We start from the raw sequence: 72,089 nt of genomic DNA on the forward strand, positions 1-72,089 counted from the left end.
TAACCCATTACAGAATGCATAGTACAATAGTTATGATTATTTATTCTTTATGTCAATATAAATGTGTGTGTGTAATTAGTTCTGGGTATTTCCATTTACATATGTGTGGTTAAATACTTTTTGGATCTATTGTCTAATATAAAATATGTTATTAACGATTGACATTATATCTTCATGTTGGAATTACAGTGTATTAAAATAAAATGCTTTGTATATTTTTATTTCTATGAGAAAAGTGTTGAGGTGTTTTAGGTTGTACACGGGGTAATTGTGTGATGCTTACGGAAGTAAGACTTTATTATTGTCTTTATTTAGAAACTAAGTATGCTTTAAGGTGATGTGCCTGAATGCCAATTTGCCACAGTGTGGTATGTGTAGGCTTTGTGATGAACCAAGTTGGGTAGGCTACACTACATCTTTCAGAATTCTCTTTCTACTGCGTTTTCACATAAGGTAGGGAACAAGAGATACACTCTTGTGAGAACTGGAAAAGGCTACAAAACAACCATATAGATACCTCCCAGTGATTCAATCATACACTAATCTAGGTGCTGCTGTGAAGGAATTTTTCAGCTCTAACTAAAGTTCTTACTTAGTTTACTTTAAGTCTTTATAAAGGTATACCATCCTGAGTGGGTCTGATTTAATTCATCAGAAAAAATGTTAAAAGAGAGGAGGCCCTTCCTGCTTTCACAGACTACAAACTTCAGCTCATGCTCACGAGTTGCCAACAAAATCATGTAAACATGTCTCTTCTTGTGTTCTGTGCCAACTTCTGCTTGTTTGGTGAGTCCTCCATTGTGCAAACCTATCCAGTGTAATACATACATATAATTATATATATAATTTATTTACAAGAGCTAAATAACCATTATATTTTACTTTATTTTCTTACCGATTTTATGTTTCTATATAGCCTAACAGGAATATATGTAGAAATATTATAATAACTGTGCTAACTGCTACCCTAATATCTAAATTATGTGATATGCATTTCATCAATTTTCTAAAAAATTGACATATTAACAATTGTTTTCTTCCATAATTAAGAAAGTGACAGAAGAATGGCAAATAATTTATTCTTCTTGATGACTGGGAACACAACATTTAAAGACAATAAAAACTAGGTGCTAATTGTGACTCTACAACTAACTAGGCATATACTTGAATTATATAATCTCTCTAAACTTCGGGATTCTCATCAATAGGAAAGGGATAATAATTTCACAGACTACAAGATGACTACAATATGTTGTAGCTCTTCTTATTAGAAAGTAGATTCTTTCTCCCCTACTTAAATTTGGGCTGACCCTGTGAATTGCTCTGTTTGTTGGAAGAGTTTGCAAATGTGTTCTATGAAGATGCATGAAAATGACTTCCACTTTGGTGTAAATGTGCTCCCTTTGAGATCTCTGCCACTGCCACTGTACGAAAAAACTTCAATTAGCCTATTGAAAGATGGATGACATTTGGTCCTATAATTTCTGTCACCAAAACCAGGAACCAGCCAAATTAAAATACACAGCCACTGCAGTATATATCTTTCTGTGTCTGGTTTCTTTCATTTAACATAATGTTCTCCAGGTTCATCCATGCTGTCAAAAAATAACAAATTTTTGTTCTTCTTTATGGCTGAGTAGTATTCCATTGTGTTTATATACCACATTTTGTTTATCCATTTATCTGTTGATGAACACTTAGATTGATTTCACATATTGGCTATTATGACTAATGCTTCAGCGAACGTGGGAGAACAGATATCTCTCTGAGATATTGATAACCTTGATTTCATTCCTTTGGATATATACCCAGTAGTGGAATTGCTGCATCATATGGTAGTTCCATTTTCAATATTTTAAGGAACCTCCATATTGTCTTCCATAATGGCTGTATTTATTTATATTCCCATTAACAGTGTGTAAGTACAATGCACGAATACTTATTTTTTGTCTTTTTGGTAATAGCCATTCTAACATATCCAGGGTTATATCTTACTGTGGTTTTTATTTGAATTTTCCTGATGATTAGTGATGTTGAGCTTTTTCCATATGACTGTTGGCCATTTGTATGTCTTCTTTTGAGAACTGTCTATTCATATCTTTTGCCCATTTTGTAATGTGGTTATCTGTTTGGTTGCTATTGAGGTGGAGTTCTTTGCACATTTTAGATATTAACCCCTTATCAAGTATATAGTTTGCCCATGTAAAAATCTAAAAAACTTGATCTCATGGAAGCAGAGAGTAGAATGGTGACTGTCAGAGTCATAAATGGTTAGAGAGGAGGAGGTAATAGGAAATGTTGGCAAAAAGATATATAATCACAAATATATAGGATAAATATTTAAAAATGTGTCCAAAATAGCTCAGTATACTGTATATTAAAAATAGTTGATAAGTGATTGCTTGGGTCTGGGTTTAGGAGAGAAGAGGATGGTGTCATGGGGAGGGAGAAATAGGAAATTATTATGAATGGTTATGGAGTTTTTCTTTGTGTGATAAAAATGTTCTAAAATTGGCCGGGCGCGGTGGCTCAAGCCTGTAATCCCACCACTTTGGGAGGCCGAGACGGGCGGATCACGAGGTCAGGAGATCGAAATCATCCTGGCTAACATGGTGAAACCCCGTCCCTACTAAAAAATACGAAAAACTAGCCGGGCGACAGCTACTCGGGAGGCTGAGGCAGGAGAATGGCGTAAACCCGGGAGGCGGAGCTTGCAGTGAGCCGAGATCGCGCCACTGCACTCCAGGCTGGGTGACAGAGCGAGACTCCGTCTCAAAAAAAAAAAAAAAAAAAAAGTGTTCTAAAATTGACTGTGATGATGGTTGTGCAACTCTGTGAACATCCCAAGAACGATTGTGTTATATACTTTAAATGCATAAATTATAAGATATATGGATAATATTTGTGTGAAACTGTTTAAAAATTAAACAGAGCCACTGAGCAGTAGATAATTATAGACATATTCACGAGCTCACGTGAAATGGCAGATTGTCCCAGATAATCAAAGCCTAAATTATCATTCCCTAGAATTATGATCTAAGAAAACAGTTGTATTTTGCCATTAAGCTTTGGAATCATTTACTCTGCAGCAAAAGTTAACTTATACATGTAATTGAAGGTCTTTATATTGAGTAAAATAAGCCAGGCCCAGAAAGAAAGGCATCGACTGTCTCATGGAATCTAAAAATCGAAACAATTAAACACATAGAGACACAGAGTAGAAGGATGGTTACCACAGTCTGGAAAGGGTAGTGGGAGGTGGGGGTGAGGTAAGGATGGTTATTGGGTACCAAAAAATGGTTTAATAGAGAATTTATAATACTTAGTATTTCATAGTGCAGTAGGGAGGCTATTGTCAAAATAATGTAATTATAAATTTTTAAATAACTAAAAATGTATAACTGGAGAGTTTGTAACACAAAGGATAAATGTCTGAGGGAATGGATACCCCATTTTCTATAACGTGATTATGATGCATTGCATGCCTGTATATAAATATGTCAAGTACCCCATAAATATATACACCGACTATGTACCCACACAATTAAAAATAAAAAATTTAAACAACCTACTATGTAGCCACAATAATTAAAAATAAAAAATTGAAACAAATCTGCTAAGGATTGTTATGAGGATTATTTAGTCAAGTATTATATTTGTCATGTTTAGCACACAGTAAATAATGTTGCCTGTTTCATTTTTAAAATGGACACTGATTTGTCAGCTGTTGATCTGGTCTTCAACTGCACTTACAGAAACCTTAGTATTGCTGAATATTTTATAATAATAAAATTTTACAAATATACATAAATTAAAATTTTAACCTTACTAATGTATGATTCTGCTACTTGATCTTCTTCCTAACACTAAGAAGTTGATGCCATTATTTCCTTTTATGAATAAACTGAAACTTAGGGAATTTACCTTTCTTACAGACAGCTAGTTATTGTCACAGCCCGTCTTCAAGCTAAGATTGCCTAATTCTAAACAGGAACTTTTTCAATTACACTCTAACTGAACAATGAATCATAACATTCAACTCTGGTAGGAAATAATTCATGCAAATACCATCTTCATAACTTCCTGCTTGTTAAAAATGTTAATTTCACAAAAAAATCATTTTATGGTTGAAGGAAACAACACATTCTAAGGGCAGAAACTGAGACTATATTGAATAGTGATAATGAATTATTTTCTTTGGGGGAAGGCAAGGGTTTTCTGGGTAAAACAGGGCTTGAAATAGTAGAATTAGGTAGAATGAAACCCAGTCCATGCTACTAAAAAGAAAATGAAGAACAGGGATAATTATATGTGTAAATGAGGTAGGGAAAACTATTGTAGGAAGATAGATAATGCATTACTTGTTTAGATTAGGTTTAAAGAAACGGAGTATATTACATAGGTGACAATTTTATAACCTCCAGGTTAGTACTTAGAGTCATTGGTTTACATGTCTGAGTCTCTATTAGTTCACCCAGTCTTTGAGTGTGATAACAAATAATATATTTTTAAATTATTCCACATTGTGCAAAGCTACCACAAAGTAATGGCTCAAAAGTATGTGAGCTAAATTAATTTAATGTTTTTTCTATGATGTTACGACTTTATCCTAAAATACTGTGCCTGGAAGCCAATCACATCACCAAAAGAGGGTTTTGAGATTTTCAAAGTGGACCTCCAATGATTGAAAGTGCAGCAATCCAAGACAATTGTTTAAGTGGAAAATACTTCTATGATTGTTCTTGAAATTTTGTTAAAATAATTTCCTGTTATTTTACATTAACAAATTGCAATGACAATCATTTTGTATTTTTTCTGTTACTATTTCTAACATATTAGTGTACATTATGAGTTACTTTACTTAAAATGCACACACAGACAAATATATATGAAGATATATATTTAATGGTATCTAACTAGAGATGCCTGATGCAGTTTCTATACTTATCACGAAAATATAATGTAGGTGGAAAAAAGGATGGAAGTTACATTAACCTCTAAAGCTACCTTTATTACTAAATTATTGTCAGCAATTGAGTAGATTTTGCAAACTCAGACAATTAACAGCAACTATGGAACAAAATAGGTAGTTTACACATACTTTGCCAAGAAAAAATGTATAACTGACAATATAATAATAAAGGCCTTGATATCTGTGGAATAAGGGAGGCAGTGAAATGAAAAGAAATGCTTTAACTGTAAATAGGTGATAATTAAAATGTGTTAATTTTTGTATTAAATTATTATAAAAACATAAGATAATTTACAGTATCATTAAACCTAGTCACATGCAGAACTAAAATTCTTTCATCTCTTGTAAAAATAATTTTCTTGTATTTTATGTAAAAACATACATATTCAGAAATAAACTCATGAAACACTCAAATTAAATAACTATAAAAATCAATCATACAGCTTATATATATATATAAATCATTTATTTGCATATTCAATTGTAAAAAATACATATGAAAACAAGTGAACATTTAATTATGCTGGACTGGCATTTTGGTATATCAGTGAGTATACATACACATCAGTCTGGAAATTTTGTTGCTACTAACCATGCAGACAATATTATATTTTCTTTTCAAGTATAGACATCTGGAACTACAAATATCAAATTTTTCCATGTGAAAGCAATTGTTTATCTATTTTACATACAAGAGGATCTCTAACTTAATGATGGTTTGACTTACAATTTTTCAATTTATGATGAGTTTACTGAGATGTGACCCCATTGTAATTTGATGAGCACCTTTTCATGAACTTAAGCTTTTCATAGCCTAACAAGTTCACATGTAGGAAGTGTAGTCCACAAAGAGAAGGAGAGATTTGGAACAAGTCAGCTCCAGTGTTTGAGGGTAGTTATTATTCCTTTGGAAGTGTGCAACTTACAAACTTGCAGAGATAACTTTGAAGATTCATAAATTTATTTTAAATATAACATAATGCTGTTCTAGAAAAACAATCACAAAATCAAATGTCTCCAGTAGCCTACCAAATAAATACATTGGCCTAGATATAAAAAAAAAAAAAATCAAGTGTTCAAAATACAAAATACGTTTTTGTTGCATTTCTATGCAAAAAATTAATATGTGATATTAGAAATTATCTTTGACATTCACCAGTGAAATACAGTTGTCATATTTTTATCAATAGACTATTTTATTGCTGTTTTAGGCATACAAAAATTGCATAAAAAGCACAGAAAGTTCCTATGTACATTCTGCCCCTCTATATCTTCCCTGTCCACCTCCCTGAGTTTAGATTATAATTAACATATTGCATTAGTATGGCACATTTCTTGCAATGATGAACCAATATTGTTGCATTATTATTAACTAAGGTCCATAGTTATGTTAACATTCACACTTTTTTTTTTTTTTACAGTTCCATGGGTTTTACCAATACATAATACCATGTATCCTTCATTACAGAAGCATACAGGATAGTATCCCTACCCTAAACATCCCTCTTTCTGCCTCACCCACAAACTCTCTGGCAACCACTATCATATTTGCTTTTCTCAGAATATCATATGGTTAAAAATATACAGTATGCAGGCTTTCAGTAATGTTTTATCATACATAATAACATAGTTAAGAGTTTCTTTTAAATCTTTTTATGGCTTGAAAACTCATACCTTTTGGTTGCTGTATAATATTCCACTGTAAAAATGTACCCATTGTTGTATTTTAGCCATTAGTCTATGGAAGACATCTTGATTGAGTTCAATTTTTGTCAATTTGAAAAAAGCTTCAAGCTTATTTGTATGCAGGTTTTGATGTTTTCGACTCATTTAGGTAAATAACTAATAGTGAGATTTCCAGATCATATGGTAAGCCTATGTTTATCTTTGTAAGAAACAGCCAAATTGTCTGGCAAAGTGGTTGTGTCACTTTGCTTTCCCAAAGCAATGAATGAGAATTTTTATTGCTCTATATGTTCTCCAGTTTTTGGTGTGTTTTGGAGCTTAATTATATATTTTGGAGCTTAATTAATTATTATTTTAACAAGAACATATTTTTACTATTTCATTTTTACTTTGATTAGAACCCAAATCTAATTCACTTTGTTGGAAATTTAGATATAGTCTAGTGGCTAAGCATTTTGGTCCCAGAAACAAATTTTGTAGGTTCGAACTTCAAATATACTACTTACTTCATAAAAAAAAAATAGGGTAACTATTCAATATGTGCTTCAGTAACTTGATGGGTAAAATAGTGGTAATAATATAATCTACCATTTAGATTTATCCCTATAATTAAAATATGTCATAAAATAATGATAACAGTATCTGGCCCATAGTAAACTCTTTAGTCCTTTAACTGGATAAAACGATTTCATTCATTTTTAAAGCAAGGGAAGCAGTTAGACATATAAGTATACATCATATACATCAACAGAATTGTTCTAATTATTGTCGATTTTTTTTTTTTTTCAGATGGAGTCTTGCTCTGTCGCCCAGGCTGCAGCGCAGTGGCGCGATCTTGGCTCACTGCAAGCTCCGCCTCCTGGGTTCATGCCATTCTCCTGCCTCAGCCTCCCAAGTAGCTGGGACTACAGGTGCCCGCCACCATGCCCAGCTCATTTTTTGTATTTTTAGTAGAGACAGGATTTCACCGTGTTAGCCAGGATGGTCTTGATCTCCTGACCTCATTATCCACCCGCCTCAGCCTCCCAAAGTGCTGGGATTACAGGCATGAGTAACCGTGCCTGACCATTATTTCTGATTTTTAAAATTAATTTTATAAAAACTCATTCACGTAATACATACAATATGTTTTTATATAATGTATATTATTCACATTATATATATACATACACACTTATATAGGTATGTAAAGAGTAGTAAATGGTATTAAAATAGTTCAGGAAAGAGTTGCATTAGACTTAGTAGAGGTGGAAGTGGTGAGCAGTGGTCAAATTCTGAAGGTTAAGCTGGTAATAGGAAATTGTTATCGAATTGATGTGGGAAGTGAAAGAAACGGAGGACTTAATTATAATTTGTTAATACTCCTGCTTCAGTGTCTTAAGTGCTGGGATAGCCATCACACCAGCCTATTTTTTTTTTTAATTTTAGGAGAAAAGTAAATAATTCATTCACCAAGAATGCGATTACTGGAACTTGCATAAAATAGAAACAAAATAAAATGTTATTTGGATAATATTTTGTGATTTCTTTGCAAACAAAATTTCTCTAGAAGCTTTTGTCCATTAACTTTTTATCCCACTCCCACTTTCTCTGCCCTTTCTTGTTTCATACAATGACCAATTGGGGTGAATGAGTTTAATAAGTAATAATCGGAGTTGGAAATGACAGCATAAACATACAAGAAATAACCTAAATATATTAATATGTACATCATTCCGTCCATCAGATTATTTTATATTTTCATTAATACAATCAATTATTCTACAAAATTCATAAAAAGCTAAAGAAATTAAGACTCAATAGTGTTATATGACTTTCTTCAAGGTCACTCTCTCAGTATGCTAATGCTGCCATAACAAAATATCAGACTGGGTAGCTTAATCACTGGAAATTTTTGTTTGCACAGTCTAGAGGTTGGAAGTCCAAGATCAAGGTGTCAGTAGGGTTGGTTTCTCCTGAGGCCTCTCTTCTTGGCTTTAAGTTGACTGCTTTATTTGTATCGTCATATGGCCTTTGAGGCCATATGTGTGTTCACCTTCCTGGTGTCTCTTTCTCTTGTAAGTACACCAGTCAGGATGGATTAAGGCTCACCCATATTCCCTCATTTACCCTTAACTACTTTTTAAAGGACCACTGTCCAAACACAGTCACATTCTAAGGTATTGTGAGTTAGGACTTCACCATGTGACTTATATGGGGAGCACAATTAAGTCCATAACAATCACAGAGCTATTAAATAATATAACTGAATTTACTTACTTTCAGACTTCAAAGTACATGTTCCTTCCACTATACCATAATATGTATGAAATCAAACATAGGTCTAAGACTAAAGATAGAGTTAAGAATACAGGGTGCATAGAGAACTGAAATTACCTAAGGAGGCTTGTGTTCAATTTCTGCTCCTTGAATTATTGTCCACTCTCCGTTGAGTTAAATTACCTTTATTTCCTCTTTGGATTAAAATAAAAATAATTCTTGCAAAAAATTTCTTATAACTCTTCTGGTAAAAACAAAGAATGATAGCAGCAGTGTAAAAAGATTACAAAATTGACTCTCATAATCAAGCTATAATGCTGTTGAAATTATAATTTCAACAGAAAGATAATTCTTCTTCAGAAAGATAATTCTTAAATATTTAGAGCAACATTAAAAATTTATAATAGGATTACTTCTCAATAATGCTTTGAAATCTTGAATATTCTCATCTTATTTTCTTTTCATGCCTTGGTGATTTTACTTCTTATACTTCTCTGGACACTGGAATTATCTTTCTGCTTTAACCTTTAAGATAGAGCCCATCTCACACCAGTTAGAATGGCAATCATTAAAAAATCAGGAAACAACAAGTGCTGGAGAAGGTGTGGAGAAATAGGAACACTTTTACACTGTTGGTGGGATTCTAAACTAGTTCAACCATTGTGGAAAACAGTGTGGCGATTCCTCAAGGATCTAGAACTAGAAATACCATTTGACTCAGCCATCCCATTACTGGGGATATACCCAAAGGATTATAAGACATGCTGCTATAAAGACACATGCACACGTATGTTTATTGTGGCACTATTCACAATAGCAAAGACTTGGAATCAACCCAAATGTCCATCAGTGACAGACTGGATTAAGAAAATGTGGCACATATACACCATGGAATGCTATGCAGCCATAAAAAAGGATGAGTTCGTGTCCTTTGTAGGGACATGGATGCAGCTAGAAACCATTATTCTCAGCAAACTATTGCAAGAACAGAAAACCAAATACTGCATGTTCTCACTTATAGGTGGGAATTGAAAAATGAGATCACTTGGACACAGGAAGGGGAGCATCACACACTGGGTCCTATTGTGGGGAGGGGGTAAGGGGGAGGGATAGCATTAGGAGATATACCTAATGTAAATGTTGGGTTAATGGGTGCAGCACACCAACATGGCACATGTATACATATGTAACAAACTTGCACGTTGTGCACATGTACCCTAGAACTTAAAGTATAATTTAAAAAAAAATTTTTTTAATTAAAAAAAAAAGAAAGATAGAACCCAAACCTCTTCACATCAAAGGGTACATGATAAAAGCTGACCTTAAAAAAAAAACTCTGCATATCAAGTCTCTCTCTATGTAACAGTGATTTTTAATTAAATGAATGAGTATATAAAAAAGGAAATTCCTGTTTGCCCAGCACATGGATAAACGTTTTAAGGCTGTTAATAAATTCCTGATATTACATACAGTTATCAGCAACTTAACATGCCTGCATCCATTGTTTATTTTTTCCCCTTGTTTGGGACATGTAACAAAATGAACACAGATTTAGATATAGATATAGAAATTGTAAGATATGCATATATATTTTTGTACCTGTTAATGTTTAAAGATGAATAGATCCATCTATATATATATTTTAAGCAACTGATTTTATTTAAGATCAGAATTTTATGGTTAACTTTAAAATAGAGTTCGTTGTCTTTTGGTAATATAATCTTCCATGTATAAAAATAAATAGTGTGACTTGAGTATTTTTTGCACAGCTTCATCACTCCAGAAACTAAGTGACATCTGGGAACCATTTAATAATATAACACTCAGTGATAAACAATTGAATGAAAACAAATCTCCTTTAAATAATCATTGAAAAAGCATGCTAGATGCCTTCCTCTAAAGAAAATTAAAATCTACCTAATGGTATTCCTCCATTTTCCTGGGAACTTTATTTCTTTCAGTAATAAAGTAAAAATGTATTTGCTTTGGGCCAGAAGCTTAGAAAAATGGATCCTACAAAAATGTGTCAGGCCAATATTTTTATTTTTAGTTTTTCCAGCTGTATATTCTTAACATCAGAATCCAGGTTGATTTTTACAGTTCTCGTACTGATTTTGCTTTAAATGATTAAAGCATTTTTCAATTCTGAAATAAATATAACTTATTAGCACTGAATTTGGTTTGTTTAATGATATTACCTACACTTATATCTGAGAGATAAAACATTCATAACACTGTATGGCAATGCTTAAATTTTTAGAAAGCATATTAAAATAGCAATCATACCTAAGTGTACAAATAGGCATGGTGTATTTTAAGAGCTTCTGATGTTTAAAGAAACATTTCATAACTAAAATTTAAAAATTACTTTTATGTTTATGGCATTTGATTTTTACATAGCTTTTGCTTTATATATTCTAATTTAAAATTGTATATATATGTTTTGATTTAGCAAACACATACTTAGGAGGAAAAAAAATCCATTTCACCCCATTAGATTTCACTTCTCTCTTAGGGATATTTCTTGAGTCATGTGTGTTCTTTTAGACCTTTTCCTATGTGTTTGCATAAATAACTTATGCATATCTTTTCATTTTCATAGATGTCACCATACCATACATAATATTGTTATGTCTTTTTCTAATAGCAGTACCATAAATTATATACTCAGTGTTTTAACTTTATAGGAAAGCATAAAACTACCTGGTATTGAAATTAGAACGTTCTGATATTTTAAAAGGTAGTGAGGAAGGCCCATGGGAAAGGGGGATGCTGGAAATTCAGAGTTCAGGGCCCTGCCCTAGATGCTGGGTTTTGGATAATCACCCTTGGCAGGAGAAACTAACACCAGGCTCCAAGAGAATAGTAGTTCTGTGATTGAAATCAGATATTAGAGAAAGAAGAGAAACCCCACAACTAATATTTTTATATTAAATTAGTGCAATGAAGTCTGCCATTACATGTGATTACATTGATTAGAAAACCTTCTTTTAATGAGGCTTCAGGTACTCAGTTTTTGTCTTCATTATTGCTAATTGTGTTTTTTGTTGTTATTGTGCCAAAAAATGTTAAGGAGCAGTGTCTACAAATAAACACAAGGTAATACAATGTACTTTTTTTGCCAGTCTGCTTCTCTCCCATTCAAGATAATCATTCCATACTTACTGCAAGTAGAGATTTGAGTTGATAACCACTCCTGGGTAGGAATATAAGTACTCCTTCATATAATCTTATAAGGAATTCAAACCACTCTCATTAATCACTCTATTTTTTCATAGTTTTTCTTTTGTTAAAATATCATTGCAGAGTAGATTATAATGACTTGAACAAAAAAGGTTAGTTGAGGGCCTAAATATGCCCAAGTGGGGCACTATCTAAGTCAAGAAGTCAGTAAGTTACACAATTATTCTTAGGGATGCAATGATGAATTTCAAACACACTTTTCTTTTTTTTTTTTTTTTGTGCTACATGAAATCATCTAGTACTATTCAATATGAATATTTTAGTAAGGACATTTCATCTCATGAGTTATAAAGCATATAAACAACTCTGAGAATATTTAGCAGGATAAAACCCAAATTATAACTGCATGTAAACACAATTCTCTCTTTAATTGACATTTCTCAAATGTGTACAATTTGTCTTTCTACAAAAAAAGATTCTATTTTGTTATGTAACTCACACCACAATATCCTACATCATGAATCTTCCTTTTTAATGCATAAGCTTGGAGTCACACCAAGAACAAACTATACTTTGCTGAGCTCTTTGAAGATATAGAGATCTTTGGAAATGAATAAATATCTCTAAAGAAATGACCTGACAGAACAATAATGAAAAGATCATGCCATTTTTCATGCTAAGCATTTTTCTTTTTAAATAATAGCTGTGTACTAAAATTAGTTTAAATTATTGATAATTAGAAACATATTAAAAGAGAAAATCAGAACTACTTTATTACTAGAGTAAGTACACTGATGTAAATATTTTGTCAGAATGGCGTTCCTTTGATACTGGCATTCAGATTTATTCTCAAAGCTTTTTAACTTTTCCTAAAGATCAAGGGCAGAGCGTTTTGCATTTTCTATATTATTGTAACTTGGGGCCAATTTTTAACTATTATTGCTTTAAGAATAATGGCTTATGTCTGATGCTGAAATAAGAACAAATTGCACAAATACCAGACTATAAATTTAAATGAATACATGAAGAATATAAGAAGTATAGAGCAAAACATAAAAATAGTAGTGTAGGCCGGACACGGTGGCTCACGCCTGTAATCCCAGCACTTTGGAAGGCCAAGGCGGGCGGATCACGAGGTCAGGAGATCGAGACCATCCTGGCTAACACGGTGAAACCCCGTCTCTACTAAAATTGCAAAAAATTAGCCGGGCTTGGCGGCGGACGCCTGTAGTCCCAGCTACTTGGGAGGCTGAGGCAGGAGAATGGCGTGAACCTTGGAGGTGGAGCTTGCAGTGAGCCGAGATCGCACCACTGCACTCCAGCCTGGACGACTGAGCGAGACTCTGTCTCAAAAAAAAAAAAAAAAAAAAAGTAGTGTATTTGTTAAAATACTTTAGCACACTGCTTTGAACAATAAAATATTTAATATCTTAAGTTATATAAAAACTAAAATAGAAAGCAAAAACTGTCAGGTACTTTTTATTGAATTTCCTTATAAGAGTTAACTTAAGTGTCATAATATGTACTTGAGACACAGATGACATGGCAGTAACGTTTGTCTTCCTGCTACAGGCTCACTTTGGTTAAAATTTCTATCAACCTAAAACAGCTTCAAACAATCAATCAGACACAGCTTCAAAATACAGCTGGATTAAAATGTCTGCAATGTATTTGTTAGTTTGCTTACCAAGGTAGGCTACTTACTTTCTTTTAATCTGCAGTTCTTCATGTGTAAAATAGAAAACAATCATGTGTGCTTTTCAGGGCTGTTGTGATGTGTAAATAAGCTGAGAGGCTGCTGCATGATGGTTTCTCAATAAATGATATGTCATTGCATCAATCTTGTCACTGAAGATTCTGGGAATTTTCCCATCCTTGGGTCAAGGCCTCATGTTTTTAAATGGTTACAGAAATACTTGTAGCCTAGCATGAACTATGAAATAATAAGATATACAATTTACAAGATTTTTCTAATATGTTAATTGACTCTGAGGTTGGAATAAAAGAATGGTTTCAGTATAGAACCACCTGTGGGAATGAAAGGGAGTTTATATAAAAGGTATTGAACATCCTCCGGCTAAATGCTTGAGAGTTTTGATCTTGAAGGTGACCTAAATACAAAATTACCTAATTTTCATGTTGAAAGAGGGGATGAGGAAATGCCTTTTAAAAAGAAACTTTAATTTTCCTGAGATTAGCATTTTATCAATTGTCATAATTAATTGCTTATTTCTAGTTTAAGTATAAATATTTATACATTGTAAAAAAGCATACGTGAACATGAAGGTATAGCAATAGAAAACTCTCTAAAATAAACACAGAGAGAGAAGAATATTAAAATTCCTAGTTTAAATACATATACTTAAACTAGAAATAAGCAATTAATTGCAACAATTGATAAATATATATATCATTGAAAAGGGTGAGATTAATAAAGATCAAAAGATTGACACATTTATCTTATATTTAAACTTATGTATGGCTGGGCATGGTGGCTCACGTCTGTAATCCCAGCACTTTGGGAGGCCGAGGCGGGCGGATCAGGAGGTCAGGAGATGGAGACCATCCTGGCTAACACGGTGAAACCCCGTGTCTACTAAAAATACAAACAAAACTTAGCCAGGCGCGGTGTCAGGTGCCTGTAGTCCCAGCTACTCCAGAGGCTGAGGCAGGAGAATGGCGTGAACCGGGGAGGCAGAGGTTGCAGTGAGCCGAGATCGCGCCACTGCACTCCAGCCTGGGCGACAGAGCTAGACTCCGTCTCAGAAACAAACAAACAAACACACACACAAACAAAAATAGCTTATGTACTATATAAAATATATCCAAGAAAAAAGGATAAATACATTTTTGTTTGATACGTATGTATGTGTAAGAAAGTTATTCCATGTCTTATATAGATGGAAGTCTTGTTGAAGTGGAGACAATATTTAACGTGTTTGCAACTACTACAAAAATGATTTCAAATGACTTGAATATTGGGCAAAAATTGTGCTCCAAACATACTATACATTGTGTGTTTTTAAAATATGTAAGTATTTGTATTGTAAATTAATGTTTAAACCCAATTTTACACAAGATAATGCATTGCTGGGCATGTTGGAGTTAATCTTCTCGACTCTCAGCGAGCTGAGTGCAGGTTGAAAAGGTATAACTGAGAGTTCAGGGAGACAAAGATTAATGTCCATAGGTCAGAGGATCAGAGAGAGGAGTTGCACAAAGAGAATTCCAGAGATTTGCAGATGGTTCCTTCAAACACTCAGGTAAGTAGTGATCAGTGCATGGGTGTGAGGTAACTACTTGAGGCCAGGGAAAAAGAGCAACAGAAGGATCAGATTTAACAAAGCTTGTCATTTATGCAGGGCCAGTATAGGTTAATGTTCTCATCATCCAAACTAAAAAATATCAATATGTACGAGATACTGGTGTTGTGTACAGAAGAGTATTGCCTCAGTGGTGGAAAATAATTGGCAGAATATTGAAGAAGTTCCCATTAATAAATCTTAGAAAGAAGAAACAGATGATCAAAAAAATTCCAAATAATTCAATTGTCTCCAAAGAGTACAAGAATATTTACATAAATACATAGCTACAGGACAGAACCATGTAAACTTCACAATGTCTGAAAACCAATAAAAAGTGAAAAGCAAGTATTTAAAGTAGGACAAACAGACATTAAAAGACTTATTTTAACTCAATTGCGTGTGTTCAAACGTAGAACACAGATGACATTAAATAATGTAAATTAAACTTTCAAACTTCTAGAGATGAAAATTACAGTGTCTGAGATGAAAATACATTGGATATGATGAAGGACAGATTACATTGTTAAAAAGTATTGGTGAACATGATGGCATAGCAATAGAAACTCTGCAAAATAAACACGGTGAAAGAAGAAAATTAAAAAGAGAAAGCAAAAACCAACAGGATATTATTGAGGTAGGTGACAACTTTAAGCAAGCTAGTAAATATGCAGTCCCGAAACAAGAAATGAGAGGTTAGAATCTGAACAATGTTGAAGAAATTATCACTTAAACCTGTCTCCAAATGTGATGAAATCTATACACAATAAGATTTCAGAAATTCAGCAATCTCCAGCGTAAGAAAAATAAAGAGAAAACTACAAGGAACACCATAATCAAATTGTACAAAAGCAGTATTAAGGCGAAAGATATCTTTTAAAAAAAGGTAAGGAAAAGAAGATGTGTTAATTACAGAATTTCTAAAATATGAATTACATCAACAGTTTTGTTGAAAATGAGTAGATGGAACAATTTAACCAGATAGACCATATTCTAGGACAAAAACAATTTCAAAGCCTTTATGTTGTAAAAATTTTTTCCAATTACAATGTAAGTGTATTAAAATAGAATTTTCCATAAAATCAACAATTATTTGGAAACTAAAACCCTCCAAATGCCACATGACTAAAATAAAAAAATGAAAAGGAAAATTATGCATATTTAATGCCTGTATAATAAATGTAGAAAAGTCTCACATTAATGTCTTCAGTTTCAAATCAAGGAAAGTAAAACATCCTAAGCCAAAAATAAGTAGTTGAAAGAAAATAATACATCAATAATAAAAATCAGAGTGGAAATCAATAAAATATAAAGTCAAACTATCTAATAGCAAGAGCTATTTGTTTGCTAAGATCAATAATATTGATAAGCCTTTACCCAAACTGAACACACAAACTCAGACTCACACACCCCTTTAGATTCTTAATTAAAACTTCAGTGAGGTATAAAGACAGACACTTTTAGAATGACTAGAATTAAAAAGCCTAACACAGTAAGTATTGATAATATAACGAAGAAACTGGAACTTTCCTACATAGTTGTGGAAATTTAAATGGTACAATTGCCTTGGAAACTGTGTTACATATATACCATGGAATACTACGCAGCCATAAAAAAGAATGAGATCATATCCTTTGCAAGAACATGGATGGAGTTGGAGGCCATCATCCTTAGCAAACTAACACAGGAACAGAAAACCAAATATCACATATTCTGACTTATAAGAGGGAGCTAAATAATGAGAACACATGGACACAAAGAGGAGAACAACACACACTAGGGGCTTTTGGAAGTGGGAGAAGAAAGAGGATCAGAAAAAATAACTAATGAGTACCAGCCTTAACAACTGGGCCATGAATTAATCTGTACAACAAACCCCTTTGATACAAGTTTATCTATGTAAAAAACCTGCACTTGTACCCCTGAACTTAAAATAAGTTAAAAAGAGAGAAAATAACATTAACCACAAAGGAAAAAATATAATAAATTTAACTACATTAAAAAAGTAAATGTATCAGAAACAAAGAAGGGATATGACCTGAAACAAAATAAAATTGAAGTTGAAACTGAACCTATAACCACCAAATGCTCCCTACTTGGATCTGTTTATTATTTTTATTCTGGTGACAGATTCACAGTTGTATACATGCAATAGAACTCATCAAATTATAGACTTTCAATATGTGCAGTTTGTTGTATATCAATACACCTTAATCAAACTGTTTGTTTTTGTTTGTCTGTTTGTTTTGTTTGCTTGGTTTTTGTTTTGAGACAGGGCCACACACCCAGTCATTCAAGCTGGAGTGTAGTGGCACAATCAAGGCTCACTGCATCCTGGACCTCCTGGGCTCAGGTGATTCTCCCACCTCAGCCTCCTGGATAGCTGTGACTACAGGCATGCATCACTGCACCTGGCTAATTTTTTATAGTTTTAGTAGAGATGGGATTTCATGCTGTTGCCCAGGCTGTCTCGAATTTCTGGCCTAAAGCTATCTTCCCACCTCAATCTCCCGAAGTGCTGGGATTACATGCGTGAGTCACCACACCCAGACAATCAAGCTGTTTAAAAATACTTATATGAAAGCAAGCAAAGTATGTAATGTATTTTTCTGTCTCTTCAAGTCTGTTCTTGTTAAGAATTTAAACTATCACTTTAAGTTCAGGAAAGCATTTTTGCAGAATTCACCACTGTAGAAATCTGTATAACTTCATATTTCTTGAAATTAAAATTATAACATCAATTCTAAAAGGCTATTTAATCATTATGTACAAAACTGCAACCATGTGCAGTGAGACAAATATTTATGAATCTCTGGCATATTTTCTTGTGAGGCAAGGTAGTGATGGCTATTTTTCTAGATTACCTTTTCAAACATGTTTATATAGCAAATACCTTGGTAAACATTATCACTCTACCTAGGGTAAAGTGTAAGTATGCTGATTGTACAATATAATAAATATTTGGAGAAAGGTTACGTAGGCCCATTATAAAAGAAAAGTCAGTTTCCACTAATTCAGAGGCCTTTTCTGTAATACACCTCTATCTATGCTTGCTTCTCTGTCCTTCTTCTCATCACACTGAGAATTTAGGCTTGAATATCCAGCAACAAAACCTGATACTTTTGCTATAACTATTACTGGGAATAACAACCTGTCTTTTGTCTCTGATCCATTTGTCTTGTTTCTTCTACCAGCATTCCTGAAATCGTGGCAAACTGACAGGTTAGTTTACAAGTAGGGAAAGAATTTGGACCTTTCATTGTTCTTGATATCACTAACCTTGTATGGAAAGTCAAAAATATGTGGATTAATTTATTGAAACAAGGCTAGAGTTCTAAAGACTAAAATGTATTTTAAAAAATTCTATAAGGCATTCAACTTTGTAGAAAGTTTTTGTAATCCAAAGTTTGATGAGCTCTCTGATTTTGGAGAAATTATTCAATATCTCTGAAGTTTGATATCCTCAGAATATTTAAAGTTCATTGAATGATTAGAATGCTTTCATTTTTTTTCCTTGTCCTTACCTTTGTTTCTTATAAGAAATTGTACATATAGATAGAAGAAAAATACCTGAAACAGATTTTAAAAATGAAAGAGCTGTTTTATATTTCTAGCTAAAGAGGGCATAAAGATGTATCTACTTATCTCTCTGCTACCACAAGGAGAATTCCCAGAAATCACTTTATAATCCCATGTAGGGGAAGCTAAACTGGATCATCTTCAATTCTGAAACAGTATGATATCAATTATCAATTTTATCTTCTATTATTGTGTGAATTATTCTAACTTACTGTAAATGCATTATTTTTTCTTTCATTTTCTTTTTTTGTTTTTGAGATGGAGTTTGGTTTTGTTGCCAGGCTGGAGTGCAGTGACACAGTCTTGGCTCACTGCAACCTCCGACTCCCTGGTTCAAGCGAAATTCCTGCCTCAGCCTCCCAAGGAGCTGGGATTACAGGCACGCACCACCATGCCCAGCTAATTTTTGTATTTTTAGTAGAGACAGGGTTTCACCATGTTGGCCAGGATGGTCCTGATCTCCTGACATCATGATCCACTGACCTCGGCCTCCCAAAGTGCTGGGATTACAGGCATGAGCTACCGCAACCGTCCTGTAAATGCATTCGTTTAGGAAAACTATAGTAGAATGAGTAAAGTTATATGAAAACAAATATTAATTTTTACCTGACAAGTCTCAATGCATTTGAATGGTCATTTTAACAAAAAAAATGGCTTAATATAAATATTGAATATTTAAGAAATACACAGCAATCCCATTACTGGGTATATACCCAAAACATTATAAATCACTCTAACATAAAGACACATGCACACACATATTTATTGCAGCACTATTTATAATAGTGAAGACTTGGAACCAACCCAAATGCCCATCAATGATAGACTGAATAAAGAAGATGTGGCACATATACACCATAGAATAGTATGCAGCGATAAAAAAGAATGAATTCATGTCCTTTTCAAGGACAAGGATGAAGCTGGAAACCATCATTCTCAGCAAACTAACACAGGAACAGAAAACCAAACAGTGAATGTTCTCACTCATAAGTGGGAGTTGAACAATGAAAACACATGGACACAGGGAGGGGATCTTCACACACCAGGGCCTGTTTGGGGGTGGGGGGCAAGGGGAGAGACAGCATTAGGAAAAATACTTAATGCATGTGAAGCTTAAAACCTAGATGACAGGTTGCTGGTTGCAGCAAACCACCATGGCACATGTATACCTATGTAACAAACCTGCACATTCTGCATGTGTACCCAGGAACTTAAAGTATAATAAAAATATAAATTAAAAATAAATAAAAATAAACAAAGAAAAAAAGAAATGTGCAATATATTATAATTCTTTTCATGGGTAAAGAAGTTTGCAAGATACTAACAAATGCATTTTATTATGAAGTAGCATTAATTTGTTTACAAAATAAGAGATTACTTACAAATTATGTTGAATCTATTTGATAATTTTTTTTTACCTGAGCTCATCACTTGGCTTCAATTATTTCATAGGTTTGCTAGATAGACACACACAGCTACATCTAAGTTCCTTTATCTATATTCATATTTTGCTGTCTTATTAATTCATAAAACATATATTTGTTAGTCACTTAAAAAATAAAGCTCTTCAATATCAAATTTGACCTTTAATTTTTTTTTATTTTTTTTCCAGTGATCAAGATGCTCATAATCTTCAAATACAGTATTATACTGTTCTTATTCATTAATCGCAAAAATATCTCAACCAAGGACATATTTAAAGGGATTTCTAACCTTTCAGTAATGCAAAGCTCAAGTTATTAGTCCAAGCGCATCATAAATACACCAGATTAAAATGAAAGTCATCTAAAAAATACTTAGGACATTCGTGTGGCTGTCTCATGAATTTATAATGTGTCAGAATATATGCTACCTGAATTATTAAAATAAACTACTAGCTCTACTCTTCCAGTGCAGTAAGAACAGTTATCTGAGCAGAAGAGGAAATGCTATCCTTGTTAGCGATCGCTATGATAATGCATAAACTTAGTAGTATGATATATGTATCCTAGGAAATGATTCATGATCAAATTTAACCAAATATTCCAAAAATGAAATTATCCATACAAAATATCTGTGTAATATTCTTATAAAATTGTTCAAAATGTTGTGTAAATATATATGTATATTCAGGCAATCACATTTAATGTAAAATATAATAATTTTATTTTATCTAAGATATATTCCATTCTTTATTCACTTTATCTTGGGCAAGGATGAAGCTGGTCTGAGTTTTCCAAAAGCAGAAAGAACTAATATTTGCCTCCTAAACAAAGTAGATGTGCAGCAGATGATTTCCTTCCTTGGGGAAAGGTACCTTTTCCTGATCCACTTCCATGAGTCATTTTTTTTTCCCCCAAGAAATTCTTACTCAACACCTACCATATACCATAAGCTTTTCTAGGTTACACAGATGCAGTAATATTCAACAAAACAAAGAGCATTGGAAAAATTTATTTATTTATTTATTTGTGAAGGAAAGACAGATAACAAATGAGGATGCAAGTGAATAAACAAGACAGGGATAAGCACACTGATAACTATTAATTGCCTAAGGAAGGAGAGTAAAAGTATTAATGCAGATGAGTGGCCAGGAGAGACCTCAGTGGGGAGCAGAGCTATGAATGCTAATATGAAAATAGAGAGCAGGTAGTACTCCAAAAGGTAGGGCAAAAATTTTGAATTTGACCCACCTAAAATGAGAGGTCCTTGAAGGATTTTAAGCATGGCAAAATGATATTTTATTGACTCATGTATTTAAATCACATGTATTGAGGTATTTTATAAACAATAACATTCATCAATTTTAAATACTAAATTCAAGAAGTTTTGACAAATGTTACTATGGCCACAATCATATTCTCTACCATGATTTAAACATTTTAAGGAAACATTCTGACTGTCAAATGTAGAACGGATGCAAGAGGGTGAAAGTGTAAGACAGACTATTTAGAAAAATATTAAAGTAATTTTGGTGTTAAATATCTGTGAATGGATAAGCATTTAGTAATGGAAGTGGTATACATTTTTTAAATATTCTCTCAAGATATATTTTGTAGATAAAACTGACAGCTTTTACAAATGGATTCGATTTCAGTGTATGAGGAAAAGGGAGAATTTAATAATGCCTTGAGGCATAAAATACACTTTGAATTATTAGTAACCATGGAAGCTCCCTTCTAGAGATTCTTCCAAGAGGATAGAAAACTGAAAACTAGATTTCTCATACTTCTTGCATATAGTTAATGTTCTACCAAGAAGGATCACCAGCAAGAGACCCATAGTGCAGAGGGAATGATGTGACTTGGCAACCACGACTGGGAAGAACTGATACGTAATGGAGAAATACTCTTCTTTGGGACAGCTATAATAGAGGTTGTTCTTCCAAGACCATTTTATCATAGGTGCTCAGTGGTAGGTGGCAATGGCAGTGGGCTTTTTGTTAGAAATAAAGTCTTTTTGTTTAGAAATGAGTCTTTTTCTAGACTGTGTTGTTAAACGCTGTATAGCATCCATGCCTGTGTCCTGGTTTTTCTAGAAATGTTGAAGTTCCTTATTCTCCATAAACCTCTTTCTGCATAAACAAGATAGAGTGGATGCTATTATGACAGACTGAGTGGCAACCAAGACCCTAGGTAGAATAGTTAGTGACAGATTAGTTTCTCCAAAATCTTGACCTCACCCTATATCCACACATGTTGGACCATGTGATTTTCCAGTTTCTTTCAAAAAAAATAAAGTGAATTTTTCCACCTTTTTGATTTGGCTTGGCCATTTTTCTGGTTTTGGTCCATAGGGTACTAATAGACATGACATAAACGGGAGCTTTATATATGTTTGCAAATGGAGCTTGGTCTCTTGCACTAATGGATACATTGTGAAGAGTGGCCTAAATTACTTCTCCTCCTTGGGGATGAACATCAAATTCAAGAATAGAGTTCTCTCAGCTGATCAATCAGTCTATCAGTCTGAATACAAATCATAGTCATTCCAGATGCCATTGTTTGAATCAGATTTGCTCAACCCTGACCAGCCAATCCCAAGATCTATGAAAATAAATAATTTTTTAAGTTACTGAGTTTTGGTTGTTTTGCTGATGTACTATCAGAGCAATGGATAACTCATATAACTCATTACTATATTTAGTTGCATACTACATACAAAATCAGCCATTGAATATATTTATTCAGCTACTTGTTTATTCATTCAACAAATTTTATATATATATATATATATATATATAGAGAGAGAGAGAGAGAGAGAGAGAGAGAGAGAGAGAAAGTCTAGCTCTGTTGTACAGGCTGGATGGCAGTGGCGAGATCTTGGCTCACTGCAACCTCCGACTCTGCAGTTCAAGCGATTATCCTGCCTCAGCCTCCTGAGTAGCTGGGACTACAGGTGCCCGCCACCATGTCTGGCTAATTTTTGCATCTTTATTAGAAACTCGGTTTCACCATATTGGCCAGGCTGGTCTCGAACTCCTGACCTTGTGATCTGCCCACCTTGGACTCTCAAAGAGCTGGGATTACAGGCATGAGCCACCACGCCTGGCATCAACATATAAATTTTAAACACTAAGTTCTAAACTCCCAAAACTGTGACTACACTAGTGAACAAAAGAGGCTGCTATTATGAGGCTTATAATATATTGAAAGAGAGAAAACATTAAACATATCATCACAAAATTTTAAATCAGCTACTCTTTAAGATAGAAAACCATGAGGTCCTATAAGAGGGTAATGGTATCTTAGAGAAAGGTTTTAGTGAGGGCTCTTTTGAAGTGATATTTACTCTGAGAATCTGTAGACGGCGTCTCCTATTATAGAGAAAAGGGAGGAATTAAGGTCCTCCTTCAGCCCAGAGTAAATGGAGTGGGAGGTAATTTGCTTACCTGGTATTCATTGCCCACATATTCCTTCCTGTAAGAATCCACCCATACACGCCTCCAGAGTCTGATTAGACTAAGCCAACCAGTTTATGGAATCCCTGGTAACTGTTAATTAGCCCAGGAATGGGCCCTTGGCCTACATAAATCCTTCGTAGTGATGGAAGGATTTATATGTTGAGCTTTGAGGAAGGCTTGTTACCTCTCTCTTCCTAAAATAATCACAAGAGTGAAAGGAAGAGGAATTGAATTTGTAATAGGAGAGGATTAAAGAATCATTTGATATGGTCCTGTCAGATATTCAGATAATCTTCTACATTGATACTTTACATCGATGAGTGGGGCAAGGAAAAGCCAAGCATGCAATACTAAATTCACTCTGGACTAAATGAATTATGAATGTGAGACTCGCACCTGCACCTTTGCAATGTGTTTGCATATGTTGACACACTAGTACTGCGACTTGCTAGGATTCATTCAGTTATGCCATTTGAAGGTCAGTGGTTCAAAGCTAATTTTGTTTCCCTGCATGAGTTTTTTTCTCCATTGTCTCTTATGTTCCCATGCTTTTTATTTGTATCAGAGTCTATAACTGTGCTATTTTCAGTATTTGTATATTGTTTGTAATTTATCATCTTGCAAATAGATGTTTAGAAGAGCACATTATACAAACTACAAAGGAAAAAGCAGTAATTTGTTTCCTGAAGTCATTTTCATTGATATTATACCAAATAATAATATAGAGATAAATTATTACTTATTTACTTTTTATACATATTATAATACCTTGTCAGAAGAAAATACCTTGCATGCAATGTTTACTTTATTCTTCTGTTAATGCATCAGTGGTCAGAACCTAGCCTAAAAATTTAATATTTCAGCCACCAAGAAAAATAACGTATTTTACATAGAGTATCAATTTAAAAACATTAAAGCAAATACATATATACATACACACACACACACACACACATATATGTACATACATTGTTTAAATATATTGGCATAATATTTGCTCTTTTAGAAATTCATCCTGAGCAAATCATCTGAGTGTTACAAAGAGTTTTAGAAAATGATGGTGGCTAAGTTATTATTTATGACAGTGATCATCAGAAACAAATGAAATATCACTTTAATATAAAATAGTGATTGAATGCTTATTTGACCTACTATTTGAGTTACTGGCTCACAGCAGCAAACAAAGTCCCATCCCTCACAGAGCTTAGATTCTAGGGGAGGAAGAGGGACACAGACGATACATAATGTCAAGTAGTGTCAAGTGTGTGAATAAAAATAAAGTAGAAAAACTGGATATTTATGAATATCATTCAGTGAATTTGAGCTTCTTCTACAATAGAAACACAATCATATTAGACTCTACATTTACAACTGCCAAATTTGGGAATAAATATTTTCCCAAATCATGATAAAAGTAATTTCATTCAATAGAAGTTTTCTGCTGCTGCTGCTGCTTATGCATAACACATGCCCATGTCAATTTCTTTCAGAGATTTCAGGAGAATGAAGAAAATTAACTGCAATGAAGAATATGCTGTAGTAGGAGCTACCAGAATTAAATAATCTGCACAATGTTTTATTATCAGTCCATCAGAATAAAGACACCAAGACTTAGTGACAGGTTTAAATTAACCTAATCAACATGTGCAAATTCTGAAACTCAAAATTATTTTAATCCAAGAGACTTATCATTATGTTAAAAAGTTTTGAGAGATATAGTAAGATACTTATATCTATAATTCTTTCTCTCATCTAGTCTAAAAATATAGAATATACTTTAATAAGACAGCTAAAGGGTTTATTGGGAGACGGATTCAGCAATTTGTTTTAGGAAGTATGTATTGTGTCATTGATTTCCTACTGCTGTTTTTTAAATTATCACCTTATATTTCTGTTATACTTTGAAAGTGGGAGATTTGGTATTTATATTTGGTATTTACTTTTATTGAATCAATATTTTAATTTATCTCACATACTTACAATATGAGCCAAAAAATTGCAGATGAAAGAAATGGACTTATTAAGTAATTTAATATACCAACAATAAGAAAGAAATAGATAAAACTATGTCAATAGAATTATCTCAGAAACTCATTATTATACATTGAAATTTGAAGTAAGCACCATAGCTGTATTAAATGTTACTTTTTTCTGGTTGAATAATAAAGTTTTATTCGTATTAATGCTGCTTTAATTCTTTCATTACATGTAGGTATTTTTTATTTTTCATTTTTCTGCCTTTTCATTTGTAAGAACCTCAATATTCTGGAACAAGTGCCTTCATCAAAATCCAAAAGCTTACCTTTATTTTCTCTTTCCATCCAGAAAATAATTCCTATCCTGTTTCATCTAAATTCTAGTAGTAGTCACACCTCTACCTCCCTGAATATTTTTCTATTAAAATTCAGTATCACAGTTGGTCATCATACATTTTTATAAAGTAGCCTTCTGTTTTGTTTAAATTGACCTTCTCTGGTACTTACTTATGTATTTTAAGGTCATATTTTCAATTTATTTTTTGAGGAAATATTTGCTTTTTTGTAAACAATTTTGTTGGATAGAAGACAATTTCAATGTATTTATTGTTTATTTCTATGGCTTCAGTTTATTTTATTAGGTTGGGCAAAAGTACTTGCGATTTTTGCTGTTACTTTCTTTCTTTCTTTTTCTTTTTCTTTTTTTTTTTTTTTTTGAGACGGAGTCTCGCTCTGTCACCCAGGCTGGAGTGCAGTAGCTCCATCTAGGCTCACTGCACGCTCCGCCTCCCTGGTTCACGCCTTTCTCCTGCCTCAGCCTCCCCAGCAGCTGGGACTATAGACACCCGCCACCACGCCCGGCTAATTTTTGTATTTTTAGTAGAGACGGGATTTCACCGTGTTAGCCAGGATGGTGTCAATCTCCTGACCTTGTGATCCGCCTACCTTGGCCTCCCAAAGTGCTGGGATTACAGGCGTGAGCCACCATGCTTGGCTCTTGCAGTTATTTTCAATGACAAAAACCTCAATTACATTTCCACCAATTTAAATAGATTTAGGAAACTAGGAAAAAAAAATTAAGGTTATGTTTCTTACTGAACATATAATCATATTCTACAAAAAAAGAAGAGTGTAATTATTAGGGGCAAAAAGAGTGGGTGAAAGCAGACATTCTGTTTCAATAATTTTAACTCACTCAGATTACTTTAAAATGCTATCTTGACTTATTAATTGGTAAAAAAGGATAATTGTAGAATTTTCTTCATAGGATTTCTGGGAGAATTAAATAATCATTTTCGTAGATATCTAGTAGAACGCACTACACATAGTCATCTAGGCACTTTTCATTTTCTTATTTGTTTTCCTTCATTTCTCCTCTTTTTCCAACCCCCTTCCTCATCCTTCTCTTCTTTCTCATTATGGGATTCTTATTATTATCATTATTATTATGAACAGTATCATCACTGGTTAGCACCTCAGAAGAGTCCAGGATCTTATTTACTAGATAAAAAATACTTAGCAACTACTAAAACCAAAGTGTTATGCCCGTCCTGAGTTTTAAGAGAAGAAAAGTTACAGGATGTAAAACTATTACTGTTTAAGAAGTCGTCTAACATGTTTCTTCATTACCTGTCTGTTTAGAGACCTGGAAATGGCCTTTTTAGCTGAAATTATTACCAGAGTTTCATAAGTAAAAAGTGTAGGGGTGGAAAATGCTTTCATAAGTGACTTTGCTGCAGACATATCTCCTACAAAGAATGAATGCATGTTCTCGTTCAGTTCCCCGAGATGTTGTTCCTCCCTCTTGACCGTTTTCAAGTTTCAGTTCTTATTTTTTATATTCAAAGAATTAACCCTGACCGTTTAGTTAAATTAAAATCTCCTTGTCACTAAACTCTTACAACTTAACAAAGTCATATGAATCATTCATGCCTTTGTTATGAGCAATCTTCTATTTTTACTGATTTATTCTATTTTACAGTTCTATAAAATTTGGTACAATAGACCAAAATAGCCTTAGTAAATAGGGTTTGTATATATCCAAAATATTTACTACTCTTCAGGGCTTTGTTGTTGATGCTCAATTATTCTTTAGTATGTAATTCCAATCATACTAATATGAACTTAAAAAAACAAAAGAATATGTATGCATATAAAACATCCTTCATGACAGACTTGACATTTCTAATCAAGTTGATTTTCTATTTTATAGACTGGCATAGGAATATAAAATTATAAGTGTTGTAAATGTGGTTTTGTGTGTGTGTATGTGTGTGAACTCCATATGTTGTAAACCTGTTTTCTAGATCCCACAGATTTGTATGACTCTAAAATTATGGCTTTCTTTTTTTTTTTTTTTTTTTTGGCAGATTCTCGCTCTGTCACCGGGGCTGGAGTGCAGTGGCGAGATCTTGGATCACTGCAACCTCCATCTCCTGAGTTCAAGCGATTCTTCTGCTTCAACCTCTGGAGTAGCTGGGACTATAGGCGTGAGTCACCATGCCCAGCTAATTTTTGTATTTTCAGTAGAGATGGGATTTCACCATATTGACCAGTCTGGTCTTGAACTCATGACTTCGTGATAAGCCCTGCCTCAGCCTCCCAAAGTGCTGGGATTACAGTCATGAGCCACCGTGCCTGGCCCTATTCTGGCTTTCTTATATCAGTTATTCCATGAATTGCTTTATTTGTTATTTACAGATTGATCTATATAATATTAGCAATAAATCAAAACAAAACAAAATATCAAGTATTCTTTGATGAAAACATTTTCATAGAAAGTTTGCATATATGTATATGTCTCTCTCTCTCTCTGTATGTGTGTGTGTGTGTGTTTGTGTGTGTGTGTGTGTTTGTGTGTGTGTGTGTGTGTAGTCAATTTTATCCAATGGTCATTTAGCATATATTGTCAGTAGAAATATCTACTATATATCTACCTATGTTAAATGAAACTTGATGTATGAGGTTTGTTAGATTAAAATGACAGTTTTAATTTTTCAGTGCAGAGACCTAGGAATCATTATAATAGACAGGCATATATGTGTAATATTAATGTCATTACATAGCAAATAGAGTAAGAAACACCGTAGACTCGTTAATATCATATGACCATTCACTATTAGTAGTAAGTGCTTGATGTTAATATTTTGCTGAACACTTACGTTCTTTTTTATTTCACTTTTTCTGATATTCACAAAAATACCCATTTTTTAAAAAAATACTCTCCCTTTTGCACTTCATGTCTGTGGAAATGAATTAAAGACAGCAGAATGTACTGTAAAGAAAAAATCAGCAGGCAGCACTCTTGAAAACCCAAGCTGCATGTGGAGATAAAAGGGAAGAATCAAGCAGCCACCTAATTAAAGCATCTATTCAGAAAACATAGAGTTGTTTTAGAAGCACATACTTATTTTAAAAGATTTCAGGGAAATGTTTTTTCCTGTAAAATTTAAAATAACTTCAGATACTTTTCCTACAGTATAGAGCTTGAAAAAAGGATTAGAAATTACATAAAGAGAATTTTTAGTAAAAGAGAGTCACAAGTTATTTTTCTATAATTCTTCTTACTTATTTGTATTATTTGTGCTTGTTTTGTTTGTTTTTCAGAAATTGTATGAACTTCTTTTTGGAAATCGTAAAGAGATAAATATCATTATATTGAACATAGGCTTGGCATGGGGAGTAATGATAATCATGAAACATATAAACATAAAGCTAGTATCACTATTGCAAACTTACGACAAATAATGTTGTGAAGAATCCATTCTACACAAATTAAAATCTATCTATCTATCTATCTATCTATCTATCTATCTATATATATATTTTTTTTTTTATGAGACGGAGTCTCGCTCTGTCGCCCAGGCTGGAGTGCAGTGGCCAGATCTCAGCTCACTGCAAGCTCCGCCTCCCGGGTTCACGCCATTCTCCTGCCTCAGCCTCCCGAGTAGCTGGGACTACAGGCGCCCGCCACCTCGCCGAGCTAGTTTTTTGTATTTTTTAGTAGAGACAGGGTTTCACCATGTTAGCCAGGATGATCTCGATCTCCTGACGTTGTGATCTGCCTGTCTCAGCCTCCCAAAGTGCTGGGATTACAGGCTTGAGCCACCGCGCCTGGCCAAAATCTAGATATATTTTAAATAAATTTAATAACATCAACTTTTAAAGTTAATGTGATAAAGACAGTAATATCATATAATAAAAGAGAGTAATAATAATTATACCATTTCTGCAGTGAGAGAAAGTCTAAAGATTACCAAATTGACATGTGTTGAATTTGCAGTTAAGAAATTGTGGTAATGAAGATACAGATGATTTGCTTAGAAATACCTCAACTTGTGTAAGTTGGATAAGACTTAAGAGTACCAAGGCCAGATCTTAATTGGGCTTTTACCTATACATCCTGGAATACATTTTGTTTTTCTAGGAAAAGGAGCAGTGGGGTGTCACTCATGGGTGCTGTTCAATGGCCTGATCACATGGAAATATTCCTTGAGTGCTTTACAGAGGTTATCCAATCTGCCAAAGACTAATTAAAACCAGATATGTGTGAGGTATTAAAGTTATGACCCACTAGTCTTTTTCCACTATGTAGTCTGCTGAATCCTTATTGCTCAGGGGGCCTTGACACCTGCATTACAATTTTCTTCTTCAATTACTACTGATGTAGGTTCAGTAGAGTGAAAATGAATGTCATTCTCCCTTTGACGCTTTGAAAGTTAATTTATTTTTAAACTTTGGACTTAAACTTCCTAAGCCAGAAGTGTCAGAAATAAATACACGTTTCTGTATTCTTGCAGGATGATTCAGCTTATCAATGCTGTGTGTAGACATATACTATGAATCCTCAAAAACAACTGAGCTCTCAATTTCTTTCTACACAGTATCAGAGAAATGAAAAAAAAAAAGAAACATACAACAATAATCTAGGGGTTTTTAACACTCAATTGTTTTGATGTTATACAAACAAAATAATGTTGTCTTTAAAAAATATTAAATGAGGTTGAAAATAAGATAAATGGGTAATTTATTGTTTATTTATATTTTAGAAGATTTTATGTGTAATAACTGTTCATGTGATCTCTTATATGTAGATATGTGAAAGGAAGCCAAGTATTAGTGAAGATGTAGAGAAAAGGGAACCCTTCTGCATTGTTGGTGGGAGTGTAAATGGGAGAAAGTTATTATGAAAAGGTAAGGAGGCCCGGGCGCGGTGCCTCAAGCCTGTAATCCCAGTACTTTGGGAGGCCGAGACGGGCGGATCACGAGGTCAGGAGATCGTCCTGGCTAACACGGTGAAACCCCGTCTCTACTAAAAAAAATACAAAAAACTAGCCGGGCGAGGTGACGGGCGCCTGTAGTCCCAGCTACTCGGGAGGCTGAGGCAGGAGAATGGTGTAAACCCGGGAGGCGGAGCTTGCAGTGAGCTGAGATCGGGCCACTGCACTCCAGCCTGGGCGACAGAGCGAGACTCCGTCTCAAAAAAAAAAAAAAAGAAAGAAAGAAAGAAAGAAAAAGGTAAGGAGGCTGGGTGCAGTGGCTCACGCCTGTAATCTCAGCACTTTAGGAGGCCGAGGTGGGAGGATCACCTAAGGTCAGGAATTTGAGACTAGCCTGACCAACAGGGTGAAACCCCTTCTCTACTAAAAACACAAAATTAGCCAGGCGTGGTGGCACATGCCTGTAATCCCAGCTACTCTGGAGGCTGAGGCAGGGGAATTGCTTAAACCCAGGAAGCCGAGGCTACAGTGAGCCCAGATTGCTGGGCAAAACCCTGTCTCAAAAAAAAGGAAACTAAAAATGGTAAAGAAGTTGTTCAAACACTTAAAATTATACCTACAATTTTATAATATAATATATAATCTGGTAATACCACTACTGGGTATATATCCGGGGAGATAAAGAAATAAATACGATAAAGCGATATCTGCACTCTCATGTTTATTGCAGTGGTATTCACAATAGCCATGATATAGAATTATCTAATATTTATCAATGGATGAATGGATAAAGAAAATGTGCTATATATCCATAATGGAAGACTATTAAACCATTAAAAAAAAAAAAAGAATGAAATCCTGCCATTGGTAACAATATGGATGAACTTGGAGAACATTATGTTAAGTAAAATGTCAGGTACAGAAAGACAAACACCTCATCATCTCCCTCATATGTGGAATATAAAAAGATTGATCTCATAAGAGTGAAGACTATAACAGTGGTTAACAGGGGCATGGGTGGTTAGGAGGAAGTGGAGAATGGGGAGATATTGGTCAAGAATGAATAATTATAGTCAGACAGGAGGAATATCTTTTGAGAGATCTATTGTCCAGCAGAATGACTATAGTTAATGATGATACATTATATTATTGACTGTATTCTTAAAACATGTAAAGAAAGTGGATGTCACGTGTTTTCTCCACAAAAATAATGAGTATGTGAGGTGATGCATTTGTTAATTAGTTAGATCTGACCATTCCACAATGAATTTATACTTCAAAACATAAAATTGTACATGATGAAAATATACAGTGCTTTCTAAAATTTTTTGTTAAATGTAGAGGATAAGGAAGGGAGATTTTCCATACAAATGACAGATCTGGCTAAATTTGAACTGATAATCAGATTTTTTTTTTATCAGTGCTGATCATGAAGATTAATTTTAAAAGTTTTTTTTTTAAGTTTCTTTTAAAGTTTTTTTTTTTATTTCAAATTTTATTTTACACACAGAGGGTACATATGCAAGTTTGTTACCTGGGTTTGTGGTACACAGGTAGTGAGCATAATACCTAATAGGTAGTTCTTCAACCCATATCCCACTTCCTCCCTCTCACCTCCAGTAGTCCCCAGTTTTTGTTGTTCCCATGTTTCTATTCATGTGTGCTTAATGTTTAGCTCCTACTTATAAGTGAAAACATGCAGTATTTGGTTTTCAGTTTCTGCATTAATTCACATAGGATCGTGACTTCCAGCCCCATCCATGTTGCTGCAAATGATACAATTTCACTGATTTTTAGTATTCCATGATGTATATGTACTACATTTTCTTTATCCAATCCACTATTAATGGGCACTTAGGTTGAGTCTGTCTTGGCTATTGTGACTAGCACAGCAATGAACACACAAGTGCATGTGTCTTTTTGCTATAATGATATATTTTCCTCTGGGTATATACTCAATAATAGGATTACTGGGTTGAATGGTAGTTTTTTAATATCTTTGAGAAATCTCCAAACTGCTTTCTACAGTGGCTGAACTAATATCCCTCCAACTATGTGTAAGCATTCCCTTTTTCTGCAGCCTCCTCAGCATCTGTTATTTTTTGACTTCTTAATAATAACCATTCTTGCTGGTTTTAAATGGTATCTCACTGGATTTTATTCACATTTTTTATGATTAGTGATAATGAGCATTTTTCATGTTTGTTGGCCACCTGTATGTCTTCTTCAAGAAGTGTCTGCTGACCTCCTTTGCCCATTTTTTATGGAGTTATTTGATTTTGCCTGTTGATTTGTTTAAGTTCCTTATAGATTCCAGATTTTAGACCTTTGTTGGATACATAGTTTGCGAATATTTTTCTCCCATTCTGTACATTGTCTGTTTACTCTGTTAATACTTTCTTTTTGTGTGTACAGAAGCTCTTTAATTTAGTTAGGTTCTGATTGTCAGTTTTTGTTTTTGTTGCAATTGCTTTTGGGGACTTAGCAAACAATTATTTGACAAGGCCCATGTCCACAATGGAATTTACTAAGTTTTCTTATAGCTTGAGTCTTATATTTAAATCTTTAATCCACCTTGAGTAATTTTTTTATATGGTGAAATGTAAGGGTCCAGTATCCCTCTTCATATGGCTAGCCAGTTATTCCAGCACCATTTATCAAATAGGGAGTTCTTTTTCCATTTCTTGTTTTTTCAGCCTTGTTGAAGATTAGATGATTGGGTAGGTGAATGATCTCTACAAGCACGATGACGAAACACTGCTGAAAGAGATCAGAGATGACACAAATAAATGGAAACATATTCCATGCTCATGGGTTGAAAGACTCAATGTCATTTAAATGGCCATACTGTTCAAAGAAATTTACAGATTCCATATTATTCCTATCAAACTTACCAATGTCATTCTTCACAGAATTAGAAAAACTAGTCTAAAATTAATGTGGAAACAGAAAGGAGCCCAAATAGCTAAAGCAATCTTAAGCAAAAAGAACAAATCTGGAGGTATCACACTATCCAACTTAAAACTATATTATAAGGCTACGGTAACCAAAACAGTGTAGAACTGGTACAAAAGCAGACACATAGACCAATGGAACAAAATAGAAAACTCACGAAGAGTTTGAAACTCTCAATGAAATCTTTTTGTCATCCTACTTGAAGATCTCAGTATAACCCACTTTTCTATGAAGTGTTTTTCTTATGGTAACAACCTGATGTAAAATTATGGTGATCCCAAAGACATTATTTCTCAGTTAACTCTTTCTTGTAATGAAAATCAGCACAAATCCTTGAAAAAGTAAGCATTCAATAAACTTACGTTTTGTTCTTAATTTGAAAAGGGAAAGTTGATATCTCAATGTATTCTATAGGCTAAATATGTTTCCATCATGAAGTTATTTATTTTCCCAATCTTTTTCTGTTTCTATTAATATATCACACTTGCTGAACAAAAATTAAAATTATTCCCACTTCATAGTAATTACCTTGTTATACACTAAGAAAATCTTACATACACAAAATATATTTAATAACTATAGTATTTATAGTATTATAGTATGTTAAAAACTATAATATTTACTTATTTGCCATAATCATTAATGCTTATCAGAATGGAGCTATGACGCATCTGCTTTAAGTATTTCTTCAATTGTTATTCTTACACAATATTCACTCATTCATTATCTAAATATATCTTGAATGTCTATTAAATATCATTTACTTTTCTAGGTACAGTAGATGCAAAAATTAAAACAACAAACTATGGATGCCTCATGGGCTTTCTACTGTGTGGGAAAGGAGGCAAACAATAAAGGTATATATAGAATATCAGATGGTTGCAATTGTCTTGGAGACAAATAAAGCGGGAAAGATTGGGTAAAAACCATAGAGACTGGTATTTTATATAATATGGTCAGAAAAGGCCTCTCTAGTGAGACAACAGAAATCACACTGTAATGTGAATAGGGAAAATTCAACTTTACGAATTATTAACTATAGAAAGAGATTAGAGTAGCAATGAATTGACTAGTAAAAACGAAAAAACAAAAACAAAAACAAAACAAAACCAAAACAAACAAACAAACCTCTAAAGATTGTAGGAATTTAGATGGAAGGAGCAGCCTATTGCTGAAATAAAGCACACATTGTAGAGGTTTCAATAACTTCACCCAGGACTGAAATCCAGTCCCTATTGGAAAAGGCATGGCTATAGCTCATTGGATGGCAAACAACCAGCACAACAATGGAATCGGCGGGTGCAGATACATACACATAGAACCATAGAATTATTTATTTTGTTTTTCTGGACATTGTTACATAGAGCCCCTTCCTTCCCCCCTTCTTTCCTTTTCCTTCCTCCCTCCCTCCCTCCCTCCCTCCCTCCCTCCTTCCTTCCTTCCTTCCTTCCTTCCTTCCTTCCTGCCTTCCTGCCTTCCTGCCTTCCTGCCTTCCTGCCTTCCTGCCTTCCTGCCTTGCCTTCCTTCTTTCTTTGAGACAGGATCTCACTTTGAAACCTAGGCTGGAGGGCAGTGGCACAATCTCGACTCACTGCAGCCTCAACCCTCTGTGTTCAAGAGATCCTCCTGCCTTAGCTGGGCAAGTGGCTGATATCACAAGCACGGGCCACCAGGCCTAGCTGATAGTTTTGTATTTTTGTTAGAGACGGGAGTCTCCTTATGTTGCCCACGCTGGTCCTGCACTCTTGAGCTCAAGCGATCCGTCTCGGGCTCCCAGAGTGCTGGGGATACAAGCATCAGCCACTGTGTCTGGAAGAGCCAGTTTTTCATTTGTTCCAGTTTCTCAGTAAAGTTAAGTAACATTACAATGTTTATCAGAAATGAAAACAAAATGGTGGGAGTGGTGGAATTCTGTGCCAAAATTTCAGCCCAAAAACCACCCTAGGGTTTACATATGCTAAATTTATGTTTTTTAATTTTTATATTTTTGCTTTTATAAAATAGCTGTTCACTTAAATTTTATCAATTTAAAAGAATCTTAAATCCAAAAAATTTATTTTGTGATTGTCTTGAAAACATGAGAACAGTTATATAATGGCAGAAAAGTTAAATTGTAATGTTAAATTTTATATTAATGTTAGTTTTAGAATGTAAATACTCAGTTTTCATTATTACAGTATATACAATTCTGTAATATTGAATTTAATGTAATAGTTGTTATTCTTTATAAATAATTTAAATAATATTAGATACCAAACAATGTAAAGTGTGTAAAGCACTAAGAAGCCATTAATTGGAATATATTTTCTTCTCTAGACTGAGAGAAAATGTGATAACGGAACCCAGGATCCAGATTATCTGTCTTTGAATCCTTTCTGTCACTAACTAGCTATGTCACATTTGGTGGTTATTTACTTCTATTTGCTTCTTTTTGTCATCTATGAAATGGAAATAATTGTAATTCTCCTTGAGGTGTTATAAGAAAAAAGTCAAGAAATATAAAACATTAGGATGCTAGGAATAATAATAATTTTAATTAGTATTATTATTTCATTATAATTAATCCACACAGCAACCTTGCCAGTCGTTTTCTTCATTGCAAATGTTGTGAAGCAGATGAAATATCTCACTTAATAATCAATGATATATGCAGCTTACTGTCATATTCAGAAAGTGTGTGTGTGTCTGTGTAATCAGATAACTGTAAGTGACAGAGTCAAGATTCGAACTTCAAATTCTGCATGACTACAATCTTCACTCTATTCACAGCACCACCGCATTCATATTGTTTCATATTCATAATATACTTTCACTTAGATTACAGCTCAGATCTGAATATAAAATACTTGTATTATGTTTAGGAAATTGTAAGAACATAAAGAAAATTCTAGAAAAAAAAATTAAAGAAGGATAACCTGAAATGTGCAAGTTTAGAAATCTCAATGTGTGATATTTAAATTGAAAACAGATGGCACATATATGCTAATAAGTTTTAAATACCACATAGTGTTTTTGAAGTTAGTTGGGAGATATGCCAGATTAATCTTTGATTTATAAAATATGAGGCAAAGATAAAGTCTTAAAAAGTAAATGGATGAACAAATGAACTCCTGAAAATTCAATACTTCTAAATTGGTATTTAGTGACATTAATTAAAAGGGACTTATGAAACTGTATTTTTAAAAAGAGTCTACATTCAAATTTTAAAATAACATTTGGATACAATGCTTGAAGATATCAATGCACATCAAAATTCACATGTATTTTCTTGTTTGAAAAATAGTTGGTTTTTAAATAAGTAAAAATCGAAAACAAAAGAATATTTTAAATAAGTAAACATGAAAACATTCCTCTGGGAAAATGGTCATTAACTCTACACAACAGAGCTAATGCATTCTCAAATTCAACTTCTTATTGAATGGTAAGAAAAATAGCAGTGAGAATATTAAAGTCAGAAATAGAAAATAATTTTAACATAATATACAGGGTAAATAGTACCTTTTTAAACAGCAACATCAAAAATCTCAACAAGTTCTTTATGGTATATAGTAATATACAATATTTATAAATAGTAAAAGCACTGTCTTGATAAAACCATGAGTATTTATTTAATTTAGTTTTTGTTTTTACTTTAAATTATGAGTATTTGTAATGTATTGCTTGAAAAATAAAAGATCTAAGTTCAATTTTTGAGATACTTTACCTCCTATCATGGACTTTCAGAAAGATAGCATGCTACATTCCAGATGCTAATTAGTGTAACATGTCATAAATCTTCCAATTGTGATTTTAAAAGTATTGTGATTATATTTAAATTACCTGTGTAATGCAATAATTGTTAATTATAAATATAATATTTATACTCTAGGGCACTATTCTTATTTATAATTTAACATAAAAGAAATCAATAATATCTTGTTTAAAATTTAGTCCTTAAACTTGATTCAGTTCAGAACACGCTACACCAAAATATTGTGCCTTGGCATACCGAATTGATAAGTGGCAGGTGCAGGAACGACTCTCTGACTTTTCCCTGAACAGGTCATAAACGCTCACGTGAGATATTCCCTAGCTATACCCAGAAGAAAGGAGCATCTCTGTCTCTGAAGATAGAAGAAGGCCAAGAGGCAGCCGAATAGGCTTTGCTAAGTTTCCCCCAGTTTACTACTCTTTACTTATACCCCTATTTACTGTCACATTTTCCCACAACGTTTACTCTTCATCAAACCTAGTTCAGTAAGCCCTCACTTAACATCACTGTTAGATTCTTAAAAACTGACTTAAAGCAAAAGGATGTGTAAGAAACCAATTTTACTGTAGGCTAATTGATATAAACAAGAGTTAATTTCTTGAGGCCATATTCCTGGTCACAAAACCATCAGCAAACTTCTAAATAAAGAACAAAACATTCCTAATGTTAAACATTAATGTAAATGTGAGCTAAATATACTTTTAGGAAAGAGTAATAAAAACAAGTAAAATCATGACTTACCCAATTTTTAGTGAATAAGTGGATAATAGTGGTTGAAAGGGTGGTGCAATAAATCAAGGAAGAAATGTCTGCAAAGTAAAAATTGTAAGGAGCTCTTCCTACCACCATGAGTTCAAACAGAAACAGTAACATATATGGCAAGGTTAATGAGTGTTTTCTCGTTGCATAATTTATTATCATGTAACTGTATGATTATCGCATGCTTTATGAATTTTTGTGACAATGATGTGTATTTATCCATTCATTAATTTTTCAAACTGCTTATTCCAGTTCAAGGTCATAGGTGGTTCAAGTTCATCCCAGTAGCTCAGGGAGCAAGGCAGGAAATGGTCCTAAACAGCCCTCCTTTCCATTGCGGGGCACACTTCACACACCCATACCAACTCAGACTAGAACAAATGTAGACATGACAGTGAACCTATCATGCACATATCTGAGGAGTGGGAGAAAACAGGATTATGCAGAGAAAACCCACACAGAGATGGAGAGAACATGCAAACTCTACACAGACAGTGGCTCTGGCCAGGAATCATTTGAAAATTTGAACTATTTTAATGTGCACGTTCAAAAACAATTCTCATAGATATACTCAGTTATGGTTCTAATACTCAATAGTTGTGTATCCAACTCTCCAAAATTAACATTGACTCTTCTGTGCAAATGCCTTTCTGTGTGATTCAGGAAAGTGTAATTAACACATTAATTTGTATGTAGATAACCATCTAAATGCCAATGCCTTTTTATTCAGCTCTTTCATCTGACTTTCAAATCAGATGAGACATATGGCTCTAAATGTATATTAAACTCCATAAAATAAGAAATCCATAAAATGAGAAGCAGTGGAACTGAGAAATACTTTAATCTTTTGCAAATATATCACTTTTCATTACAACCCTTGAAGAGAGGACAGAGTTAATATATTAATATGTTAATTTCTATTTTTTAGCTAATCAAAATTTTATTTAAGCTTTGGAACTGATTTATAAATTAGTTCAGATATAAATATTCAACCCAAACATTTTTCAAAAAATTGTAAAGATATATAAATACATATTGATTAATGTTATAGTAATAATCACTGTTCTTTCCACTCAGGTTTCATCTCCTGCAGGTGCTGAGTTCATAATTTCTAAGATCAGCCTCTGCCAGTTTTACAACCAGTTTTGAATATTACTGGCACTAAATAAGAACTGGGAAATATCTAGCCTACTAGGAGGCATCGGGATGCTCACTGGTGTTTTTCTAACTTTGGAGAGAAAAAGAAAAATTTTATTCTGAGCTATTAACTCCTTAGAAATTAAATTTCTAATTACGCCATTCCTTAAAATGTCAATAATTTGGACTCTGTTGAAAGATGTAGCTGAAATAAATTATTATATGTTTCCAATCTGGCACATAAATAGCAGTTCTTCATTCAATATATCTTCTGCTTAACTATTCTTAACCCATCTTGTACATTTTGCATTGTTAGAGTCATCCAATAAAACTGTATTTCAAATTTAGAATTTGTATTTGTTTTTCTTCTCCCATATATAGTTTCACTTATTTGAAAATTGGCAGAGGGTAAAAGGAAGGCAAAATCAAAACAGGACTTAGCTTTAACTAGGTATATTCAATACAATTAATTTCAGCAAAAATAGAAATATCTAGAAAAAGAAGAAAAAATAGTAATATATAAATGTAGTCTTAACTTTATTCAACAAGAAATGTTTGTAAATAGAGCAGATATTGATCCCTGATGTCACAGAAACTATAGTAAACGTAAATAGAAGAATATCTAAAGGAAAAAAATAGAAAGAAATGAAGTGTTTTGTATGTTAGAAAGAGACAGTATCTGAGGATAAGGGGTTTGTATGATTATGGTGTGGTAGATGCAGGTTGCAAAGTTACGTATGGTGGCCAATGAGGGCCTTGTTAACAAAATAACATTTTCTCAAAGGCTTGCAGGAAAGAACAAATAGAATTAAAACTCCTCAATCAGCACTCTGCCTTGAAGCCTTCTAACCTGTTGCCCTGCATGTATAGCTGCCACTCTACAATCTGTTCTCACACAGCAGCCCAAGGCAAGAGATTTTGTTTTGAATTTTTAAAAGCATTTTATGCTATGAATAGATGATGTAGAAAAAATGACAACTAACTTCATTGCCTAAACCTATTTTCCTCTTGTAAAATATGAAAACTTGGCACAGATGGTGGTAAACTCCATTTTATTCAGTGTACAATTTTCATATTCATTTCGATCTGATTGAGATTGGTAACTTGTTTGGTAGGAGAGATAATTTAGTTACATTGCAATCTTGTTTTATTATGAAGTTTCCTATTTCTTTCAAAAATTTTGGTACTTCTTTATTTTTTCTCATAACTTTTCCAATTTCATATAGGCCTTCAATTCTTTTGGTCTAACTTACTCAAGATGTATTTTTAATGATTTTGGCTTCCTTTATATCTGCAAGTAGATAACTCTTTTAAAACAGTTCTGAAGCTACTTATTAGTACAGTCTATCTCTTTGAGCTTACTTGCCAAAGTTGGTCTATTTTATTTTTATTTTTAAGCACAAACTTTGGACTTTGATTTAAAAACAGTACCTTTTTATTGCTTGGTTTTTACTTTTATCAATTTGCTACTTTTTATTTTTATTTGGAATCTTAGTACACTGCTTTTCAAATTTTTGCATATTAAACAGGTTATAAATTGCTAAGTTGTCTATACATTTCCCATTGCCTACTACTTCATCAAAATTGATATGTTTTGATGTATTGTGTTTCCATTTTTATTTCTTTCATCACAATAACATTACTATGGAATTTCACTTTATATTTATTTTAATGCTTTTTACACTAAATTCTTTTTTTTTTTTTTTTTTTTTTTGAGACGGAGTCTCACGCTGTTGCCCAGGCTGGAGTGCAGTGGCGCGATCTCGGCTCACTGCAAGCTCCGCCTCCCGGGTTCCCGCCATTCTCCTGCCTCAGCCTCCTGAGTAGCTGGGACTACAGGCACCCGCCACCGCGCCCGGCTAATTTTTTGTATTTTTAGTAGAGACGGGGTTTCACTGTGGTCTCGATCTCCTGACCTTGTGATCCGCCCGCCTCGGCCTCCCAAAGTGCTGGGATTACAGGCTTGAGCCACCGCGCCCGGCCTTACACTAAATTCTATCATTATGTTAACAATGCTATAGAATTAAAATGTATGTATGGGAAAACTCTGTCAATCAATTTTTAATTTGTTGTATTTGTAATTTATAATTATAAAAATGCATTGTATTTTATAGGAAAGTTTTGTTGTATTTTATAAATACGTTGTATTTTATAGGACATTTTAAGTATCATACATATTTTCATACATTTGATGAAGGAAAATTAGTATTTTTGTAACATGCATTTCAACAAAATATGATTATTACATTGATAGCATTATGTGTACCTGTGTGTTCATTTAACTGTAGATACTCACAATTAAAATCAACTCATTTTCACCTTTCACATAAAAATGGCATTCTTTGGTATTTAATATATATTTGATAGAAACTAAGTATATGAATCAGTCAAATAACAGTCCTTTCCACTTTCTTCAAATTGTAATGTTTGCTAATTTACTATTATATACAGACATTGTCTTAAGTATGCACTGAAAGCATTCTCTCAATTCACTTTCAGCAGTTATTTTCCTAAATAACTTAAGACAAATTGTTCTGTTAAATGAAGTTGATCCATGATTGTCCATAGATTTTCAAACCTCTGTTCTTCTGTGGTATCTGTTAAGTATTTCAAAATTTCTAGTTTGCAATTACCCAACTCCAGCTTGTATAACTATGTAACTGTCATTCATTTATCAGACTTGTCCCTCCTACTAGAATTGTGCTTTTAGAGGCAATATTTCAATGTTAGTTCATGGGCTGTATTCCAAAACTTCTTTCTGGTGAATATAAATATAGTTGAAGTCAGCTGGTAAGGGGAAAAGCAATTTCTAAAGCAAGCATATATGAAAAAAGGCAGTCCTCATCACATATCCAGATACATTTTTAAATGATCCCCTCTAAGGAAAAGGGTAAAGACACTTCTATAATTATGTTATATTAAAATTTACAGCAATATTTCTTTTTTTAAGCTTTACTTTTCTTAGAAAGTGCTGTTTAGTTTGTATTTACTAATTTCTTTCTACCTCATTCAGATATAACAAGAAAGAAGCTATGTCACTGGAAACAGTATTAAGAAGAGGTTTAATGATACATTTACTCACTAAATAATGTTGAGCCATTATTAAAGTTTTCAAACTTAAGTCTTGCCTGCCCTTAGAAGGAAAAAGGTTTATCTGTGTGATAAAATTTCAGTCCTCAGAAACTGATGCATGATGGAAAGTATGAAGAAACAGTTTTAATAACTTTAAATAAAATCCAAAAATCAAATGTATCAAATATTAAGTGAGGCTAGTCAAATAAAACTGCACACATGTAAAGAATTTTGTGTTGTTTTATAATAATTAGGTTTGAGATTTAAAACATTATTCATATTTTAATGACTTTTATGAGATAATATATATTTCAGAATAATTTATATAAGAAAACTAACACATATTTTAGTGTTATTTAGATATATTGATAACAGCTATCAGAAGGAGAATCTTACAAAACTTTGATATGAAAATGTGAAACTGCATTTTATTTTAATTGTTTTATATTTAGCAATGCAGTTCTAACAGATGTAATTCTTGCAAAGATTTTTAGATTGGTAGGCTACTTTCAGTGCCAGCAAAATAAAACAAATATGATTAACTTAAAGAGAAAAGGAACTTATTCAATAGATTTGGGGTAATTCACAAAGTTCAAAGGTAAATATGCATATGTAGACCTCTGGAAGGATGGGAGCCAGGCAGTTCTGGAAATCTAGAAACCTCACAATACTGAAAGATTTCCGCAGGATGTGTCCCCAGATGGAAGCAACTCTGACTTTTCCCAATCCTATGTCCCTTGTATCATTCAGAGATGAGAACAATTTGATAGGCTTAGCTTGCTCACAATTCCATCTCCCATCCTGGGGCCAACTGGCGGCCTCACCAAGACTGGTTGCTATGGGCCAGGCAGTTTCCCAAAGAAAAAGAGTGGAGAGTGAAAAAATATAAAAATATCTGGTATTCTTGATGTATTTTGATATAAAATTCAGTAATATGGAGTTGGACAATAAGTTGAAAATAAATTGTATTAAATTTAAATGCTTAACGTTTATTAATTATAATAATTTAAGACAAAATGAATCAGATATAAGTATTTCTTACTCTAATTCTGAATTTATAATTTCAGTTATGAAAATTTTTACTTTTACCGCACTAACGAAAGAGGAGAAAGAAATAAATCAACTAAGCAGATAGGGCAAGAATCTTTGGCAGAATTCTCTTTTAACAAAAAAACAGCCCAATAAGCAATTTCTGTTATTTTTAATTTTTATTTTATTGATTATTGATTATTTACTTAAGTATTTATTTTCTGAGACAGAGTCTCACTTTGTCACCCATGCTGGAGTGCAGTGGCATGATCTCGGCTCACTTCAACCTCTGCCTCCCAGGTTCAAGCAATTCCCCTGCCTCAGCCTCCTAAGTAGCTGGGATTACAGGCACCTGCCACAATACCCCACTAATTTTTGTATTTTTAGTAGAGACAGAGTTTCACCATGTTGACCAGGCTGGACACAAACTCCTGACCTCAGGTGATGCATCTGCCTCAGCCTCCCAAAGCATTTCTTTCTAACAAAGGCAGCCTGAAGGATCAGGCTTCAAACACAGATAAGGAAGGCGAGTTCTAACCTGGAAAGAGGCCTCCTGTATCATCAGCATGATTTGCTGACATACAGTGGGCTCAGTGAGTACATTCCTTTCTCTTCTTGGAAATACTCAGATGAGGAGGCTTGCACAGTGGGGTAACTGTAGTAGCACTAATAAGAAGCGCTACCCTGGAACAGGCATGTCTACCTTGGAGGGTTCTGCCCCCGGCCCTTGACACATGTGCACTAGGAAGAAATAAGCAACATGGAGTAACTTAAGTTAAGGAGCCCCCATATGCACTAGAAGTTTGGGGTGGGGACTGCCAAAAATTTGCACCTTATGCAAAGGACACACTCAGCCCTAACCAGTTTTACATGCCCTGTGTAAATCAGACACTGACCCCCAATAGCTCCTGTATAAAAACCCTTGCATTTTAATGCAGTTCTGCAACCTATTTCTTCGAGACCCCTCTCTCCAACAGAGAGCTTTCTTCCTTTCTTTTGTTTATTAAAATTCTGCTCTAATCTCCCCTTTGGAGTGTCCATGGCCCTGATTTCCTTTGTCCTGAGATCAAGAACTTTGGGTGGGACCCCAGACAAAGAGGCTGGTTTCACTAACATATGTATCTTCCGTAGAAGCTATTTCACCAAATGTCATTATTATCATCTTTTTTTCATAGTTGTATACTTTAAACTTAGAAGATTCTCATCCAAACTCTCCCAAATTTGTGATTTTCTTTATCATATTTAACCTGTTGTACTACTATTATGAGTTTTAAAAGAATTAATATGTGAAAAGCACATCTGTCCCTGGAGTTACTTGAAAATGATTTTTAAAATGTCAGTTTCCTCATTTAAAGATAATTGATGTTTGTCATTCAATATTTCTTTGAAGACTTTCCATAACATTATCATATTCAAAATTTTTGGTAATTCATATGCAGGTTTTTATCATTTTGTATAAAATCCTTCAGAAAAAAATTATTTTAAGTCCTATGAAGATAGCATCTAAGCAAACTACCATCAAGCTAAGGTACTCTGATTTTAACTTGTGTAATACCAAGTAGTAAATCTTTCAATTTACTTAATTATTGAAAATTATAATGTAAATAAAAATAGCCAATCACTACTGACTATAAGACTGTCAGTTTTATAATGCATACATTCTTCCATCTTTATTCATTATTTATTCTCACAAATATAAGATTGTAAGTGTCTTACTTAAATGTTATATTTCATTGCTAATTTCTCTTTATTATTTGCACATAATCTTTACACAATTCTTAATTTCCTACAAGTTTACAAAGTACAGAAATGTATTTGATTAATGGATTGGCCTCTGTCTCAACTCTATGTCAACACCTGCTCTTGAGAATGTAATGGTGATCACCAGAGAGTCGGAGTGTACACGGCGGGGATCAAGGAAAGAGGAGATGTTGCTCATAGGGTGCAAAGTTCAAGTTAGAGATGAGGAATGAGTTTTAGAGATCTATTGCACATCATAGTGACCATCGTTAATAATTATATATTGTATGTGTGTTTCCATATTGCTAAAAGAGTAAATGGTAAATGTTCTCACCACAAAACGTAGGTGAGGTAATGGATATGTTAATTAGCTTGATTTAATATTTCTACAATGTATACATACCAAAATATTATATTGTACCCAATAAATATATACACTTATTGTCAATTAAAAATAAAAAAGAAATGTAAGACTGCAGAAAACCTTCTATTGAAACTTCAGATCTTAAAAGCAGTATGTTCAGTGGTGGAACATGTAAATCTATTTATAAATCTTACTGAAATTTTCCTGTGAAACAAGAATTGTTTCTTCATTTAGGGTTAAATATTTTTAAATGTATATGGTGATTATTATAAAGATGATCTATTTATCTTTGATTGAGTATCTTTGTATTTGCAAGTCATTTTTCTAGGTATTATTTTTCAATATATTTACCACACACACCAAGTTTTCTGGGGTGAAGAAAAGCCATAATTGCAAGAACAAAGGTAATAGTCAATTTAGGAATGGATCACTCTAATTAAAGTCCCCAAAACAAACTGAGGGATAAAAGCAGTTCAAAATTTTAGAAAATTCTAAAGTAAATATTTAATACAATACATTCTTGAAAGGTTTTCTTAAGTGTGTGTATGCTATTTGTTTTTCAACATACCAGTTGTTTTCTTGAATTATACAAGGTCAACTACATATTTTTACATTGTAATTTAACAAAGCCATTTTAACAGGGAATTAGGCAAAAGAGTATCTGTATTTTTCATTTTGGTGACCTGATTTATGTCAAGATGATAAATCTGCCTAAAGTAGAGGAGTAAGATTTTCATTTAATCGTTTTCTCTTCTGTTAATTATGATTACAGTTCCTCACAAGCAGTTTACTGTTTTCATGACCTATCTTTGTGCTATTTGCTTTTCAGTCTTAATACGCTATGACTCATTAGAACTCTTAGTAAAAGAATGTGTTAAGTCTTACGACATTGTTACACCCAATTATTTCTAAACTTCAAGTGCAGTAATTTTATAGCGTTGCGTGAATAACTATTTCCAACTTGTGAACCATATGATGGCTTTTTATTTGTATATTCTTTACTAAATTTTCATTAAGGGTGTACAGTGTACAACACACATATGTTTGTGGTTCTAATACTGTATACTTTTTCATTTTCAGTGTAAATTTATAATATAGCCCTCTTTCTTATCAATAAACTCCTCTAACTTGCATTTACTTGAAAATTGACTTTTGTTTAGAAGACATAACATTTTGGCTAACGAATTTTCTAGTCAATAGAACATTTTTTAAAAATAATATTGTGCATGATACTTTATAATAGCAAGAATCAATAGTTCTGTTAAAGAGAAATGCTATATACATGTAGAAACTCAGTAAGTTCTTACTGACAGAAATAAAGTGGACACCAATTACATTAATGATGTAATCGGGGTGAAACAAACTCAACCAGAATAGAAGCAATTATTTTGATTATTTTCTGACCTCAGAAACAGAAAGTGGATTTAATCATATCCTTTATTTGATTAAATCAAATAAATAAATCACTGAGCCTTTCACAGTTCTTCCTTGGCAAGCCCATTGCTTTGGCTTGTTTCCTTATTTATTCATATTTAATACATTCACTACTCTCATCTCTTTGCCTGTCAAAAGATTGCTTTGAAATACTTTTCTAAACTTCTTGTTTTTTATAATTGTTAAGATGCGTACTGCTGTATACAGTATTTGCATTTTTTAAATTTACTTAGATAGTGCTGGGCTATGTATGCCTGACTTCACCATAGCTGGAAGCCTCTCCAATACACTGTATTTTTCTACATTAATATATGAAGAAGAGACAGACTTTTTGTCTATCTTTTCCTCTAGATTCTAAGTTCTTGAATAAATGGTTCCTAGAATCAGAACTATTATTGGTATTTTCAATGTCTAGCATATGTCTATACTAAGGAAATTAATACTCACAAATTAAAGAAAATATACCCTGACATAATTTGGTGTGATTGGATATTTGCACAAGGAGAGCCAGAGGATCTTCCAGGATGGTAAAGAGAAAAGGCCATATGCAAAGTGGAAGACATTTTCTACTCCAACATACCACTACAATAAATTATAAGAATTCATGGAAATTGTGACAGCATGAAAATCAAAACAGTTTTCAGGTGGAACATGGACAATTAAAGATTAACAAATTTTGTGACAGAATAAAGATGTTTCAATTTATTTTTGTTACCACTATATATCTAAAAGCTACTTAGCAGTATAAGTTTTAATTATTCATAACTCAGTTGGCTAAGGTTTGCTAAGAATCATTAAAATTGTATTATGTATAATTCAGCTTCCCTTATAAAATCACCATGTTTTGCATATTAGAATTAAATTTACTTAGCCAATAATTACAAATCACTAATTTAATTTTCTTTTAAATATTTTAACCTTTTATAACAAATGAAGCTAAACATATCTGATGGTAAGTAATCTGAAATAATTTGGTTTCTATTTGGTGAAAATTTGAAAATAGACAACCTTATTAATTTTATGTTAAAACCATGCAAAGCATTATATACTTTCCTGAAACTAACATTGTCCTCAGAATTAGGGAAGCATTTGCCTGTTCACAGGATTAATTTAGGTTAAAAAGTATTTTAAAATCCTCCAACTGCCAATATAATTTTATCTCATGGAATTTATTTAATCAATGCTACTTTACTAGTCTTCACAACTAGTTAATTTGTACTCTTCATGTTTTATTTGTCTTTTTGCATTTATAAGAATTAGAAGTTTTCCAAATTTATTACTTTTTTTTTTCAACTCAATGTATTCATCTGTCTCTCTATATATTATCATACTGTATTTTCCTCTGTAATACAGATGATATTTATGAACAAATGTATAAAAAAGTTCTTCCAGATATTAAAGAAACTTTGGTGGCCAGATTCAACCATCAGCAGTATACTATGGAGATACATCCTAATCTTCAGACAAGGTTGAGGCTTTGTTTTTCCCTGAAGTCTCAGTTTGTTTCTATCATCTCTTCTCAGTTTCAGTAAATTTCGTTCAGTTTTTCAAAAGTCTCTTACTCTCTCTGATGTGCAGATTCTGCACATCTTCTTCTCTCTGCCAGGAAGTCTTTCTCTCTTTCCCTCGCTTTATTTTTCTCTCTTTGCATAGGTTTTATATTGAAAACACGTTCTCTAGGATAGTGTCTCTGATTTCAAAATAATATGATACTCCTTTTCTATTTAATTTTGTAGTACATGGTACTAAAACTCTTAACATCTATTCTAAAATTAATGCTCATTCATCTTTGTTCTTGACTGAAACATAAGCAATGACTCTGTTCTCTCCACTAATTGAACCAATTTACACCCAATACGATCCTTGAACAATAGTATTCAAAATTATCTGTGGATATAATTAATATCATCACAAAATATTCAAGGTTTTTTATTTATCTTTGTGTTTCCTTCACAAAGAATTCTGTGAGTGCTTGTTCAACAAGCAATTTCTCCTCAAAGTATATATGAACTTAATAGTGCTATAGTGGAGATATTTATTCATATATGGTGTAATGACATGCTATATGCAGATACTGTGCTTGGCACGTGGAATGAAATTGTGAGTAAAAATATATTTGTTTCCTATTCCTACAGGATTCATATCTTGTGAAAAACGCAATTCATGCAAATATATGAATATTTGAACTAACATGTGCAAATAATTGATGGTGCTTGAAGAATATATCATAAATAATTTAATAAGTTAAGTTAAGGAATGTTTTCTTGAGGAGGTATATTGCAAATATAAAAAGAATTAAGAGTTTAAGAATAGTAAGATGAAAAAAAACTATTCATACAGAATAAATGGTATCTGCTCAGACTTTATGATGGGAAGAAGAATGTTAAATTAATGATGCATGAAGGTGTCAGTTGATCTGAGCAAAGGGATGAAAGCAATTTGGAAAGATGTTAAGCTGTAGAATTAGGTTAGAGTGAGATTATTTAAGGCCTTGTTGCTTATTTGCATTATTTGTATAATGTTAAAAGAATAATATGAAGATATAAAAGGGTTTTAAGTTCAGAAAGTTCAGTATATGATGGGGTCAAAAGGGGTTGTTGGGTAGTGGTTTCTGATGAGAGATAAATATGGTTTGGATTTCAAAAATATAACTTCAGCTATTGAGGATTGAAGAGATCAATTAAAGCATTCTTTGCTGAAACCTGAGCAAGGCAAAGTTAAGGCAAGCAAGATTTAAAAAAATGAATAAATTCAAAAGATATTTAGAAGGTCACTTAGATTTGGATTGGTGATGAATTGAATATGGAGATGTAGAAAGAGAAATAAATTAGGGATGGCTCTGAAATTTCAAGGGTCTTTTGAGGTAAATGGTGGTGTCCTTTCCTGAAGCAAGGAATAATAAATGAAGACTGATTTCCTGGTGGGAAAAAGGAGTATTATTAACTTGTTATCTCACACATGTTGAGCTTGAGAAATGTTTGAAACCTCTAAGAGTTCCTACTGAATGAACTGTAGATCAGAGGAAAGTTCAAGGCTGGAGATAACATTTATGAGCTATGCAAATATTGGTGCTAATTAAAGCTTTTAAAATAAGTGCACTTTAAGGAAAGTAGAAGCTAAGAAGAAAAACCTACAATAAAATGTTAAGGAACTGAAACATATAAGTTGTGGAGAAAGAGGAGATACCGATATTTAATTCTCAATATTAGCCTAATTCTTTTTTTTCCTCCTCTGTAAAATATATAGGTAATCCTATTGCGACCTACAAAGTTAACTATTTTTCAAATTTAAATTGTAAAATGTAAATCATTTTAATTGTAATAATTAGACATTATAGTAATTTGATCATTGTCAATAAAAAATGATTTTCTGCATTTTAAAACTATACATGAATAATTATTTAAAATAGCAGATAAGCAATAAACAGTTCATTACTAATTTTAATATGAATGTTTAATGTGTTGATTACTTATTCTAAAAGCTTTTTTTTTAATTTAGGCAAATACTTTAATACATGTAATTGATAATATTCATTTAACCATTCGTATATAATTATTAAAAGGCTAAAACAGTATTTTTCTAAAAACTAATCAAATTCTACTGAAATTAAATTTGTAGTAATAAGTCACATTTTGCACTATCATGCAAGCTATAGAATAGCTTTATACTGTCATAAGTTTTCTGCCCTATAAGATTTGGTTGATGTTATACAGTAATTGATTGTAAGAATAAAGTAAAAAAATATTTAGCACATGTTGATTTAGAGAAATATTAGACTATTTTTAGTAAGCCACAAGTAGAATTTAAAACAACACTTATTTAAGGATTAAATATACTTAAGCAGTGAAGCTTCACAATCTAAATAAAGTGTCCTTGTTTTATCTCAAATATTATTCAAAGTAAATGTTAATTTCTTTCACATTTCTATAAAGGTCAAAATGATTGTTAGATGTCATATAGTATTTTACCTAACCATTTTAATAACAAAATAAATTATAATCAAACATTTGAAGACAGTAATATATAATATATAATCTACGAAATAAACGTCATTTATTATATATACATGTACATTATATACATATATGCTCACTGTACATGCACACACACATAAACACAAATGTGTGTACATATATGTATGTATATACACATAAGGCGGCACAGTAAAGGTATATGTAGAACTATTATCAAATATTATGCGCACACATGCGTATTTGTTTGTACATGTGAGAACACTCACTGTATACGTATCTACTAAAAACAACTTTTTCAGAGTCACAGAACATAACTACCTTTCCTTCTATTCTCCCCTATCCCCACCAACACCTCCATCTCCACACATTAGCACACAAAATTCACACAGTATAATGCTTGTCATCTCTTCCCTGAACTTCTTTAATAGTCACCTGCTAACCCTCTTGCCTCTCTACTCTTGCCAGAGTCACCATATAATTTAACATCTAAACTATGACTCTTTTGAGAGTAAATGAGTATTATTAACAAATAAACAATATATACAATGGAAACATCAGGAGAAATCAGGATGTACTACCCTAACTTGTGCGATTCTGCAGTTAATTCTCCACATAGCAGCCACATGGAAATCAGATTGTATAATCCTGCTGTTCAAAACCTTCCAATGTTTTTCATTGCATTTAAACAAACCCAAAGTCATTACAATGGCCTAGAGAGCCTGAGGTGAAACAGTCCTACTACATTCTGATCAGTTACCAAAGCAGTCTCCTTCTACTCCACCCATGTTTATTTTTGTTGTTGTTCTTCCTTAAACACGTCAAGCACATCACTTCCTCAGAACCTTTGCATTTTCATCCACTGTCTGGAAGACGATTCCTCCAAATTTGTACTTGATTCATGCCTTTAAGTCGCTCTGCACTTGAGCTGCTTGATATCAACAAAGAAAGGCCCATTACAAATGAAAAGCAACAGTACATGAACTTTTGAATATTAATCAAAATGAGGTTGCTGTGTCATTTGTATCTGAATGTTTACATTGCATAATTAATATTTTTCAAAAAAACATAAAAACCCACATTTAGACATCTCTGGTAATTCATTTAACTTATAAGGATAAATAAAAATATATGAAGTACCCACTATTAAAAATAAGCTGCTTTATATAGGAAACAAATCAGTAAGCTCAGTTGTCTGCAGAACATTGATGCTAAGAGGGGGAAAGAATAAACATTTCTGAGTTTGTGAGCATCATAGTTATTTGAGACTTATGAATGTTAACAAATTAGCTGCTCATAATTGTACTTTGCTTTCTGTGACTGCAATGAGAAAACTGAGATATGTGAGTTCCAATAACCTATCAAAAGTCCTCAATTTAGTCAGTGGCAGAGACAGAACCTGAACTTAGACTTCCTGAATGCATATTAATGTCCTTTGTCACTACACAGCTCTACAGAAGTTTGCCGAGACAATAATATAGATTTTAAAATGTACCCAAGTATTTGTTCTTTTGGCCAATATTTTTGCTATAAAGGGGCTTCTCTTCTAATTGCATTACTGACCTCTCTCTGTCACTCTTAATAATTCTGTACGAAGAAGGATTTGCAGAGAAGGAGCAGTTTATGTAAAGCTCACCTCTCTCTCTCTGTGTGTGTGTCTCTTCTTTTCTTTCTTTCTTTTTTTTTTTTTTTTTTTTTTTTTGAGACAGAATCTTACTGTGTTGCCCAAGATGGAGTGCAGTGGCGTAATCTCGGCTCACTGTAACCTCTGTTTCCTGGGTTCAAACGATTCTCCTGCCTCAGCCTCTCAAGTAGCTGGTATTCCCGACACCACATCGGCCTGATTTTTGTGTTTTTATTAGAGAAAGAGTTTCACCATATTGGCCAGGCTGGTCTCGAACTCCTGACCTTAAGTGATCCACCTGCCTTGGACTCCCAAAGTGCTAGGATTACAGGCGTGAGCCACCGTGTCCCGACCTGTCTCTCCTTTTCTTTTTCTCCAGTTCTTCCTGCAGAAAGAGTGTGTTTTTCCTCTGTTTTAGGGCATGCAGTAAATTTAGCAATAAGATTCTGATTGCTGGAGAGAGCCTGTGACTTTGCAGTGCTGCCTGTGATGGTTAATATTGATTGTCAACTTGATTGGATTGAAGGATGCCAAGTATTGCTCCTGGGTGTGTCTAAGAGGGTGTTGCCAAAGGAGATTAACATTTAAGTCAGTGGACTGAGAGAGGCAGACCAACCCTCAATCTGGGTGGGCACCATCTATTCAGCTGCCAGCACGGCTAGGATAAAAGCAGGCAGAGGAACGTAGAAGGACTAGACTGGCTAAGTCTTTTGGCCTCCATATTTCTCCCGTGCTGGATGCTGCATTCTCTTGAACATCAGACTCCAAGCCCTTCAAGCTCTTGAACTCTGGTACCTACACCCGTAGTTTGCCTGGGGCTCTTGGGCCATCAGCCACAGACTGCAGGCTGCACTGTCAACTTCCTTATTTTTGAGGTTTGGGGACCAGGACTGGCTTTGTGTTCCTCAGCTTGCAGACGGCTTATTGTGGGACTTCATCTTGTGATTGTGTGAGTCACTATTCCTTAATAAACTCCTCTTCAAATACACATCTATCCTATTAGTCCCGTCCCTCTAGATAACCCTGTCAAATACAGACAATGTGGATCAGTCTGTCCACTTTTGAAGTTCAGTGTTAAGAACCCATTGTGATTCCATACAAAAGGCCTATGTTATGAGCGATCTCAGAAGTAAAACTGAAATTGCTGTTTCTATTTATCCAGGTTCTCTCTTTTCTTCTCGTCTTCATACATACTTAGTTGGAGACAGAAGAATTTCCGTATTGACCACATCAAATCCCAAGAGTCAAGAACACGGAAATCACTTTATAAAATTTCTGTTACTATTTAAGGCAATAAAACATAGATATAAAGAAAATTACTTTTGATAATAAGGTTAAAATCCTAAGTGCAAATGTCAACAGTTATTCTTGAGAGATGTTATATGAGTAAAACACAAAATTAAGTAAGAGTCAATGATCTGAGAGTCCTGATCACATTTGACCTGAGCATCACTTCTTTGTCCTATATCACCAACTCTGAATTACCTGACTTTCTTAATTGAGACAGCTGTGGTCTCTGGAGAAATAGGTATTGACACATTTAGCTCCTTGGAGATTACATTTGTAGAACTGAATTAATGCACTTCGCCTGTGACTTAGAAAATCAGTAAGAGTGTGTCTTCAGAACCTTGAGCAGAGAATAAAAGGAAAAAATAAAATGAGGTCCTGGGTGGTATCTGACATTTGCATGATATGTACTTCAAGGGATGATTTTCATATCAACTATGAATGATTATGTCAGAGCTTTGTGACCCATGAATGCCAGGTAGAGCTCATTGGGGGTCTGGATCTTCAGGTCTATTAGAGTAGGAGACTGCAAGGAGATGAGAGATCAGACCTGTTTCATGCAGATGTCTTTGAAGAGGACTGATAGCTAACACTTAAATCTTAAGCCACAAACCAAGAATGACTGTTTTTTTTTTAATCACCTGCAGGAATCCTACTAATAAGAGTGTAATAATAACTATACTTGAGCCTCAAAAAGCTAAAATTGAATAATAACTGACCTTCTGAAATGACTCAAATAGAGGAGAATCATTTTGAACCACCAGAACACAGTTAAATTTAAATGCAAAATGAATATCTCGTGAAGGAGACTATAAAACTAAGAGTCCTTAAAAATGTAAGACTATCCATCTATATCCATACTTTTGTATATGTATGTATATATATGTACATATGGATGTATCAAATTCTTGGCGTTTGATGTGGTCAATAAAGAGGTTCTTCCGTCCCCAACAAAGTATGTATCCAGACAAGAAGAAAACAAAGAACCTCTTTAAATAGAAACAACACTTTCAACTTTACTTCTGAAACAGCTCATAGAAGACAGGCCTTTTGTATGAAATTTAAAAAGTAAACAGTTTTGAAATAAAAATTTATGAACTTAAAACCAGTAAATATTGAAATGAAGAATGGGATTTTTTTGAGCATTAAAGTGTTGATTTGAAAACTACTACAAAACCCACCTGAAACAAAAGATGAGAAACTTTGAGGTATAACAGACACATAAAGTATTCTGAAGGAGAAAAAATGTAACAATGGAAAAAAGACAAAATAAATACATACTAAAAGACATAAGAAGAAAATGGCTTGGAGATGACAATGAAAAGCAAGGGATACACAGATCAGAACCATGGGAAAAGAGGCATAGCAGATGAAATAATGTCTTCTTAAGAGAACTGCAGAATAAGAAAAATGAAGAACACTATGTTAGGGAAGCATCTGATTTCAGTTATAGCAGAGAGTAACAAACCCTTTGAGAGAATCTTGTTGAAGTTACGAGGTGGTCTGCTGAAAGAGAGCCAAGAGTTTCATGGGGAAGTGTGAATGACTGTTGAAGCAGATGAGGGCATATAATTGGTGTTCTTTATATGTCATGTTTCCATGAGGATGCAATAATATTAGAGGAGGGAAGGTCTGGGATTTGAGAGTTCTTTTATTTGACTGATATTTACAGAAATATAGGGAATTAGCCTAGATGATATCTTTTCAGACGTATTGTCATGTTTTGTCTAAGAACAGTGATGTCAAGGAGAAGTATTTTTGGAGACACCAAAGAAGGATCTTAGATCTCCTCTATTGTGAGTCTTATAACATCCAGATCAGTGTCACTAGTATCAAGTAGGGAATTGGGAAATTTTTCAAGCAGTCATTTCAAAGTTGGTGTTGAGACTGATGGAATGTGCTAACTGGATTTCCCTATGTATGTGTGTGCAGGTATTAGGTAGTTAATATATAGTATATAGTGATAGTATATACTTTCTATATACAAGCATCTATATATATAATTACAGAGTTTTCCTCTTCACAACATATGTATGTAACCATATAAATATGTGTATATATGTACATACACACACACATACATACACACACATAGGATATACTGGGTACATCAGTAAATTACTGGGTTTTTCTGTCAATAATGTATAGATAGATATACATATACATAAATATATGAAATAGTGGTATCATACACAATTTTATGATAGTTATACATGTCCATAATGAAACTTGTTACTAATATAATTACCATAATATTACTATTATTGAATTTTTTATGTAGATATATCTGCATATAGGGATTTGAATTTGATTGGAATTCAAGAGTAATGTGCCTTATTATAAGAAAAGAACACTGCATGACATTCTTGCCTAATTTGATTGGGCCATACATATTTTCAGATATTTACTTGTCCATTTTCCAAAATAAAAAAAAAAAATCTAAGTTTACTTTTTAAAACAATTTATTAAAATTATTTTTATTATAAAATATTCTCCATTAAAGTTAGCAAAAAAAGTTTAATCTCTGAGGCCTGATATGTGGGCTAACATACAAATATGCATGTACATGTCACATCTTAGCTTATAGTTTTCTATAGCTGAAATGTAAACTTTATAATCAATTACACATCTTCTTCTAAGTATCTTAAGATTGTGTTTCTCTCTAAATCTCATTTTCAGGCATATTTGTCTCCTAAAATTGTCTTAAACACCTTCCTACTTTCTAGTGCTTTTAGCTGGAAGCAAATTTCCATCTTGTTAAAGATGATGCTTATATGTCTCTTACTTGGGAATGTTTTGACAATTCATTCTCAAAGTAATATAGTCCTAAAACTCGTTAAATATTTCACACCACATACCTTTCTATTTGCTGATGTAAATAAAAGCAAAATACAACACAATCTGTTAAACCTCAGCTTTATGAGTATTTCTTGGCATACATATGCTTTGTGTGTGTATGTGTCTGTGTATGTGTGTGTGCATATGCATATTACTATGCATGCCAAGTTAAGAGACTATAGTCAATCATTACTTGTTAAAAATGACTGTGTAACTATTCCCAGATATAAAAAATAATAAATATTAATGTATGATAACTGAAAGCCAATCAAAATACTAGGATCAGAAATATTTATGCAAAAGATAATGCTTTTCAGTGAATAAATGTAAATCAATTGCAGCTTAAGTTGACAAGTTATTAGGAACTTATAATAGATAATTAAAACATCTGAATATATTATATTTAAAAGTTTTAGGCATTGATAACTAAGCTTGGTGTACTCCCTGAATTAAGGTACTTGATTTATGTAAAGTATCATTTCTACTCTATCCGTGAAATGCAGGTTCTTGAGGTCCAAATACTATTATTTAGGTGATTAGCAATGGTTGCAAAAATATTTTACATAAATGGAAACACACATCTTATTTTATTTTTCCATAAATATTGATACTATCAAATTTTATTTTACGGTCTATTTAAATATATTCTCATTACACGACAGAACATTTTTAAAAGTCAGAAATTTTTATTAAAATTGTGATATTATTGGTTACTTCTTTATTGACCTCACTTGGCTCTGATTGGTTTTAAAGAACAATAATATAATGTATTTCAACGCCTAACTTTAGATCAGTAGTGTTCAGAATGGTAAAAAACAATTAATTACATTTTAATTTTATAGCTTTAGTATAAACCATTTTTTCTCTTGTGTGTACTTATTGGTGCAATTCTATTATACACTACTCTGCAATTGAAGTAGCTTTGCCATAATTAGCACTTATATTCATTTTTGAGTTATATTTAAGCAAATTGGAATTTAGGGTTTAAAATTGTTAATAAATAGAATATTTATCAATGATCATTATTCCTTAATGTTAAATGGCCTTTTTAGGACTTGTACTTGTAAAACCTAGTTTGGACATCATAAAGAATATATGCAGGGTTGATATTTAATTCAGAGGGTAAGTTTCATTAAAAATCATATTGCTGAAATCAATGTCCTGCACTGTATGTTTGAAATAAAACTGAGAGCCAATTCATCTGCAGCCATGAAATAGTCAAATTCATAACATATGTTTTGATGTCAAGTGGCCGTTCCACTGCATCCTCACCAACCATTATCCATCCCTCTTTCTCAATCCCATGTGGACACATCAGTCTGAAGCAATCTTTTTCCACAACATTGGCAAAACTTTTTACAGACACAGTAAATGACTGGACATTATGTTTTCTCTTAATTTCAACTAACATTCACCATGGCTATGAATGTAAACTTAGGTTGCGTATGTCCACATTTATACATCTCTTTTTCTAGCAATGGAACATATCTAAACATATTATTATATTGTCCGTATTCTAAACTTGATGTTGCTGTCTATCTTAACAATTTTAGCAATCTCAATAATCACTTGTGTATGTTCATGAGTGTTTATATATTTCCACATTTGTAGGTTTTTAGATATCATTGTAAATAAATATTATTGATTTGTTGACATATTTGAATATGCCTGGAACACAAAGTATCCTATGAATTTTAGAGAGGCAGATATCTAGAATTTTATAGAAGATGGAGCTTATAAACAGAATTTTAAAAAGTAGCCTGTAAATAATAAGGTAGATGTTGTGCTTGGGAAGCTCTAGATATCTACAGTAAGGGCATATAATCTAGACTTGGCTAGAGAGAAAAATATCCCTGATAAGATGGTTCATTTAATGACTATTGAATGATGCTTGGGAGTTACCCATGCTGATATGGTCTCAGGACAACCAGAGCAACCACAATGTGGGAAAGCCACATGGTAACACCAGAAAGAATTATATAGGATATGCCTTATTTGAAGAATATTCAAGTTATTTTAATATGAATGCAGGGTAGAAAGATGCACAAGAGAGGCCAAAGATAAAACCTGGCAGGTTACTAAGAGCCAAATCATGAAGGTTTATTCATGACAAAAAATAAAATTAAATTAAAAAGTTTGTACCAAGTGCAGTGGCTCATGCCTATAATCTCATCACTTTGGGAGGTCAAGGCAGGATGATTGCTTGACCCCAGGAGTTCAAAATCACCCTGGGTAACATAGGAAGACCTTGTCCCTACAGATAATTTTAAAAATAGCTGAGTGTGGTTTCTTGTGCCTGTGGTCTCAGCTACGCAGGAGGCTGAGGCAGGAGGATCACCTGAGCCAGGATGTTGAGGCAGCAGTGAGCTATGAGTGTGCCACTGTACTCCAGCGTGGATGACAAAGTGAGACATTGATCCACTCACCCATCCTTCCCCGCCAAAAAAAAAAAAGTTTGAATGCATTCTGAGAGCAATAAAAGCTATAGAAAAGTAATATTGGTATCATTGTAGAGGATGTATCGATGGAAGTGTTGAAAATATTAAACTAATATTAAGTATAGTTTACTTTTAAGGAAATGTGACAAATTATGAACTTGAAATAAGTCATCGGCAGGGAATAATTCAAAGATCAAAATGATTCAAAAGTGGAGCATTTTTGGAGAACAACAAAGAAAACATGTTTTTTGTTTTTGTTTTTAATTTGCCATATTTTATCTGCCTATTGAAAACCCAGAAAACCCAAGTAAATATATCACAGAAGCATTTAAATATGTGAAGTGTTTAATAATTATTGTTTTCAGAACTTAACTGTCGTATTATCATCTTTTTTTTCCCCCCTCTCCACTGTATCACACTGGAGAAGCAATGGGAGATTTTTTTTCTAGGATTTTGGATACAGCTGGGGAAGTGTCCATGAGGTACATACACAAACTTGTGAAGATAGAAGGTGATTAGAAGACATTTTTCTTTATAATACATGCATGTGTAGGTGTGAAATTTAGTAGCGGCCATTTTCCATTTTTCCATTGTCTGCTCATTAGTTGTAGGCAGTTGTGATGTTAGCAGTGCTTTTCTGCATTTTTCTGGCCTCTAGATGCTGTTAGTAGTTTCCTCATCTTTGGATTGAAGCTTGTAAATAGAACTTTGGAGTTCAGTTAGGAAAGACCTGGAATTTGCACTTTTCTTCCTTTTAAAAATTGTATAAATGTAAAAATCTCTATATAAACGTCTTTATAAAGTATATTTATATCTAGTAATATATGTCTGCTGCATGTGTCATTCAATTTAAACTAACATAGGGAGATGTAAAAAATTTATTCTTCTACTGAAACATTGTATAAAGTAGAAGTTAGGAAATATTTTTAAAAATGCCAACAGCATGCTAAAACATGGTAAATGTTAAAAAGTCATAACAAAAATCCTCTCTGGTGTAAATATCACTCTTCTGTGAATTTTATCATTTGACTTTACAACTGCTGACTTCCTGATTCTTTCTACCAAAATTGTCATTCCAACATATTTGTTGAGGCTTTGCCAAGTATCTCAGAATTTCCTCTCTATCCCAACATCAAGAGTTATTTCACTGTTCAAGTCTTTGAGTTCATCTATTTATCTAGTCTCATATTTTCTTGACTTTCTAAACTAGAGTAACTTTCATTTGCAACTCAGTCATTCCTTCTTTGAAGCAACATAGTATATTGCTATTATTCAAAATCTCTGAGGTCTCATCTTAAATGCTAACAGTTTACTCTCTGAGAATGTCTTTTATTATTTTCAGTTAGCCCCTTCTCTATTTCTATAGCTCTTGTACAAATAGGGGGAAACCATCAGTAACATATATTATCCTATAAAAAATGATCCTCTGCCGGGCGCGGTGGCTCAAGCCTGTAATCCCAGCACTTTGGGAGGCCGAGGCGGGTGGATCACGAGGTCAGGAGATCGAGACCATCCTGGTTAACATGGTGAAACCCCGTCTCTACTAAAAATACAAAAAACTAGCCGGGCGTGGTGGCGGGCGCCTGTAGTCCCAGCTACTCGGAGGCTGAGGCAAGAGAATGGCGTGAACCCGGGAGGCGGAGCTTGCAGTGAGCCGAGATCGCGCCACTGCACTCCAGCCTGGGTGACACAGCGAGACTCCGTCAAGATCCTCTTCCACTTAGTCCTATTTTTCCTTCAAAGTTTTTACTCCATAAAAATACTGCAAATTATTTTTTGTCCCATTAAAAGCAATGTCATAATAAATTACCACAAATGTAGTGGCTCAAACCATGCACATTTGCTGCCTCACATTTCTGTAGATCAGAAATCCAGTCACCTCTGCAATTAGTTTCTCTGCTGTGAGTCCTACAAAGCTGGAATCTTATCAGGAAAGTCTAGGGCAGAATCTGCTTCCAGGCTTATTTGGTTTTTTAGCAAAATTTAGTTTCATGTGGTTGCAAGACTCAGGTCACTGGTTGCTTGGTAGCTGTTGACATAGGTTATTTTCAGCTTCTAGAGGCTGCCAGAATTGTTCAGCTCATGGTCTCATGTGTCACAGTTAAAGCAAGCAAGAACAGGTCAAATCCTCATACTTCAAATTTCTCTGACATTCCTTTGTGCCACATCCTCATCTCTCCTGCATTTTTCTCGCTACTGCTCTCTGACTTTACCTAGAATATGGCAGAAGAAAAATTGCAATGTATACACAGAGGACCATCATTAATACTTTAGGAGAACTAAAATAGAGAACATATGGACCAATAATGAGATTCTAATCATATATACTGCTGCAATGAACATTCACAGCCATTCTTTATGGTAGAATTCTTTATATTTTTCTGGGTATACAACCAGGAATGGAATTGCTGGATGGGATATTAGTTCTGTTTTTAGCACTCTGAGGAACTGCCACACTGTTTTCCAAAATGGTTGAGCTAAATAAGTATTTGCCAGCATCTGCTATTTTTGACCTTTTAATAATCACCATTCTGACCGGTGTGAGATGGTCACATTGTGGTTTTGATTTGCAGTTCTCTAATGACCAGTGATATTGAGCTCTTCTTCATATGCTTCTTGGCCACATGTATGTCTTCTTTTGAAAATTGTCTGTTCATGTCCTTTGCCAACTTTTTAATGGAGTTTTTTTTCTTCTAAATTTAAGTTCCTTGTAGATATTGGACCTTTGTCAGATGCATACTTTGCAAATATTTTCTCCCATTATGTAAGTCGTCTGTTCATTTTGTTGGTAGTTTTTTTTTTTTTTTTTTTTTCTGTGCAGAAACTCTTACATATAATTCGATTTCATTTATCAATTTTTTTCTATTATTGTGGTTGTTTTTGGCATTTTGTCGTGAAATCTTCACCAGTTCTTATGTCCAGAATGGTGTTGCCTAGGTTGTCTTCCAGGGTTTTCATAGTTTTGGGGTTTACATTTTAATCTTTAGTCCATCTTGAGTTTATTTTTGTAAATGGTAAATGGAAGAGTCCTAGTTTCAATCTTCTGCATATGGCTAACTAGTTTTCCCAGTACCATTTATTGAATAGGGAGTCCTTTCACCATTGCTTGTTTTTATAACTTTGGAGACTTCAACTCTTATACAATAATACTGGGAGACTACAATGGTCTGCTGACAGTGTTACTCAGATTATCGCGGCAGAAAATTAATAAAGATATTCAGGACCTTCGCCAGGAATGGTGGTTCACGCCTGTAATCCCAGCACTTTGGAGTCTTAGGCGGGTGGATCATCTGAGGTCAGGAATTTGAGACCAGCCTGGCCAACATGGTGAAACCCTGTCGTTACTAAAAATACAAAAAAATTAGCAGGGCGTGGTCACAGGGCACTTGTAATCCCAGCTACTCGGGAGACTGAGGTAGGAGGATCTCTTGAACCCAGGAGGCGGAGGTTGCAGTGAGCCGAGATCGCACCAGCCTGGGCAACAAGAACAAAACTCCATCTCAAACAAACAAACAAACAAACAAAGATATTCAGGACCTAAACTCAACATTGGACCAAATGGATCTGATAGAACGCTGCAGAACTCTCTACTCCAAAACAACAGAACATACATTCTTCTTATCATCACATGGCACATACTCCAAAATTGACCACATAATCCAACATAAAAGAATCCTCAGCAAATGCAACAAAATGAAACCATCCAAACACATTCTTGGACCACAATCCAATTAAAATAGAAGTCAAGACTAAAATATCAAAACCATGCAATTACATGAATATTACAACATGAAAATTAATTACATGAAATTCAAACAACATACTCTTGAATTGCCTTTGGGGAAATAGTGAAATTAAGGCAGGAATTAAGAAGTTCTTTGAAACTAATGAAAACAAAGATACAACATATGGGAATCTCTGGAACACAGCTAAGGCTGTGTTAAGACGGAAATTTAACTAAACACCGATGACAAAAGAGTTAGAAAAACCTCAAATTCACAACCTATAATAACATTACAACTGAAAGAGTTAGAGGACCAAGAGCAAACCAGCCTCAAAGCTAGCAGAAGACAAGAAATAAGCAAAATCAGAATTGAACTGGAGAAAATTGAGACATGAAAATTGAGACCATTCAAAGGAGCAATGAATCCAGAAGTTGTTTTTTTTTTTTAATTAATACAGTACATAGGCTGCTAACTAGACAATAAAGAAGAGAGAAGATCCATATAAACACAATTAGAAATGACAAAAGTGATATTAACACTGATCCCACAAAAGTAAAAATAACAACCAGAAACTACAAGCATGTATTTGCACACAAACTGGAAAACCTAGAAAAGATGGATAAATTCCTGGACACATATACCCTCACAAGACTGAACCAGAAAAAAAAAAAAAAAAAAAAAGAAAGAAAGATTCCCTAAACAGACTAGTAACAAGCCCTTAAATTGAACTAATAATAAATAGCCTACCAACCAAAAAAGTGTAAGGCCAGATAGATTCACAGCCAAATTCTTCCAGATATACAAAGGAGATCTAATACCATTCATACTGAAACTATTTCAAAAAATCGAGGAAGAAGGATTTCTCCCCAGCTCATTCTATGAGGTCAGTATCATCCTGATACTAAAACCAGAAAGAGACACACACACAACAAATATAACTTCAGGCCAATATCCTGGATGAATATTGATGCAAAAATTCTCAATAAAATACTTGCAAACCTAATCCAGCAGTACATCAAAAAGCTAAACCACCACAATCAAGTAGGCTTCCTGGGATGCAAGGTTGATGCAACATGTACAAATAAATAAATGTAATTTATCACATAAACAGAACTAAAGAAAAAAAACACATGATTATCTCAATAGATGCAGAAGACTTGCAATAAAATTAGCATCCTTTGTGTTAAAAACTCTCAGTAAACTGGGTATTGAAGGAACATACCTCAAAATAATAAGAGCCATCTGTAACCCATAGCCAACATCATACTGAATGGGGAAAAGCTTTGGAAGCATTCCTTTTGAAAACTGGCAGAAAACAAGGATGCTCTCTCTCACTCCTATTCAGCATGGTATTGGAAGTTTCAGCAAAAGCAATCAGATAAGAAAAAGAAATAAAGAATATCCAAATATAAAGAGAGGAAGTCGGCCGAGCGTGGTGGCTCAAGCCTGTAATCCCAGCACTTTGGGAGGCCGAGACGGGTGGATCACAAGGTCAGGAGATCGAGACTATCCTGGCTAACATGGTGAAACCCCATCTCTACTAAAAAATACAAAAAACTAGCCGGGCGAGGTGGCAGGTGCCTGTAGTCCCAGCTACTCGGGAGACTGAGGCAGGAGAATGGCATGAACCCCGGAGGCGGATCTTGCAGTGTGCTGAGATCCAGCCACTGCACTCCAGCCTGGGCGACAGAGCGAGACTCCATCTCAAAAAAAAAAAAAAAAAAAAAGAAAGAGAGGAAGTCAAACTAACCCTGTTTGCAGACATGATTCTGTATCTAGAAAATCCCACCGTTTTGACTCAAAAGCTCCTTCAACTGGTAAGCAACTTCAATAAAGTTGCAGAATGCAAAATCAATGTACAAAAATCACTAGCATTCTTATATACCAACAGTAAAGTTGAGAGCCGAATCAGGAAGAGACAGAGGTAAAGATAAACAAAATAGGTGAAAAGAAAGAAAAACTTAGCAGAGTGAAGGGAGCTCTTTTCAAACAAAAATGAAAGGCAATTCTAGAACTAAAGCATTCAAAAGAGAAAAAGATAAAATGAATGATTGACTAAAGGAAATTAGTTAAAATTAAAGGAAATTACTTCAGATGACACCTCAGCTTCTTAGAAAGAGATGAAGAGCAAGAAAATGATAAATGTGTGGGCTAATATAAACATTATTATATCTTAAATGCATGTATATTCATTGATTTTTGATGCAAACAGAATACCAAAGTATTATGGAGTTTGCAAAATATTGACAAGTAGACTATAAGAAGAAAATGATACAAAAAGTAGCAAAGTGTTAAACAGGACTATGCAGTATTAAGTTTCTCATTTTCTATGGAAAATGGTAATCCAAAATAAAACTGACTTAAGGGACCTAAAGGTGTTCTCTCCTGGGTCACTAGTTTCAACTTTGTGAATCTGGGAAAATACAAGCCTTAATAATGAGGCTGATACTGTGAATACAGTATTTACAGCAACCTTATCAGTTTCAACTTGGCATATAGAAACTTCCTTTTATTTTATTTTTTACACTGACAATCCATATTAAATTATAAAGATTTGTGAAGTGTTATACAGAGAGGTAAACTGAGAAAGTTTGAATATTTAAGTTTCATCAGTTTTTTCTCATGGTTTTGTTAATATTGCTTAAGAATGCAGATAAAATCTAAATATATAAATTCTAATTATAATAAAAATGATGAACATTTATTAGCATCATTATACACTAGCCAATAAGATATAGTCTCATCAGTTATTTAGATATATTATATCATTAATATTCAAAAGAGCCCAAAATGGTTGAAATTACCCTCAGTTTCACTAAGTAAGGAAATGAAAATAAACATAAATATATTAAGTAATTTAGTCACATTCTCTACCAGTTAGTGGTAGAGTTAGGTTAAAAATTAGGTCCATTTAATCAGAAATTTATCCTAAATTGTTCTACCATAATGCCTTTTTCTTGTAGGTAGGTACAATAATACTCTACTTTTGGGTAAGATAATATAACTGGTATCTTGAAAGCCTCTGTAAAATATAAAAATTATTAATGGAAATATGCATACATTTAGAACAAAAACCATATATAAGTTTCCATTAGACTCTATGCTACCATAGGAACTATGAAACAAGTCTAGCTGTAGGGTCATGGTTAGCAAGAAAGGAAAAATAAAATGAACAAAGACACAGTACCTGAATGATTTGGTCTATAATACAAAGTATTGGGAAAGTAGAAAGGCAAATGGTCATTTTTTTTTTTTTGCCAGTCTTTCCATAGAATGGCACAGTCTTATTCACTATTGGGACTTAATATGAAGTATTCTAGTTCTAGGAGTATAGCTTCTGAGAACAAGATAAGAGACCAGAAACCAAAGCAGAATTTTGGTACTTAAAATTTTTAAATTAGGCTTTCTTATTACACTGATGTGGATTTGAATTCTGGCACAATCTTGATTAACTGCATGATATTGAGAAAGTTGCATAAAATTTTATTCACTTTTTTATATTTATTGAGTGGATATAATAGAGCTTAATTCACAAGGATGTGGTAAAGTACTGTGTTTTTAAAATAAAAGGTATTTTACCAATGTTAACCCCCACCTTCTTGCTCTGTGCTTGTGTTTTATCTTCATCCATTCTGGGGTGGCTAATTAACATGGTACTTGACTGTATGGATGCACGTAGGCTGTTTAAACATTATGTGTTCAATTCAACCCTTTATTCAACAACTTTATATTGTTCTCATATTGAGCAAGCCTCTACCAGGAGTAGTAATTACTGTTCCTTTTTTATACAAATATGATATTCTCTATATACCTGAAAAACAGTTTGCTTCTGGAAAACTGCAAATGAAACACCTGCTTGCAAAATACATATGGGAAAGTCTGCAATGGCTCATATACTGGAGGCAGATTTTGCCTGGCAGTTCCTTTAGGTGTAATGAATTGGGAAAATGTGTCTTTTACAGAAGCATAATGACTTTCCATAGCACAAGTAAGTAGAAAAAAATATGAGGAAACTGAAAATTTTAACACCTGTGTTTTTTTAATTCTAGCCAAAGCAAAAAAAACTGGCTTGTGTTTGTCAGACAAAGTAAAAACATTGGTTGAGAGAAAACAAATGAAGATCTGCTTAGTTTCAAATCTGAAAAAAAATTACCGTAAGTTTCAAAGAATTTTAAAACTCCCTAAAGGGCATTAAATGGATTTCAGACAATGTTTCACTTTTAAATTGTCTTCGTGAAGACATTTTAGATAATTCCCAAAACTTTCAACAGGTATGCATTTAGTCTGTGGTACCTAATGAAATACTTCTGTGTTTATCTGTCAGGAGCCAGAAGTGCAAATCCATACAAGAAAGACTGTGGTAGAAACAAATAATTTAATTTGTTAGTTAGATTTATTTAATGTATTCAAGAGTAGACATGATTACATCGTTCTTACTAAAGATTTTTTTTTTTTTTTTTTTTTTTTTGAGACGGAGTCCTGCTCTGTTGCCCAGGCTGGAGAGCAGTGGTGTGATCTTGGCTCACTGCAGCCTCAGCCTCTTGGGTTCAAGTGATTCGCCTACCTCAGGCTGCTGAGTAGCTGGGATTACAGGCACCTGCCACCATGCCTGGCTAATTTTTGTATTTTTAGTAGAGACGGGGTTTCACCGTGTTGGCCACTCTGGTCTTGAACTCCTGACCTCAGGTGATCTGCCCACCTCGGCCTCCCAAAGTGCTGGGATTACAGGCGTGAGGCACCGCACCTGGCCGCATTCTTACTAAAGATTCTTATTAATGATTCTTTGGAAACTATGAAAGTTCCTACACAACGTGTGTGTTCTAGAATCAGAGATAATTGGCTATGGTGCTTATTAGATGTTTCCTATTTGATGAGTTACGTACCCTTTCCAATTCTCAATCCCTTCATTCTTATAAGGGTGACTACTCTCACTTCACCGTTTGTGTGTGTGTGTGTGTGTGTGTGTGTGTGTGTGTTAAGTTAGGAAACATGTTTTTACATTTTTTATTTTATTTATTTATATTGTCTTTTTAAAGAGATAATAACTCTCTTTTAAGAGTCAAGGTCTTTCTCCATTGCCCAGACTCAGTGCCACGATCCTAGCTCCTTGTACTCCTGGACTCAAGTGATCCTCAAGCGTTGGCCTCTCAAAGTGCTGGGTTTACAAGTGTGAGCCACCATGCTTGGCCAGAAAAAAATATGATTAATATGAAACATGACAAATTAAAGTATATCTTGATATTAAGTTTCTTTTAAGATACTTAATATGTGACAAACATTATTTTAATGTATTGGAAAAACTTGAATGCTATCAAATTTATAAATTTAAATGGAATAAGCATGACATTAGATAACATGAGTAATAAACATAGCAACAAGTGATTTTGTTGAAAATCCTGTTTTCTTTCACTTTCAAATATTTTTTATCTTTTTGTGTGTTCATTTGTTTGTTTGAGACAGAGTTCTGCTCTTGTTGCCCAGGCTGGAGTGCAATGGCGTGATCTTGGCTCACTGCAACCTCTGCCTCCCAGGTTCAAGTGATTCTCCTGCCTCAGCCTCCCAAGTAGCTGGGATTACAGGCATGCTCGACCATGCCCAGCTATTTTGTATTTTTAGTGGAGACGGGGTTTCACCATGTTGGTCAGGCTAGTCTTGAACTCCCAAACTCAGGTGATCTGCCCACCTCGGCCTCCCAAAGTGCTGGGATGAGCATCGATGACCGGCCTATTATTTATTTTTAATTAAGAAGAAAACACTATGTTCAAGCTGGTGTGAGGGATACAAAAGTTGCATAAGGTATGTTTTTACCTCTCAAGGAAATTATATTCTTGTTGAAAAGATGAGAATTGTGCTCACCTTAATGGGTTAAACAATCAAATAGCAAAACAATATGATAAAACACTGTGCTGTTAGAAAGTACAGGCAATGTAAACCAGAGACTAGTGAGACCCACATGGTCCAGAGTCACCATAGACAGCTGCTTTCATTTAAAACTAAAATATCTGTAATTTGTCAATAACTATTATTGGCTTCTCCCTTCTTTTTGCTGGCTAATTCTTATAAACATATGCTTTAAAAATAATAAATGGATTTTTAGAACAACATAAACATATTTCTGACCTTGAAATGCTTATATATGATTACTGATAAAACAACCGTCAATGAAATTAAGTGATCCTATTAGCAAGGGAAAATTTCGACAGCATGCTTGTAACCGGAGAAATATTTATGGATCCCAGTAGTTAACATACCCTAAAGAAAGTGTGATAGTATATGGGTATAGCACTTACATAAAATTATTCTTCTCAATGGGGAGTCACTCCTGGCAATTTGGATTAGAGAATTTCTAGATGGTGAAGAGCTGCCCCTGCATTGCAAATCTTTAGCATGCACGCTTGCTAATGTCACTAGTGGACTCTATCATTTTCACAACCCAATCCGACCAACAGGATTCCATATATCTGCATATGATGCAACAATATTTGAAGAATTTCTGCACATGCATTTTGAGGACAGTCTTGAACACACACACACACAAACACACACACACACAAACACACATGCACACACACAATTCTTGGAGCTTTTATGTAAAGTCATCTTTCAGATACATGTTTTTTCCATGCTACATTTTAATTCATCATTGGTAGCCACATTCCTCCTTCCATAGCACCCAAACATTAAAAAATATCTTCCAAACAGACTGCAAAGATTCCATCAAAACACCTATTCTAAAATATTGCTGTCTCTTGTTGTTAGTCTTATTTATAATATTCCAAGGCAATATCCTGTTAATCTCTGTATTTTAACATAGACTAGTCAATTTAAAGAATTCTGTCCAAATAGTGTTTCTTATATATACTTTTTTCTTTTCTTCATTTTTAATTTTTGTGAATACATACCAGGTGTACATATTTATGTGGTATGTGCATATTGATACAAGTATGCAATGTGTAATAAGAATATCAGGGTACGTGGGGGTACCCATCACCTCAAGCATTTATACTTTGTGTTACAAATAATCTAATTATTTTAGTTATATTTGAATGTATAATTAAATCATTGTTTGCTATAGTCATCCTACTATGCTATGTTTAGCCTCTTCACTATATTGATTAGTTTCCTTTACTGTGCAGAAGATTTTTTAACTTGATGTGATACCACTTGTCTATTAGTTTGGTTGCCTGTGGGATATTACTCAAGAAATCTTTACCCAGATCAATGTCCTGGAGATTTACCTCAATATTTTCTTGTAATAGTTTAATGCTATGAGGTCTTAGGTTTAAGTATTTTATGCTATAAAATACTAGATCTTACTCATTCTTTCTAATTTTTTGGGCCCATTAACCAATCACATTCTTCCCACTCCGATAACCAAATACACTTCCCAGTCCCTGGTAACCATATTCTACTCTCTGTCTCCATGGGTTCAATTTTTTTTATTTTTTATTTTTTAGCTTCCACTAAATGTGAGAACAAGTGATGTTTGTCTTTCTGTGCCTGTATCATTCCACTTTACATAATGATCTCCAGTTCTATCCATGTTGTTTCAAATGACAGGATCTCATTCTTTTTAATGGCTGAATAGTACTCCCTTGTGTCTATGTACCACATTTTTTAAATCATTTATCAGTTGATGGATACTTACGTTGTTTCCAAGTCTTGGCTATTGGTTTGTTACAGCACTACTGTGAATAGTGCTCCAATAAACATGGGAGTGAAGTTGTCTCTTTGATTTACCGATTTCTTTTCTTTTGGGTATATACCTAGCAGTTGGATTGCTGGATCATAAGGTAGCTCTGTATTTAGTTTTAAGGAACCACCAAACTTTCTCCATAGTAGTTGCACTAATTTCCATTTTCAACAATGCTGTACAAGGGTTGCTTTTCTCCACATCCTTGACAGCATTTACTATTGCCTGTCATTGGATAAAAGCCATTTTAACCTTGGTAAGATGATATATCATTGTAGTTTTGATTTGCATTTATCTGATGAGCAATAATTTTGAGTACCTTTCATATATGTGTTTGCCATTCATATGTCTCTTTTTGAGAAATATCTATTTTCACCCATTTTAAAATTAGATAATAAGGGTTTTTTTGCCCATTTTAAAATTAGATTATTAGTTTTCTTCCTGCAGGGTAGCTTGGGCTCCTTAAATATTCTGGTTATTAATCTCTTGTCATATGGATAGTTTGCAAATATTTTCTCCCATTCTGTGGGTCGTTTCTTCACTATGTTGTTTGTTTCTTTTACTGTGCAGAAGATTTTTTAACTTGATGTGATGCCATTTGTCTACTAGTTTGGTTGCCTGTGCTTGTGGGATGTTACTCAAGAAATCTTTGCCCAGATCAATGTCCTGGAGATTTACCTCAATATTTTCTTGTAGTAGTTTAATACTATGAGGTCTTAGGTTTAAGTATTTAATCTATTTTTATTTGAATTTGTATATGGTGAGAGATAAGGGTCCAGTTTTATTCCTTTGCATGTAGATATCCAGTATTCCCAGAATCATTTATTAAAGAGATTGATCTTTCCCCAGTGCATGGTCTTGGCATCTTTGATGAAAATGAGTTTACTATAGATGTATGAATTTGTTTCTGGGTTCTCTATACTGTTCCATTTATCTATGTGTCTGCTTTGATGCCAGTACCATGCTCTTTTTGTTACTATAGCTCTGTGGTATAATTTGAAGTAATTTGAAGTCAGTTTAATCTGATTCCTCAGTTTTTAAAAAATTTTTGCTGTGTATAGATTTGGCTATTCTAAGTCCTTTGTGGTTCCATATAAATTTGAGGATTTTTTTTTTCTATTTCTGCAAAAAATGTCTTTGGTATTTTGATAGGAATTGCATTGAATCTGTAGATTGCTTTAGGTAGTATGGATATTTTCACAATACGGATTTTT

The sequence above is a fragment of the Macaca fascicularis genome, chromosome 1 (assembly GCF_037993035.2).
Source record: "Macaca fascicularis isolate 582-1 chromosome 1, T2T-MFA8v1.1".
In the NCBI taxonomy this organism is placed as follows: Eukaryota; Metazoa; Chordata; class Mammalia; order Primates; family Cercopithecidae; genus Macaca; species Macaca fascicularis.